The sequence below is a fragment of the Urocampus carinirostris genome, chromosome 7 (assembly GCF_059441175.1).
Source record: "Urocampus carinirostris isolate Australia breed hairy pipefish chromosome 7, RoL_Ucar_1.0, whole genome shotgun sequence".
Classification (NCBI taxonomy): Eukaryota; Metazoa; Chordata; class Actinopteri; order Syngnathiformes; family Syngnathidae; genus Urocampus; species Urocampus carinirostris.
Window position 1 is genome coordinate 8,031,957 of NC_142355.1, and position 65,705 is coordinate 8,097,661.

A 65,705-nucleotide genomic window follows, 5' to 3' on the forward strand; every position below is an offset into this window, starting at 1 on the left:
ACTGTGCGGAGTTTGTATGTTCTCCCCGTGCTTGCGTGGGTTTTCCTCCGGGCACTCCGGTTTCCTCCCACATTCCAAAGACATGCATTTCAGGTGGATTGGCCGGTCCAAATTGTCCCTAGGTGTGAATGAGCGAGCGAGTTGTCTGTCCCAGTGTGCCCTGCGATTGGCTGGCAACCAGTTCAGGGTGTCCCCTGCCCACTGCCTGATGATGGGCTCCAGCACCCCTGCGACCCTACTGAGGATAAGCGGTGCAGCTAATGAGATGAGATGAGATTCATAGCCAAAGCGGTAATCTCCCGACCAAATCGAGAGCCTTAACAAGTGTGCTGACAGGCTGCATATGGCCCGCGGGCTGTAGTTTACCCACCCCTATTCCAAACAGTATTGATGCACCCAGTCGTCACCAATGTTGACGTTGCCGCCCCTGTAAGCTCGACGCTGATTGGTCGAATTTGCAGACCCTCCTCTTTTCGTCAGTAGACAACAATCCTCGACGGGGGTAGGCAGTATGTAGAAAGCGTTTAGACGTTCCAACTGTCCCCCAAATATTCTCCTTTTAACAAACTTTCGTCACATAAACAGCTGCTTTATTCCCAGCTTCTTGTTTTCTGGCGGCGTGAGGCAGCGAAACGGCTATTTCCCCACCTCAACGACGAAAGCGGAGAAAGAAAAAAAGCATCCGTGTCGAACTGACAGCTAACTTTGCCTTGGTTTAACAACACATTGGTTAGCTGGAGGCTAAAAGTGGTGTTGTGCAAGCAGGGAGCTTCTTTTCATTTAACAACGAAACGTGGGACGGCGACAAGATGGTGACTTTGTCATCAGTAATTCGACCTCTGGCTTCTCAGCTTCACCGACAACTCTTCGAACACATCGGGAGAAGTCTGCAGCTCAGCCAAGTCCGAGGATGTAATCTGACAGCTTGTTCCAGCAGATTCGTGTTGTCGCAAAGTGAGTACCTGTCCTTTGTCAAGTCAAGTCACATTTATTTATATAGCCCTTAATCACAAAAATGTCTCAAAGGACTGCACAGGATTACAATGACACAATGACCTGATCTTAAACCATCACGCGGGCAAGGAACAACTCAAAACCTCAGCGTGAGGAAAAAGAGAAACCTACAAGTGGTAATCCCCCTTTTAGGAGGACCAGGGTGAATTACATTTAGCATTACATTACACAAACATAATAAACACGATCAAGTTCTATTTATTTTCTGGCTGCCATACCTTATTACCTTATTAAAACCTAAAGCGGCAGCTATTTATGTTATGCGCAGCATGGCGGCGCAGTAGTTAGCGCGTGTGCGGCACAGTTCTGAGGTCATGGGTTCAAAACCAGCTACCAACCTTCCTGTGCGGAGTTTGCATGTTCTCCCGTGCTTGCGTGGGTTTCCTCCGAGCACTCCGATTTTCTCCCACATTCCAAAAAAACAACAACAGGTTAATTGGCCGGTCCAAATTGTCCCTAGGTGTGGATGAGCGAGCCAATTGTCTGTCCCTGTGTGCCCTGCGACTGGGGGGCAACCAGTTCAGGGTGTCCTCTGCCCACTGCCCGGAGACAGCTGGGATGGGCTCCAGCACCCCTGCGACCCTACTCAGGATAAGCAGCGCAGCTAATGGATGGATGGATGAATATAGGTTATCGGCTATAGAATAAAAAAAGAACATGTTATTTACCAAATCAACAACACAAACAAGTCTTTCAGCATCTAAGTTCTTTCCCCACTTACAGTAAATTTCGTGTTGCTTATTACACGTAGAAGTGTAGGATTTTACAGGAAATTGGTGCTGGGAATTATTTGTAAATATTTTCGATGGAAGGTGTGCCTCAAGGTTTTTTATTGAAAAATAGTGTACATTCGCTGAAAAACACTGGCTTAAAGTAATAATGAAATTTTGTTATTTTGTTTTAAACCCCAAATATGACTGCTGCCATAAGACATCTGCAGGAATATAAAGGGTGTGCTTACTTTTTGAGAGAACCATACCTGTCAACCTCATCCAATTTCTCCCCTTCTTAATGGTTGCAATTACCCTTAATAAGTGATAATAATCCTCATAAACACAGCGCGGCAACTAGATACTCACAGCAAGATAACTAAAATAATTTGTCAAAAGAACAACATCAACAGTTCTTTCCACACTTGCAGTAGATTAAGTGGTGACTACTGTTTGTGCATAATTTTGCAGATTTCATGCATTCTACAGATGTTTTTACTCTACGAGTAACTGTTATTATTTAGTTGGTTTGCTACAAAGATGTCAGAGTATCAGTTCTTATTTTTTTTCTATACTCTTTATGTACTCTCTTCACATGACTAAAAAACTCACTGTCAGCATCAAAGTGAGAAAGGCAAAGCATACATTTTTAAATCTCGTCAATTGAAAGTCATCTTGGTCCTCCTTTTGGCTTTTCTGGGGAATGAGAACATCAGGTAACACCTTGTAATCTTCCCATTCATCCTGTAATTTGTCTCTGAGCCGAAATAGGCAAGATGAGACTGGTTTAACAAGATATACGTTTTAAAAAGCTATTTTTTCTCTGCAAATGAACTTGACTTGACTACAATTTATATAAACATATACAGGATCAGCTATTTGAAATAATCAAAAAGCCTATAAAAGGAGGGAAAGCGTGTAATTTGGAAAGTATGAGCTATTAATACTGTACTATGTACAGCATTTGGAGTCCCTGCAAACAGTACACCCTTATTAGCTTTGTGCATGCCATATCTTTCTAGGAGTCTCTACATTCAACCTCCTTATCTGTCAACGATCGAGGTGTGCGCGTGTGTTTTTTCGAAGCATCACTTATCGCGTGCCCCTGCATAGAACATGACCGAAGTTTGACAACCAATTGCACACACAGTCCAGTTATTTGCTTTCCATTCAACTATGCATTCTGTGAATCTGAGACACTCCATGCCACGATGATATCGAGAATGTGACTGACTCATCGCCCGTGAATTTTGAAGTGGGTGCAACTCTTTTCCACACCTATTAACCGGCTTTTCTTGTTTTTCTTGTGCCAAGCAGAACTAGTTTGGACATCCTCATTTATCGTGTCGGACTCAGAGGGAAATCATGCATAAGTTACCTCTCCTGGGAATAAAGAGGGGTTTAACACATGACGATAGATTCTTGTACACGGTGTATTAATTTTTATAATCCTACGAATCAGTGACGTGCGGTGAGGTTCATGTCTGGTGAGGCACAGTCAGATTTACAAATAAATGAACCCTGAAAATCGTATTCACCATTTCATTTGCAAAGCAAGACAGAAATATACAAATATTAAAAAAAACGCTTTAATGTCCTACTTTAACTTAAATTAAGTCCATTTGTTGCTATTTTTGGATAAAAGCATCAATAGGTAGGTAATACTCCAAAATGAAAGAAAGTCCATGCAACAAGAAAAAAAATATTGAATGGCTTAACTTGCTGTTTGCTAGTATTATCACGAATTACAGTATACTGTTTTGGGTCGAAGTGTGAGTCCTTGGTTTTGTTATCTTCCTCTGCCACAAGAGAATTGCGTGCCTTAATCTGCATCCGCAGACGCTCAGCACCGTATTAAGTTGCAAACGAATCCTATTCGTAATATGCATAATATAATGCAAACTTTTGAAAAGGAAAATCCAAAAATTGATAAGTTGAATGAGATAGAACTTTAACACTGAATAAAAATAACCATAACTATTTTTTGATTATGGCAGAAGAGGCATAGACTCACCTGCCTCCCCGCCACTGCTGCAAATATCTATCATTCTGCATTTCATGCAAAAACTCAATTATTTTTGCCCATACAGTTGGAAAAAATTCTTCATTTTAGGTCTAAAACTATCTCTGTTATGATACATTTTATTCCAACAGTTAAATGAGGGGGAAAAAACTCATCTTTAATGAACAAAAATATCTGATATGGCAGAAGGAATGACATACCATTTTCTAATTTTTAGGAAATATTTTCCACTAATTTAAAAAGAAACAACTACATTTTGATGAGTTATTTACCATTTAATACATGAGACAAATATGTTTATCTTAGGTATTTTTTTTATCATTTCACTTCTAAAATATAAAATCTGGCAGTAAAATGACACAACTGAGGGCTCCACTGTATATATATATATATATATATATATATATATATATATATATATATTACACACAGTGGTCCAGTGTTCCAGCACCCACGCGACCCTAGTGAGGATAAGCGGCACAAAAATTGGATAGATGGATGGATGGAAATTTCCCCGTTGCGCTTATCCTCGACAAAACACGTGTTTTGTTTTGATAACTGTAATTTACATTTACCATGCTGGGGTAGTGTTTTATTAAGCCATAAAATGTGTTAAATTAGTCTAGTGAATACCTGTCAACCTGTACGTTTTTGCCGTACAAAGTACTTTTATTATGCATTTTAAGACGTGTACAACGTACAAGGAAATCTGTACGGAAAAACGCAAATTTGTCAATTACACAGACTATCACGAAACGGCAAATCAATCAAGTCAAACGAGTTCGCTGCGTTAGCCTCTATCTCGGTATCGTTTTGTTTTTTTCGTTGCAAATGAAGCGACCGGTTTGATGCTACGGTGCGCATGCATCTGCCGCCTCGGATTTCATGTGGTAGTTATGTAGTGAAAGGAAGTCCGTCTCTTTTTAGAGAACAGGATTTTTCGGCTCAACTCATTAAAGAGAGCCGGCTCTCAAACGGCTCACTTGCTTTGATGCATTATATTACGAATTATTATGTTGTATAAAGAAGTTAAGAAAAAAGGAAGTATAAAAGGAGAAAAATGAAAAAAAGACAGGTTTGTGGTTATCCCTTTAATCAGTATATTACCAACAATAATTAAATGCAGAAAATGAATTTATAATTTGAATAAGAAAATGTATTATTCTACTTAATTATATTTGCATGTATTTTTTTTCTTCTACAGTGAATGTCCAAGCTACTTAATTTTTGAACCTTTTTATAATAAACCTCATTCATTTCGAGCAACTCAGTATCTCACAACAACATGTTCATTAACAATATATATGATATAACGAAACACATGTACAATATAACATTTTAAACTACATAAATAAACACGTTTGAAAAAAAGAATATGGTGTAAGATTATTTATTATTTTGTAAGGGAAAATACAACATTTTGTAAGGGTCATGGAGCCGTGGAGGTTGACAGGTATGCTAGTGTATGTTCGATACCCCCTCTTTCATTCAAACATTACCGGCAATCTGCATTTAAGGCAGCAGAGGTCGCTGTCGCTATTCTTTGGGGCAAATGTATACTGTTCTGATCTTTTCATTGATTCAATCACTCACTATACAATTTTTTAAATAATAATAATAATAATAATTTCCTTTGTATTGTCATTCTTTGTAACAATGTACACAGAACGAAATGTCGATACACCTGACCCGTTGTAGCGAGCCGATGCAGCCGCAGCCAACAGAGGGCGCCACCATTTTACCAATTAGGTATGTCTCGGCCGAGGCGCGAACCAGCGACCTCCCAGTCTCAAAGCGGGCACACTACCATCTAAACACAACTGTTGAAAAAAAAAAAAATATTTTATAAAAATATTTTGATCCCATAAAGCACTGTGGACTTGCAATACAGAGACGAATGATACACAACAATTCCGGTTTTCTCACTAAAGAAGCCTCATGCCTATTAGTTGCTTATATTCTAGGAATGTCCTATGATTTAATAATTAACTCTTTTATGACTCAAAAAGCAATTGTTACTCGTGAATATAGTGATTGTATCCCAATCACATTATCTTATGAATTATTTCTATTCTATTTTATTTAACTTTTTATTTCTCACACACACTTTGACATAGGGTCGGGTCATCCATCATACAGCAACACGAACAAAATATATATAATTGACATACCCATAAATAACAAAAGAAATTACAACAAAAAATGTTAGTAAAATAAATAAAATACAAGGTTTAGACATCAAGTAAAAATTGTGTGATAAGCTTCCATCTTTTCTCGAATTGATCTAGCTTCAGTTGAAGCCTTGCAGTGATTTTTTTCCTTTTATTTGTCCCTCCACTGTTTTATGTCAGGAATTTGTGGTTTCAAACGGTAAAGTCAAGTCAAGTCACATTTATTTATATAGCCCTTAATCACAAAAATGTCTCAAAGGACTACACAGGATTACAGTAACACAATTGCACAATTACCTGATCTTAAACCAGCAAGGAACAACTCAAAAATCTCAGTGTGAGGAAAAAAGAGAAACCTTGAGAAAGGACCTCACATATGGTAATCCCCCTTCCAGGATTGACCAGGGTAAATCCCAATTAGAATTACTGTACACAGAGTAGTAAACACTAGGTAAGATGTTGAAAATGTCCGGAAAGTGCATGACAGCAGCTACGCCCCCAGCCTGTAAACTAGTCCAGAAAGTCCATGACGGCCACGACACTTCCCATCTCTGCCAGCTGGTCCATGCAGGCGTTCACATGCTTCATGTCAAATGCTGGTCCGCTGACTCATCTCCAATCATCCTTCTCCTTCGTATCACCACTAGGCAGGCAGTCGGAAAAAGACAGAACAATACAGAATATGAGGTGGGCATCAATCATAAGCTTTGGAATAGAAGTGTGTCTTAAGCCTCGATTTAAAAACTTCCGTTGAGGTTGCAGATCTTATCTCCGGAGGCAGGGCATTCCATAACACCTGGGCCCGGATGGAGAACGCTCTCGAGCCTGCAGACTTCTTGGCTCTCGGAGTCACAAGTAGACCGGCATTTTCCGAGCGCAGACTCCGTGCAGGAACATAGGGGGAAATCAAATCAGAGAGAAAAGAGGGTGCAAGCCCATGCAAACATTTATATGTTAATAAAAGAACCTTAAAGTCACATCTTAAGTGGACTGGGAGCCAGTGCAAGTTGGCCAAGCGAAGTAGATCAAGGAAACTGTAATCATTTTCCTTGCTTCCTAAGCATTAACCTCAGTACATATCTGCCTTGACCAGTCAATAACTCTTCTGGCAATATTCCTAATACATAGGTCACTGTGTCCAACCGCAAATCCCAACCGAGAGTTAAATTTATCTCCGTCTGAATACTTCTCCAGAAATGTAATATCACAGTGCAATTCCAGAAAATATGCGTGAAATCTCCGACCCTCCCAAAGTTACACCAACATAAATTGCATGTATTTTTATATTTTCAAGTGATAGCGGGTGTAAAGACGTATCGCATTTTTACTTTCCATTCAAACTCCCTCCATGTCGGACTGCTGGTTATTTTGTGTCCCTCTTTCAAAGTTTTCTCCCATTCGTCTTCTTTTATCACCACAATAGCTTCTTGTTCCCATTTTTCCTTAACCACCATCTCATGATTACTGAGATCTATTTGCAGAGCTTTATACAATTTTGAAGTAACCCCCATTATTAATTGTCCTTTTGAGTATGATATCAATAATTCCTCAATTTTAGTTGGCTCCTTACATATTTTCCTTCAATTATTATGTTTCTGGAGGTAATGCCTTAGTTGCAAATATTTGTAAAAATCATTTCTAGGTAGGTCAAATTCTTGGAGTTGTTCAAACGATTTGAATACATGTCCTTCTAACACTTGGGTAATCAACATCATTCCTTTTCGTGACCATTTTTCAAATCCATCATCCATAATCTCAAATTTAAAATCTGGGTTTTTCGCAATTTTTGTAGCCCTATTCTTAAACCTTGATATTTTTATTTTTATTTGTATTGTTGACCATGTTTCAATAGTTCTTTTAATCCATTCATTCTGGAGTTTTAACTTATTCCACATGACTACTGGTATGAATGGTAACGATTCCACTGGCACATTTGGACCAGACCGCTGCTCCATGTCCACCCACATTGTATCTTTGTATTAAGTAATCTACAGATTAAGAGCTTCAATTTGAGCTGCCCAATAATATCTAATATTGGGTAGGTCCAGCCCCCCTTTTCTTTGGAAGCTAAAAGGATTTTGTCTTTTATTCTAGGTTTCTTATTTTGCCAAAGGAATTTTGATATCAATTTATTTAACACTTTAAATGTGGATGCCGGGATCAGAATAGGAAGAGACTGAAAAAAAAGAATAGTCTTGGTAATATGTTCATTCCAATTTGTTTCTACCCTTCCGATAAGGCTTAAGCGCAAAATTTCCCATCTTTCCAGATCCTTCTTTATTTCTTTCATCAACTTTCCATAATTTGCATCAAACAGCTGTATGGAATGTGGTGTAGTAGATGAATTATTTTTATTAAGGTATTATGATTTTTTTTGTCTGTTCCTGTGTGCCCTGCAACTGGCTGGCAACCAGTTCAGAGTGTCCCCTGCCCACTGCCCTAAAACGGCTGGATGGGCTTCAGCACCCCCGCGACCCTACTGAGGATAAGCGGTGCGGATAATGGATGGATTTTTTTGTATGGTGACTTTGACTTTGTTATGATAAATACATTTTACTTTAAAATAAACCTTTGCTCAATAAAATTGACTCATCAGTCATCAGTAGAGAGGGAACAAACAAATTTTATCTTCAGTTCATATTACTTTTCTGTGTGGGTGCGTTTATTTGAAATGGGGCAGGGGGGGTTGTGTTGTGTTTCAAAAGAATCAAGTTTAAAAAAAATCAGCGTCACCTGCTTATTCAGTTCAAAGTTTGTGCATTTTTCCTTACCTTTTATTTATGTGTGCTTTTAAATTTGTGAAAATCTGTAATCAACCATTATTTTCATATTACCAAATTTAGTTATTTTGAAATTTCCTGGTGAATTTTGCATACACACAGCAGCTGAATAAGCAGTGAGTGTGGTGCATCTTACTGAATAAGTAATTAGTTACAGTTACAAGTCACTTAAAAAGTAATCACGTTAAGCCCCCAGATTGTATCACATAATGAGTAGAAGGCAAAGTGTACACCAATCTGAATGCTGTTTTCTTTTTTGGTTTGTGCAATCTTAAGAGATCGCAAACAATCAGTTTAGACACTCCATATCCATTTTGTCTTTTGTCATCAAAGTATCAAATATTTCCTTCTCGTTGTCTGGGTAATGTCCAAGACCTTTCCTTTTTTTCCCCCCAGGCATGGTGTATTACAAAAATGTTTTTCCAAAAAAGAAGACCAAAAATCAGCACTCTTTTTCCGTTAAGAGTGTGCTCATGTTTCCTCCATTGATATAGTGGTTCCTGTATAAGCGATAACCCCCCACACCCCACACGCACTACACTACTATTCCCTACTGGCGACAAACGATTAAAGCGTATGGGCATATAAACTGACCTGTTATCTTACCAGCTCAGTAGCCTAGATGGTAGGGCGCCCGCTTTGAGACTGGGAGGTCGCTGGTTCGCGCCTTGGCCGAGTCATACCTAAGACTTATAACATTGGTAAAATGGCGGCGCCCTCTGTTGGCTGCGGCTGCATCGGCTCGCTACAACGGGTCAGGTGTATCGACATTTCGTTCTGTGTACATTGTTACAAAGAATGACAATACAAAGGAAATTATTATTATTATTATTTGATTGTAGTGGTAATGATGGACCCATGTGGAGGAGGCAGGAACTGCGGGCCGAGGTGCTCAAAACGAGGACGGCATTTATTAATAAAATCAGGACCAAAGTACCAAACAAAGCAACTAATAAAATTCCCAGACAAAATAAAAACAAAAACTGGAAACCGTAAAATGCAAGTAACAAAGAAACCGGCAATAAACAAATCTGTCGTGGTGATGAAAATGACTCAAGGAGGATGATGGGAGAACTCAAAACGACCCGACTGAGTTTGCTGAACAGAAATATGTGGTGAAGTTGTGAATGTGTTTAATTGCTGTTAAAAGTGTCAATAAAAACTCATATTGTTGGGATATGATATAATGAAATTGTGTGTTTAATTGCTGTTAAAAATGTCAGAAAAAATTGTTACAACGCCACGAAATTGTGAATATGCTTAATTGCTGTTAAGATTGTCGAGAAAAATTGTTCAAACCGCACATTGTTTATTTGCTAAAAACCCCCCAAAAAACAAACCAAGATGTATTTAATTGCTGTTAAAAGTGTCAATAAAAAATCATATTGTTGGGATATGATATAATGAAATTGTGTGTTTAATTGCTGTTAAAAAAATTGTTAAAACGTCATATAACAAAATTGTGAACATGCTTAATTGCTGTTAAGATTGTCGAGAAAAATTGTTCAAACCTCACATTGTTTATTTGATGTTACTAGTGTCAATAAATTGTTCAAACCAGTTTAAAGGATTCAGGATGTTGGCAGTTGTGTGATAATAGGACACCCAGTTCAAAACGGGCGGCAGTAGCTCAGGAGGTAGAGGGCTCGTCTTGGGATCAAGGGATCCCAGTTCCAATCCCGGCTCGTCCGTGTTACATGTCGAAGTGTCCTTGGGTAAGACACTGAACCCCTAATACCCCCAATTAGCAGGTTAGCGCCTTACATGGCTGCAAGGCCGCGATTGGGAAATGTGGAGCACATTGTAAAGCGCTTTGGGAAGTCATTGACTTGAAAAGCGCTATATAAATGCAAATCATTTCATTTCATTTCAAAACGCCAGTCGAAGCTCTCTGGTGGTGGGAGTTATTCCAGACCCTAATGTCTGATTCAGTATTCGATTTTATAGTTGGAAATTTGACCTAGATGCGAGTATATACGATTGGAAGAGAATCAGAATATCAATCGGGAAAAATGCATGTTCTCATACTCTGTCTTGAGACAACCCTACCCTAATGGCTGACGCTGCTATCGGTTAGTTAGTGTGTAAAAGAGAAAAGTGTGAATCACATTGTAAAGCACTTTGGGAGGTCTTCATTGACTTGAAAAGCGCTATATAAATGCAGATCACTAACTGTATTCAATTGTATTTTGTAGGTAGATGTAAGCAGCCTTGGTCATTTTTTCATACAGTGAAGAAGCAAATGTAGAAATATGGTAGACAATGTGATTTACGACCCGCTTCTAAAAAGTAGCAAAGTAACACACTATGTTGTAACGACGGTTACAAAATTGGATCAATAACGTACTTGTAACCGAGAAAAGTAATTGCGCTCTTTGTAACGTGTTACTTCCAACCAATGTTCCCTGTAATTTTCCACGGGTCTGAGCGTTTACACAAAGTTGTTGAGCAACGCTTGAAACAACAGTAATCCCAAGTGTGGCATCTAATTAGTTATCAAACATGTCCAAAACTTGACACCAAGTTACATTTTGCTGAGTTTCCGGCAATGCAAAATTATTTTCTTCTTTTTTCCGTGTTTTTTTTTCTACTTTTTTAAAAATTCCTTTTAAAAAAATCACATTGTGTTTATTTTTTCCGAGCTGTTCCTTTTTTCTTTTTGTTCTCTATTTACTTTTTTCCTACGTTTATTTCTTTTCTTTTTTTCTAAATTTTTCCCTCTTTTTTTCTCAACTTTTCACTTCTTTTTCATTTTGGTATTTTTTTCTTTTTTGTTCTATTCCCCCCTTCCTTTAAGTCATTTTGTGCATAATTTTACATACTATTTGTTCATGTTGGGATTTAAGAAGCAAAAACAACCTGAAGACCCGTTTAGGACCCGAAAGAGCCGGTTTCTTTTAGTGAGCCGACCCGAAGAAGCCGGTTCTCGTCAAACTCTACTAACTTTACTCAACTTCGTTCTACTTCGACTCGACTTCAAAATACCGCATTTAAAACACAACGTCAGGGCAACCCGTGTGTTTTTACCTTCATGCACTGTAACTATGACTTAATTCGCTTCTTAATTAGCAATTTCGAGCCCTCATTGTTGTGCGCTGGCTAGATTTTCTTGTGCGCCGAGAATGTGCGAGCAGTGCGCAATTGCGCACGCGCCCAGCTTAGAGGGAACACTGCTCCCAACACTATAAAGAAGCCTGAAAAGATTTCCAATGTTCGTTCACATCATTCGCACTTCTGTAATAACAGACTTAGGCAACCAAATGCTCACAGGAGGAGTTGCTCAAGTCTTAAGAAGATGAAGGTCATCTCTCAGTAAGACCTGTTCAGCCTGCTCGCAGCGGAAGCCTTCAACCTTGTGCTGCATGATTGCAGATGAAGACAATCATTTTCTATTTTGGAGTCCTTGGCAGCAACTCAATCTGCTTTTTAAAAAGCTCAAGTAAAATGTATTTCTATGCCGTTGAGGAGAAGAGAGAATCGGTCTTTGAAGCAATTGAAGACAATCTGTAATTAGTCAGGTCCTCATTCGGACTTTGGCCCAAGAAGGCTTTATAACCCTCCAAAGGGTCCCGGTCTTATTCCTTCCCTGTTGAGAGAAGCTGGGGGTGTGCCAGAACATTCCGCTGATCACTGTACAGCCAGCCCACTCCGCTCATATTCAGTCATTACCTTTAGGCTAGAAGGAAATAGAATTCTTTAGTTGCTACTTTTCTGTTCTTTCGGGAAGCCTGAGGAGCAAATCTGTGTATACGTTTATATTACTGAGTCACCTATTACAGTGAGATCGTTATATTTGAAAATGGACTATTGTTTAGCCAAGCGGGAGGCAGCTGAATACAACATGGAAAGTAGGTTGGTTCTCTGTTTTGTGTTCCAGTTGAACGTTTTACATGTGTTTCCTCTCTTTTTCCAATATTTTTCTCCAGTGCACCCCATGTGGCAGGGACCCCTCGCAGTGCCCGGAGGTGATCGACAGTCTCCGATTGATATTGTCGTCCGCAAGAGCGTCTTTGATTCCCAGCTCAAACCTTTGATCACTCAATATGACCCTACGACTTGCCAGCAGATCTGGAATAATGGTTACTCCTTCCTGGTTGAATATGACGACACCACAGATAAGTCAAGTAAGTGATCCTTTGTCTGATATTCATGTTTTTCTGTTTTTTGAAATCAAATCCCGAGTTTGGAGTAACATTTTATATAACATCAGCGAAAACAGATGTTTTAGCTATGTGCAAAGGATGCTGTCGGTTTCATCCCTTATTTAAGAGCGCACTTTGTACAGAATCAGTTGTAAATCCACCACTGAAAATTTTCAACTAAAACAACAAAATGGATCAGGTGACAGTCATGTGACTATGGCTCTGTCAGTCATTCTCTAAAGTCCATGATTAATGATTGGTTCAAACACAGAAACTGACGGTTAATAAATCAATCTTTCGACAGCCTTCTCGTGCTAACTCGTTTAAAAAGGAAAATTACTCCGATTGAAGTAATGTAGTTCCTTCTAGAATAGAATAGAATAGAATATACCTTTATTGTCATTGTTACAAAACGGGTTAACATATTGTGACAACGAAATTGGGCATGACACTCCAGTTTCACACATTCACAGTGAGGTAAAAAAGCCAAGAAGATAAAGGAACAGAGAAGATAAGGTTATAAAACAAGGAGGATAAGGTCATCGTTTTAATTTACACAATATTTACACAAGAAATGTCAGCATGTAGGATGTTACATACAGTTTTGGTATCGTAATACAGTGGAACCTTGGTTTTCGAACGCCTCTCAGTTTCGAACAAATCGGTTCTCGACCAAAAATTTCGAGAAATTCTTGCTTCGCTTTATGTTCAAAAAATCGGAGTTCAAATGCCGGTACGCTAGGGGCGACGCTGAGCGGCGTACGAGTGTAGATTGCCCCCACCCCTCGTGAAGAACTGTTGTCACGCAACGCGCACTCCTTTTCTGTTTTCGTTTTTCAAAAGCAGTGAAGGGAGTGTTTTAACCCCTAATTATGCCTCGGAAGAAGGTTGGTGCAAGCAACAAAGTTGATACAGGTGAAAAAAGAGGAGTAGTGCATACAACTATTGCATTTAAGAAAGAAATAATAGCAAAATATGAAGAAGGTGTGCGAGTTTCCCTTCTTTCAGGAATACAGCATGGCTTCTGCCTACCGGTAAGAAATCCTATTCATAATTCTTTTCTTTATCCTTTAACCGCTCCCCACTTGTTGTGGAGACCCGGGTGCTAAAAAACGTGTAAACGACCTGATTTTTTTTATTTTTACACGTTCATGTTAGCGTAATCACGCTAACGCGAACGTATGATTAGCCTGGGTTAGCTTTACGTTAAATATTCAAGATAAACATTCAGGGTGTTGGAACGGATTAAAACAATTTTACATTACTTTTAATGGGAAAAAACGGCTTCGGTGATCGTACAAATCGGTTTTCGTACAAAGAAATGGAACGGATTATGGTCGAGAACCGAGGTTCCACTGTACAGTTTGGTACCGTATCTATTACAGGTACCAATATGTTTTACATTTAAATGCAGATAACAATAATAAGCAATGTTCAGTCGGTCTTCACTGTAATTCAATCCACAATCTTTCGTATTGAGCGAATATCGACAGAGTTAACAACCAGCAGCCGGAAACCTTTTTTGACCGAAAGAGCCATTAAAGCAAAAATATTAAAACCAATTTTTTGAAAGAGCCAGACCACATACATTTTTTTTGTTTTATTTAGTCTCAATTGACTCTTTCACTGCTTCAAAAACTGTTTTCTGACATAGCTTTTAAGCCTGGTGTTTTTCTGTGGTAGCATTTTACATGATGTTTGTTGGCTACAGTAATTACACAGTGTTTCTGTGCATGCCAAATTGCCAACCCTTGTTTTTCTGTTCACAACCGAGTTTCAGTGGTTGTTTTACTCGATTATAAAGAAAACAAAATTGCTGTCCGATCAGCCAATGGTAGGACGTTTCGGCAGAACATCAGTGTTGATCAAATTTACATATTTTAAGACCATATTCAACAAAACCGCCAAAGCTACTTTCCGGACAAAAGGTTATTCTTCAGGACATTTTATTTAATCATTTATTCAAAGCGATGAAATAATATTAATAATAACAAATTATGTTCAATATCGATATAAATATTTTACTTAAAATTGATCTCCCTCCCTTAGTTACTTAACAGTGTTGAGGCTCATTTTGACCGTCATTTTTGTCCTAAATAATGGTTTCAAACGAGGTGCAAGCACAGTTCTTTTGTAAAAATGTCAGAAAATACTGCAAACAATAAGGGTATTTACCGTCACTGCAGACTACACAGAGCGAGAGAGAGAAGAGAGTGCCTTGCGCTGTAGGCAGAGATACGCTCACCCAATGAAATTGCTTTAAGTGGTTTGCTGGCATTTTCGGCTATTTGCAGTTTGCTTTGTGAGTCTTCATCATAAAATATCTCAACAGTGAACACACATAATTTAATACGCTTACATTTTAAGGGTTTAACAGCGACCTACTGCTAAAACAAGCTATTATAGTGTGATAGCCTGACTGTAAACTGCAGTTGGAAATGTGCCCTATATATACTGTACTGAACTTGTTTTAAGATTGGATTTTAATAACCCAACTTTGAAATGGTAAAGAGAAATGCACATTAATCAAATTCTATCTCCAAGCCATATGTACTCACGAAAATAGCTGCTTTACTCGAGAGCCATTGGTTCCAGACCCTTGCTCTAGTATAACACAATGAATCACTTGCGTGCGTATTGCAGTTCATGCGCAGCTTCTCTCATCTGATATTTTGATATCGTTACACTAAACTTGGCTTACACTCTAAAAACCTCATGTATATTGCTTGATTTCATTGGAACGTTTTTGGTTTATTTTTTTGCACCAAGGTAAAAATGCCACAGTTGTATCCATTCATATATAGTGTAAGTCCATGTTTCTGGCAAGCCATGTACAAAACTCAATTCCAATGAAGTTGGGAAAGTGTGTTAATTGCAAATAAAAATGGATCCAAGTAAATTGCAAATTCTTTTCAACCCATATTTAAATGAATGCACAGCAAAGACAACATATTTATTGTCTTCACTCATAAACTTTATTGTTTTGGGAGAAAATCATCAACTCTGTAATTTGATGACAGCAACACGTGCCAAAATAGTTGGGACAGGTGTCAATAACTACTCAGAAAGTGGATGAATGGAAATCAACCAACTATTTGCAGGTGAACAGATGAATTAGCAACAGGTGAGAGTTGTTACTGGGTATAAAAAAGGGAGACCCGAACAAGCTAAGTCATTCACATGCAAGGATGGGGCGAGGTTCACCTCTTTGTGAACAACTGCGTGAGCAAATTGTTGAACAGTTTAAAAACAACATTCCTCAAAGTACAATTGCAAGGAATTTAGGGATATCATCATCTACAGTCCATAATATTGTGAAAAGGTTCAGGGAATCTGGAGAAATCACTGTGCGTAAACGGCATGGCCGTAAACCATTATTGAATGCCCGTGACCTCCGAGCCCTCAAGCGGTACTGCATTAAGAACCGACATCAATGTGTGAAGGACATCACCACATGGGCTCAGGAACACTTTGGAAAACCACTGTCAGTCAATACAGTTCGACGCTATATCCGTAAGTGTGGGTTAAAACTTTATGTTGCAAAGCGTAAGCCATTCATCAACAACATCCAGAAACGCCGCAGGGTTCTCTGGGCCCGAGCCCATCTAAAATGGACTGATACAAAGTGGAAAAGTGTTCTGTGGTCTGATGAGTCAGTTTTCCAAATTGTGTTTGGAAATTGTGGACGTCGTGTCCTCCGGTCCAAAGAAGAACAGAACCACCCAGACTGTTATGCACGCAAAGTGCAAAAGCCAGCATCTGTGATGGTATGGGGGTGCATGAGTGGCCAAGGAATGGGTAACCTGCACATCTGTGAAGGCACCATTAATGCAGAAAAGTACATTCAGGTTTTGGAACAAAGTATGTTGCCATCCAAACAGAATCTTTACCATGGGCGCCCTTGCTTCTTCCAGCAGGATAATGCCAAGCCACACACTGCACGTCTCACGACAGCGTGGCTTCGTAGTAAGAGGGTGCGGGTGCTTGACTGGCCTGCCTGCAGTCCTGACCTGTCTCCCATTGAAAATGTGTGGCGCATTATAAAGCGCAGAATAAGACAAAGGAGACCCCGGACTGTTGAACAGCTGAAGCTGTACATAAAGCAAGAATGGGAAAGGATTCCACTATCAACGATTCAACAACTAGTCTCCTCACTTCCTAAACGTTTATTGAGTGTTATTAAAAGGAAAGGTGATGTAACACAATGGTGAAGAAGCCCCTTTCCCAACTACTTTGGCACTTGTTGCAATTATAAAATTCTAAGTTTATCATTATTTGCTTATGGAAATAAAGTTTATGAGTTTGAACATGGATAATCTTGTCTTTGTGGTGTATTCATTTAAATATGGGTTAGAAAAGGTTTGCAAGTCATTCTATTCTAATTTTACTGACATTTTAAACTTTTTCCCAACTTCAATGGAATTGACTTTTGTATGAGGAAAACATGTAAACTGACTGAACACAGCGATGAAGCTCACTTTTTCGGTGAGCCAAAAAAATAAGCACGCTGCTCCAACATTAAGGAAATAATCCTTTACATAATGTCAAAAGGTGTTTTCCCAACTGGTTTGACTGTACCAGCGCTTGTGAAGTGACCTCATAATCCCGCAAAGTACGTATTTATCCGTAGAACCTAAAAAAAATCTGGGACATCAATGGTGTGAAATGCAGTATTAGTTTATTTAGTTTGTGTTATTTACCACATAAACACTATTTGTTTTGCCTTAACACTGGCAAATAGTAATCCAGCTTTTGTAAATGGTATTCATGTTAAATGAAATCATCCATTCATGACATCACATTTTGAGTACCGTAAATTCGGGACTATAGAGCGCACCCGATTATAAGCCGCACCCACCACATTTTGAGAGGAAAACCGATTTTGTACATACACAAGCCGCACCTGTATATAAGCCGCATGCGCCCACATTTAAACATGTAACACAAACACAAAATTAACCCAAACCCGACTTCAAATCTCGCGATTGAAACTAAATGTCCTTCATCAAAGTCCACAGTCCAAAAATCACAGCCGGCAAAATGAATGGAAAATGATAGCGGTACTTAAGGTTTGATGCAGACCTGCAGAGTCCAGGTCCCGTTGAAAGTAAAAAAAGTGTATATTTCCAAAGGTAAGGGTGGGAAAAATATATCAGATGAACACATTTACTCACGCAACTCCTTTTTTCTTTAACCAACTTTTTACCCTCTTCTTTCCTTGTGTGTCCCTCACCTTTAACGGTCTCCACTTAAACCCGGCACCCCGCGTTTGTTCCGCCCCTCATTTTTCGTTCACCCGTGCAAATCAGAATAAGTGTCTAAAATAAATACAAATAAATACATTACAAAAATATACAGTTGCAAATACATATTATACATGGGTTACACATATTTACAAAGAAAGACAGTACACCGAGAGAGTTTTTAATATAATTTTTAATAATAATAATATAGCTTTGACAGGGCAGTTAATGGTAGCAACACTCGAGCGCCGCTAGCGGCCATTAGAAAAATTCCATAAATTGGCCGCATCACTGAATAAGCCGCAGGGTTGAAAGTTAGGGAAAAAAGTAGCGGCTTATAGTCCGGAATTTACGGTAATTTTTTTTTACATACCGTAGCTCCCCATGCAAAGTTTTCTGGTGGAACGGACCAATTGTTTTCGATTTTTAAAAAAAATCCTTTCGTACTGTATATACAAATTTCTTCTCATATTAAGCATGATAAGCATATTAAAAATATATTTGTATTTTGAGTTTGTGAACTCCATCCTGGTTGTCCTACGTTGTGCTCCGAGTGCTCTAAAAACTAGCATTGTTTTCTCCTCTGCTGAAAATAAGCGTCACCTACTATGTGTTTTCCATCGCCAAAAACTAGCGTTTTGTTATTTCTTAATTTATGAACATAGCTTTTGTATGATTTGATTTTTTTTAAATAATAGTAAATAAAATCAAAATGACTATTTAGATACCCATGAACAAAGTATCAATTGGGATTACCACTTGTGAGGCCCCTTCTCAAGGTTTCTTTTTTTCCTCACGCTGAGGTTTTGAGTTTTTCCTTGCCCGCATGTTGGTTTAAGATCAGGTACTGGTGTAATTGTAATCCTGTGCAGTACTTTGAGACATTTTTGTGATTAAGGGCTATATAAATAAATGTGAGTTGGGCGGGTTGCAGCTACTATTACCGTAAATTCCGGACTGTAAGCCGCTACTTTTTTCCCTAACTTTCAACCCTGCGGCTTATTCAGTGATGCGGCCAATTTATGTAATTTTTCTAACGGCCGACAGCGGCACTCGAGTGTTGCTACCATTAACTGCCCTGTCACAGGCACAGTTTGGGATGAAAGCTATATTATTATTATTAAAGCTTTGAAAACTCTCTCGGTGTACCGTCTTTCTTTGTAAATATGTGTAACCCATGTATAATATGTATTTGCAACTGTATATTTTTGTAATATATTTATTTGTATTTATTTTAGACACTTATTCTGATATGTTTTGCACAGATGAACGAAAAGTGAGGGGCGGAACAAACGCGGGGTTTAAGTGGGGACCGCTAAAGGTGAGGGACAGACAAGGAAAGAAGAGGGGGTAAAAAGTTGGTTAAAGAAAATGGAGTTGCGTGAGTAAATGTGTTCATCTGATATATTATTCCCACCCTTACCTTTGGAAATATACACTTTTTTCCTTGGATTACTTTCAACGGGTACCGGTATCATTTTCCGTTCATTTTGCCGGCTGTGATTTTTGGACTGTGGACTTTAATGAAGGACATTTAGTTTCAATCGCGGGACTTGAAGTCGGGTTTGGGTTAATTTTGTGTTTGTGTTACATGTTTAAAAGTGGGCGCATGCGGCTTATATACAGGTGCGGCTTGTGTGTGTACAAAATCGGTTTTCCTCTTAAAATGCGGTGTGTGCGGCTTATAATCAGGCGCGCTCTATAGTCCGGAATTTACGGTACATTTACATTACATAATGCTTAAGCCACTTGTGACACACAAAAAAACTGTTACCGCGTGTTACCTTTTGAACAACTCTAGAGACAATGATATTGACTTTTCTCAATTGGTTTTTGATAACTGTTTTTGGTCAAATTTTGTATCGATTTCAACACTGTCCTTAGTCCTCTCATTTGTTATACAGTTCTGAAAGGGGGCCCTTTGCAAGACAAATTTAGGCTGTGCCAGTTCCACTTCCACTGGGGCGAGAGCAACGCCTGGGGGTCAGAACACACCGTGGACAGGAGGTTATTTCCTGCAGAGGTATGCTGCATTCTCCGTATAGTGTGGTTTCAATTATCAATCCCACTAGGCCACTACCCATATTTTCTAATTGTAAAACTATGGCTATGGTTTATAATGGTCTCCATAAAAGTTAGTTGTACAGTACTTCATGTTCGGATGTGCAACTGTGTGCTTCATTTCTTCATGGTGAAAAATGTGGTACACTTTGACACTAATGTTTGAAAAATTGGATTTCTTATTGCAAGAGCACAAAGCCTGTTTTGCTGTGATACATTGACAAGACATTAGAACTGGGCCTGCTAAAACATGAGCAAAAAAGTAGGGCATCATTCGTCTGGTTGGATTCTGGGTTTCAGTTTCGGTTTATTTTTTTTTTTAGAATACATTTACCCTCGGCGGCACGGCAGCGCAGTGGTTAGCGCATGTGCGGCACAGCTCTGAGGTTGTGAGATCGAACCTACTGTGTGGAGTTTGCATATTCTACCCGTGTTTGCGTGGGTTTCTTCCAGGCACTCCGGTTTCCTCCAACATTCCAAAAACATGCATGTCAGGTTAATTGGCCGCTCCAAATTGTCCCTAGGTGTGAATTAGCGAGTGAGTTGTCTGTCCCTGTGTGACCTGCGACTGGCTGGCAAACGGTTCAGAGTGTCCCCTGCCCACTGCCCGAAGACAGCTGAAATGGGCTCCAGCACCCCCGGGACCCTACTGAGGATAAGCGGCGCACATAATGAATGGATGGATGGACATTTACCCTCATGTTGTGTTGGGAATTGGCACAACAAACTGTTGTTAGCGGGTTGATTTCGACCTGGTGTCTAACTCAGTCCTATTTCATTAATTGTAATTTGATTTATTTTTGTTTTTAATGTGTAAAAAGCATCATACTTCTCTTTTTAAAACCAATAAAATAGTAATGAATAAAATTACTTACTGAAGGGGGGAGGGTGTCATGTTTAAGGTCACCTTTTTACTAAAGATCCAAAACAACCAATTATTCAAAATACATTCTATATATTTTGAAATAATTCAACAGTTTTTGCACAATCTGTATATAAAAATGTGTAGTGTGCCTTATAGTGCGGTGCGCCCTGTGTGTCTTGTTTCTGTAAGGCAGAGATACAGTAATAGAGGACATCATGAGAACGTTAAAGTGGGAAGTGTGGTCTTTAATTGTATATGAAAGAATAGGTATGTGCATTATGCAGAATGTTGTGGAAGCATCCCTATCCATGTTTACAAGTAAAAATGAAATGTGATTCTATATGTGCTCATCTCCAGCCCCACGGTCACCTCAGGTGTGACAACCGGCATTTTGCTTTGCCTTTTGGCCTGCTGGTTCCAAATTCCTTAGCCCCAGTGTTGCATTCGTGAAAGCACTATCATACAGTATCTCTTGCATTGGCATGTTGTCTTCTTTTAGAATGCATTACTTCTCACGTACATTTCAGCATAAAGCTTTTAATAACAATGTGATCCCAAACATGTGATCAATATATCTTGAAGCAACTTTCAGAAAAAAAGAGTTCAGTGTGCTAGGGATAGGGGGCGGCAGGGGCTCAGGAGGTAGAGCGCTTGTCTTGGGATCAAGAGATCGCAGTTCGAATCCCGGCTCCTCCGTGTTACATGTCGAAGTGTCCTTGGGTAAGACACTGAACCCCCAATACCCCCAATAAGCAGGTTAGCGCCTTACATGGCTGCACGGACGCTATTGGGAAATGTGAAGCACACTGTAAAGCGCTTTGGGAAGTCTTGACTTGAAAAGCGCTATATAAATGCAGATCATTTCATTTTCATTTCATTTCATTTAACAATGTCTTCTTGCTAATGGCGCCCTGTCAGCAAGGGGGTTCACACCCGGTGAGAAAAAACAAGTCAAGCAAATTCACTCTGAGCTAGCTATCATTCCGGGTTGATTGTAGATGCCTTGACTAATGTGTGTACTGGCACTGTTGTTTGAGTGTTTCGAAAGCGGACATGATTTCTGAGGAGCCGTACAGCATGGAAAGTGACTCCCGCTCTATTTTTCTGCTTGTTTATTTTCACGTCTTCTATTAAGCCCATGTCTATTGATGATTGATGGTTTTAAAAATGGTCAGACTTTGTTATCAATACTGAAATAAAGCACAACCAAACTCAGTTTTGCTTCAGCTCTGTTTTTGAATACGCACACTTGAAGGCTTGTATGTGTGCATGTTGTGGTTGAGAGGTGGACGTAGTAGCTGACACCATAAGAATGTTAAAGGGCAAAGTGTGGGCGCTCAGATTGCATATAAAGCCCACACCCTGTTCTCAGGTGTGCCTTGTGTATGTGCGAAATAAATCGCATGCATAACTAAGGCTGCACCTATGGTACTTTCTGCAGGGACTAGAATTACATACTCTGGTCACAATGAAAGCACTGTTCTGTTATATAGGTCAGAGGGATGTAGAAAAAAGACAGAGTCAAAGAGGATTTTGAGTTCATTAATGATTGATTCTTGCATCTGCACTTATAGTAAGCTAATTGTTTACATGTACTATTTGTGCTCTCAGCTTCACTTGGTCCATTGGAATTCAGATAAGTACAGTCTGTTTGAAGAGGCCGTGATGGAGGACAACGGACTGGGTGTTATTGGAGTCTTTCTCAAGGTAACACACCGTTCAAAACATTCAAAGAACATTCAGTGACTATTTTTGAATAAACTGCATGCAATTGGCACAGTAAGCAATTGGTTAGTGAATCAATATCAGGATTTCAGCCGGGTTCTGTGGAATATGCTTGTCCATGCTTGCTACTGCCAACATTGCAAAAGTATGCATATCTGTCAAGGGTAATTGAAAACTGTTAAGCCCATGATGTATGTTATCTATCATTCTTAACCAAGTCAAGTCATGTTTAGTTGTATAGCCCTTAATCACAAGAAGTCTCAAAGGGCTTCAAAGACCACAGACTATTATTACACCATCCCATAATGTGAAACCTACATGTGGGCATAAACTCAAAACCTCAGCATGAGGAAAATGAAAAACCTTGAGAAGAGACTGCACATAGGGCAATCCCCCTTCCCGGAGGACCAGGCTGTAATGGATGTTGTAAATGTATCAACAAACTATACACGGACATCGTCAACATGAAACATAGGTCATTCATAAGCTATAGAATATAAGTGTGTTTAAGCCTAGATTTAAACAGTTACGCTGGGTTGCAAATCTCTGAGGGCAGAGCATTAGACGGCACCGGGGCCCAAATAAAAAACGCTTTTGAAACTGTGGATTTCTTCTTGTCTCTTGGGATCATTAGTAGACCAGCATTTTCTTAGCTAAGGCTCCGAGAGATAAAAGGTTGATGTCACTTAACTTCTTGCGCCTCAACCCTGAAAAGAGCAAAATGTTTATTATTGGTCCATCTAAATGCCGTGACTTGATCCAAAACACTGCTCTGAACATTGACAAATGTAATATCACCCAGAATGACTCAGTCCAAAATCTAGGTGTCACATTTGACCCTTATCTATCCTTGCAGTTACACAGGAAGAATATTACTCGAACAGCATTTTATTTCATCCTCGCAATATTGCAAAAATCCGCCCTATGCTGTCCCAGTCTGATGTTAAGATCAAAATGTATGCATTTGTTACCTCCTGTCTCGATTATTGTTATGTACTCCTCTCCAGTCTTCCAAAGCCTAGCATCAATAATTATAACAATAATAGTTATACAAATACATTCTACTCCAAGGTGCCTTTCAGGACACCCAAGGTCACTGTACACGTAATATCAAACAACAATAAAACAAGCAAAAAGTTATAAATACCAAGTAAAACAAAGTTAAGTTAAAAAATACTGGGGGTTATGCAGTGTTCTAATTTGCCTGCGTCCCTGCGTCCTAGATGCATTATTTTTGCTGGGGACGCATCGTGTCAAATCAACGTGCGCCCCCGGGACGCAACTTTTTTGACACGAAATTGTCATTATCATTTTTTAACAAAGATTTACCGCACTCCAAACTTTTCGTGAGGCGGATCCGCCATTGTTGTTTTGGTCTCGCGGTTCGAGTTTTCGTCTGCACGCCGATCTCCAGTTCGAGTTGTGTAGTTTCTTTTTAGAGAACCGGCTTTTTCGGCTCAACTCATTAAAGATAGCCGGCTCTCAAACGGCTCACTTGATTTGAATGATGATGTTGTATAAAGAAGTTAAGAAAAAAAGGAAGTATAAAAGGAGAAAATGAAAAAAGACAGGTTTGTGGTGATCCCTTTTAATCAGTCTATTACCAACAATAATTTAATGCAGAAAATGAATTCATAAGTTGAATAAGAAAATGTATTATTCTACTTAATTATATTTGCATGTATTTTTTCCTTCTACAGTGAATGTCCAAGCGACTTCATTTTTAAACTTTTTTAACAATATATATGATATAATGAAACACATGTACAATATAACATGTTAAACTACATAAATAAACATGTTTGAAAAAAAAAAGATTTTTGGGGTATTTTGTAAGGGAAAATACGAGAGTTTGTAAGGGCATGGAGCACACTAAATTTTGGGGACCCATTGATCTCTGTTGGGACCCATAGATTTTTGAGCATGCGAGTCCCCAGGACCCATCACTTTTCACAGGTAAAATGAACACTGGTTATGTGAAACAGATAATTATGAATATACCAGTCAACAGAGGTGGATTTTGTGTCTGGATTTAAGAGTGGAGCCTGCAAAATGCTGCAGCGAGGTTTTTAACTAAAACAATAAAGTTGGATCACATTACCCCGATTTTAGCTAACCTGCATTTGCTCCCTGTCAGCTTAAGATGTGATGTTAAAGTTTTGTTGGTGTAATACAGATCAGGGGCGTCCCAGCTTTTTAATCTAGGAGCCATATAGAAGAAAAAAAATCAGTGGATGCAAAAGCTACTTCAAATATTTTAATATATGTGTTTTTGGATACGCGTAGCAGCAAGATAGCGGACAATTATGTCAGCTCCTTTTAGGTGAGGCTCATGATATGTAAAATAATGCAAAAAAGAAAGCCAAAAAACAAACCTTTTTGAAAATTGTTTAATGAAATGAAATGAAAAATGAAATGAAATGATTTTGCATTTATATAGCGCTTTTCAAGTCAAGACTTCCCAAAGCGCTTTACAGTGTGCTTCACATTTCCCAATAGCGCCCGTGCAGCCATGTAAGGCGCTAACCTGCATATTGGGGGTATTAGGGGTTCAGTGTCTTACCCAAGGACACTTCGACATGTAACACAGAGGAGCCGGGATTCGAACTGCGATCTCTTGCTCCCAAGACGAGCGCTCTACCTCCTGAGCCACTGCCGCCTTAACAAATAAAACTACTGTATACTTTATCTCCTACTGTCGACATTTTTTCCCCAATGCCTACTCTCTTAGGTACTGTTTAGCCAATCAGAATGCATGATGAAAATCTCTGAAGCAGCAAAACCGCGTTATGGTCAGGGATTACTGTAATTTACAAAAAAAAATCATTTTATATGATGGTTCATGTATTTCTTTATTTTTATTTAAATCAATATTATTTTTTTAAGTAACCACCAGGAAATTTTACATACTGTAATCAGGAGAAATATGATCTAAAATCATATTTTGGGGAATTAAAAATCATGAAGTATTTTCACAATTTGGACCTTGGCACATAGCACATTTTGGCCTATAACAATAGTTAATCAATTCCCCTCTGTTATAACAATGTTTTTGTTGTTAAACCATGAACAGTTTAGAAAGCCTACCATGGGTTTATTGCTCCTCACTGCAACTACCATACCTGTCATGCTCCAGGGCTCCATGCCCTTATAAACTGTCGTATTTTCCCTTACAAATTACAAAATGATCTTACACCATAATTTTTTTTCGAATGTGTTTATTTATGTAGTTTAAAATGTTATATTGTACATGTGTTTCGTTATATCATATATATTGTTAATTAACATTTTGTTGTGAGACACTGAGTTGCTTGACATGAATGAGGTCTATTATAAAAAAAAGTTCAAAAATGAAGTCGCTTGGATGTTCACCGTAGAAGGAAAAAATACATGCAAATATAATTAAGTAGAATAACATTTTTTTATTCAAATTATGAATTCATTTTCTGCATTAAATTATTGTTGGGGAGCAGCACGGCGGCGCAGTGGTTAGCGCATGTGCGGCACAGTTCAAGTCATGGGAACCTCCTGCGTGGGTTCAAATCCAGCTCCAGACTTCCTGTGCGGAGTTTGTATGTTCTCCCCGTGCTTGCGTGGCTTTCCTTCGGGCACTCCGGTTTCCTCCCACATTCCAAAGACATGCATTTCAGGTAGATTGGCCGGTCCAAATTGTCCCTAGGTGTGACTGAGCGAGCGAGTTGTCTGTCCCTGTGTGCCCTGCGATTGGCTGGCAACCAGTTCAGGGTGTCCCCTGCCCACTGCCCGATGATTGCTGGGATGGGCTCCAGCACCCTTGCGACCCTACTGTGGATAAGCGGTGCAGCTAATGAGATGAGAAATTATTGTTGGTGATATACTGATAAAGGGATAACCACAAACCTGTCTTTTTCATTTTTTCCTTTTATACTTCCTTTTTTTAAAAACTTCTTTATACAACATAATAATTCGTATTATAATGCATCAAAGCAAGTGAGCCGTTTGAGAGACGGCTCTCTTTCATGAGTTGAGCCGAAAAAGCCGGTTCTCTAAAAATAGACGCACTTCCTTTCAAGACACCACTACCACTTGAAATCCGATGTTTTTTAAGACCACATGTATTTCAAATTTACTCAATCAGACCAGAATGACTTACGGCGTTTTAATTCATGTCCGGCACCCATAATTGACACATTTGCGTTTTTTCCGTAAAGATTGTCTTGTACGTCGTACACGTCTTAAAATGCATAATAAAACGTTCAGGTTGACAGTTATGAACTACAGTCGTCCAAAGTTAATGCAAATTCCTTATCCCAATAATACTTCTTCATAGGTCGGCAAAAGACACGAAGGGCTGCAGAAACTTGTTGATGCTCTTCCTGCCATAAGACACAAGGTAAGTCCAACTATTACACACAGTCAAACTCAAACATACCTCCCTGAAAATGACAATTTTACAGCAACTATCAATTTCAAGGGAAAATTAGATCCAAACATCCAGCATGTGCATATTATGTCATTAAAATCTACCAAATTAAATAACAGTAAAGTTCTCATGTACAAATAGCTCACTGACAATCAAATTGATTTTCACTTGTTTAATTTTGCACAAATACCGTAAAATCCGGACTATAGAGCGCACCTGATTATAGGCCACACCCACCACTTTTTAAGTGATTGTCCACTTTTGTACTTACACAAGCCGCACCTGTGTATGAGCCGCGTGCGCCCGCATTAAAACTTGTGACACGATCACAAGTTTAACGCAGACCAGGCTGTAAGTTCCACAATTGTGATTTTGTAGAGATTTATTGTTCTATATTCTTTATCCATTATCCGTCAAATCATAATACACTACAAAGCCAATAGGCTGAGACACTTGCTGCCAGCCAAGAGGCTGAGTCAAGGTCCTAGATTCCTACCTACATAATCCAAAAGGGGTTTTGGGGTTTTTAAGGGTTATTGATCTATCTTCGTTATTCATTATCCATTATCCGTTATCTGTCAGTTCATAATACGCTACAAAGCCTAGGAGCCGGGACACTTACTCTCAGCCAAAAGGCCAAGCTAAGGTCCTAGCCCTAAAGCCTTGCTGCGATCATCGCGAATGCACCGTTCCCGGAGGTACTGCAATACCGGGCCGATGCGTGGAGTGGACAGAGCAAGCTCTTATTCCATCTCCGTATACAAAATAAGATCCACAGGGGGTTTTTAAGGGTTATTGTTCTATCTTCGTTATTCATTATCCGTTATCGGTCAGTTCATTATACGCTACAAAGCCTAGGAGCCGGGACACTTACTCTCAACCAAAAGGCTAAGCTAAGGTCCTAGCCCTAAAGCCTTGTTGCGATCATTGCGAATGCACCGTTCCCGGAGGTACTGCAATACCGGGCCGATGCGTGGAGTGGACAGAGCAAGCTCTTATTCCATCTCCGGAATGCAAAAATCAAAAGGCCAAGCTAAGGCCAAGCTAAGGACCTAGCATCACAATTACCGGATAGTACACAATCCTAGAACCACAGTCGGCATCATGAATGGAAAATGATACCCGTAATTAAAGTATGATGCAGACTTGTAAAGTCCGGGTCCCGTTGAAAGTAATCCAAGGAAACAAAATGTTTATTTCCAAAGTTAAGGGTGGGAAAAATATATATCCACTATTGTCCGCTGCGACAACAGACAGATCTCCTGGGAACTCAGCTTTACCCCACTTCCCATCAGCCCGCGTTTGCCCCGCCCCTTTTTTTTGATTCGCCCGTAGAACACAACAGAATAAATCTCTAAAATAAATACATTACAAAAATATACAGTTGCAAATACATATTATACATGGTTACACATATTTACGAAGAAAGACGGTACACCTAGAGTTTTCAAAGCTTTAATAATAATAATATAACTTTTATCCCAAACCGTGTCTTTGAAAGTACCAACACGCTAGTAGGATCACGCTCGCAATGCATCAAACGTGCGTGTAAAAAAAAAAAACATCCCGTAATTGTGAAATTCACGGTAGATTATCCTCAACTTCTTCCTCATAACTATCGCCATTAAGGGCGTCTTCCTCATTATCGGAACGTACCTTTACTTAGCAGATAATGTATGCATAAACTTAGAGGTTGCAGTCTTTCTTGGCGCACATATTCTACTGGTCTTAATCTTACCTTTTATACTCCAGCGCCGCTGGTGGCCGTTAGAAAAATTACATAAATTGGCCGCTTCACTGAATAAGCCGCAGGGCTGAACATTTGGGAAAAAAGTAGCGGCTTATAGTCCGGAATTTACGGTAAGTGCTTATAAAAGGTTACTCCAGATACAGAGCATTGCTGTAAATGTGTAAATAAAAAGTATGAATTCGTAGAAATATGAAAATCAAGTAACATTTTTTCGAATAAAAGCATTTACTAGGGTTTAAAAAAATGCGTGCAGGGAAGCGTGGTAGAGTTTCGGAAATTCGACCCTGGCTGCCTGTTGCCGAACAATACAGAGGATTACTGGACGTACCACGGCTCTCTCACAACACCTCCTCTCACGGAATCTGTCACCTGGATGGTCATGAAGCAACCCATAGAAGTTAGCCACGATCAGGTAAATGTTCTTTTTGCCCCTAAAGCAGCCATTTTCCACTCTTCTCACTCCAGCCCAGGGGTGTCATACTCATTTTCACGGAGGACCACTCCGCATAATGGCTTTCCCCAAATATCCTGACGTAACTTATAAATGTAGCTAAATGTAAGTGGTATGTGAAATAAAACTAACCACTCCTGTGTGTAAAGTAACTCTATATTTTTTTATTAAATCACAAACATTACAGTTGCATTGAAAAAATCTTACTACACATGTTTAATGTATTCTAAATTAAATACAGTAATACCTTTAGAAACAAGATATCTTCTGAGCAAAGATTTTGCCCGACAGAAAATCCAGGTTACGAGGATTTCCAGACATTACTTCTCGAGACAGGGGCTTTAAAGTCATTTCATAATCTTAATTACTGTATCTTATGATTGCATTAGTGATCAGGAATATGTGTTTTATAGCTATTTAGGTTTGACTTGGAGGCTTTTGGGAAACTGTGTAGGTCAGGGGTAGGGAACCTATGGCTCAGGAGCCATATATGGCTCTTTTCATGAGTACATATGGCTCCGAAATAAAATGCAACTATTGAACATCTCTCCGTGGCGTTCCAAAGTCAAGTGATTTCATCCCGATTTTGGTCCATATAAAGCCGAAGCAATTTAACGCAGAAGTTCAATAAGAAAACATTTAAACTGATAAATAAAAACGCTGGCAAAGGACTTTGATTGGGTGAGCAGTACAGTTGGGCGGATCCCTGCACACAGCGCAAGGCACTTCCTTCTCTCTCTCTCGCTCAGTGCAGTCTACACCGAAAGTGAATATGATGATATGCTTATCGTTTGCAGTCATTTGTGATATTTTGACAAAAGAACTTTGCATGCACATTGTTTTGAAACCGTTATTAAGGACAAATTTCATGGAAAAAAATTGCCTCAACACTCTTAACTGAAGGTGGAAGACAAATTGTAAATGGCATACTGTATTTATATTGATTTGGGACACAGGATTTGGCATTGTTATCATTTCATACATTTGATTACATCATCAAATGACACACAGTGAAATAAAATGTGCTGAAGAAGTAGCTTTTGTCTAGCAAGCGTGTTTGGCAATTTTTTCAATTTTGTCTAAAAAATATGAGATGTGGCTCTTTCAATTTATTTTTTAAACATTTTTTGCTTTTATGGCTCTTTGGGTCCAAAAGGTTCCTGGCCCCTGGTGTAGGTAATTGGTTTTCCGTTATTACGTACCGGGAACATTTGCTCGAGATGCAAGCAATTCTAGATAAGAGGGAATGAATTTGTGTTGTATTTAGAGGCATCGCTGTATGATAAAATAAAGTATTCTAAATAATTTTAAGATAATTTTTTTTCTCAATTCCACTCACTGGCATCAATATGAAATACTGGCGTCTGTTGGTGCTGAGCTATCTCTTCGCGGACATCTCAGTCAAAAGGCATTTATAAATATAGTTTTTCGTCAAAGCACTCTTGACCTGTTTATTTTTTGATGATTAGACATTTTAGGCTCTCCCGAGCCGCATAAAATGGGGGCCAGGAGTTTGACACACGTCTGCTTATTGCTGACAGACTGAGGAGATCATTTCTTCCTCATGCCATGAGGCTCTTTAACTCCACCCGGGGGAGTAAAAGCCCACATTAAACCACACCCCCACATTGCATATTACCCTATTTTTATTATAGTGTGTATTTTATGCAGCACTATTTAAATACTCTATATCAACACATTACATTGGGTATTTATGTATTATATTCCTTTTACTTTATTATTGTTTTATTTTCATCACAAGGATACTGCTGGAAGTGTGAATTTCTATACAGGGATGAATAAAGTATCTATCTATCTATCTATCTATCTATCTATCTATCTATCTATCTATCTATCTATCTATCTATCTATCTATCTATCTATCTATCTATCTATCTATCTATCTATCTATCTATCTATCTATCTATCTATCTATCTATCTATCTATCTATCTATCTATCTATCTATCTATCTATCTATCTATCTATCTATCTATCTATCTATCTATCTATCTACTTATCCCTATCTAGCTATCTATCTAAAGCCTGGTGCCTCGAACAAAGACACTGTACTTGTATTTATTTCTCTCTCTCTCTCTCTCTCTCTCTCTCTCTCTCTCTCTCTCTCTCTCTCTCTCTCTCTCTCTATCTATCTATCTATCTATCTATCTATCTATCTATCTACTTATCCCTATCTAGCTATCTATCTAAAGCCTGGTGCCTCGAACAAAGACACTGTACTTGTATTTATTTCTCTCTCTCTCTCTCTCTCTCTCTCTCTCTCTCTCTCTCTCTCTCTCTCTCTCTCTCTCTCTCTCTCTCTCTATCTATCTATCTATCTATCTATCTATCTATCTATCTATCTATCTATCTATCTATCTATCTATCTATCTTTTATTTTGACTAGAAATTTTCCTTTCAAACCGCAATAGAAAACAATAATATCGTATTCAAGACGTCAGCGTCACTAGAGCTGTTTGAACATCCCAATAATGAGTGTTTAATGAATTTATGAGGGTCCCCACACGCGTATTTGAGATCAAAAGAACACCAAACACATAGATTCTTGTTGTAGTACTATAATTGACCTGTAAGTGACAGTACAGCTCCACAGTGCATGCACGCACCAGAGAACTTGATCTAGATGAGACATCCCAAGTGGAAATAGAAGAGGCTCAAGCAATTGTTCATGTGATAGCCTCATTGTGGTTGCAAACTCACCTGATTGTGGAGAAATGTGATATATTGCTTCTCTATTTGTGTCCAAAAACACGTCAACTTTTCTCACTTATTTCACTTCATATCACAATAATTGTAGAAAGGGTTGGAGTTTTAAAAAAGTAAACACATTTGGTCATATCTTTGATCATACATTTTCATTTTGTAAATGTATTTCCCCTCAAATAAGATGAAATGTACTGTTCCTGGTTCTCAGTTCCTGGATCTTTTAACTGCTTGGGTCGTTGGGGCACCAAGTCAAGTCAAGTCATTTTTATTTGTATAGCCCTTAATCACAAAGAGTCTCAAAGGGCTGCACAGGTTATTGCAAACCACAGACTATGAATACACCATCCCCTGATCTAAAACCTACATGAGGGCAAGGAAAAACTCAAAAACCTCAACATGAGGGAAATGAAGAAACCTTGAGAAGAGACCGCACATGTGGTAATTCCCCTTCCAGGATGACCAGGCTGCAATGGATGTTGCAATAACAGATAATACACAGACACTGCCAACAAAAAAATATTGGTTATTCATATTCTATAGAAGAAAGCAAAAAAGACAAGAGAACAGTAATAAATAGAAAATTAGCTGAAGAGCTGCTAGCCGCTGCGTCCTTGCGCGCCGCCATGTTGCTCGTCGTCCAGAAAAAGATCATAGATGGTAACATCTATAATAAGCGCAAGTGGCAACATCGAACTCGGTGATTGAAGTCAACAACAACAAAATAAACTTTTTTTTTTTTCATCAGTGCTACACATATATTGTGTGAACCACTTTAAGGCTTTTGTTTGGGACTTGTGGTATGTTTTGCTAGTAGTGTACAGCCTGGCCGCGCCCATCCGCATACCTGTCAACCTCCAGGGCTCCATGACCTTAAAAACTGTCGTATTTTCCCTTACAAAATACAAAATAATCTTACACCATATTTTTTTTAAACATGTTTATTTATGTAGTTTAACATGTTATATCAGGGGTGTCAAACTTATTTTAACTCGGGAGCCACACGATAGAACAAACATCCTGTCGGGGGCCGAACTAGTAGATTAAAGAGAAAGAAATAAGAAAGAGGGAGGGAAAAGGAGAGAGGGCGGGACAAAGAAAGAAAAAGAGAGCGAGGGAGAAAGCGTGAGAAACAAAAGAGATAAAAAGTCATGAGAGAGGGGGAAAAGAAAGGGAGAGGAAGAAAGAAATCCAAAGAGAAATAGAAAGACAGAGGGAGAGAAAAGAGAGAAGTAAGTGCAAAGGGTAGGAAGAGAGAAAGAGAAACGAGAGAAAATGAAAAAAAGGAAGTTAGAGCAAAAGAAGTTAAAAAGACAGAGAGAGAAAGAAGTAAAGAGCAACAAAGGAGAGAGAGAGAGAGAGAGAGAGAGAGAGAGAGAGAGAGAGAGAGAGAGAGAGAGAGAGAGAGAGAGAGAGAGAGAGAGAGAGAGAGAGAGAGAGAGAGAGAGAGAGAGAGAGAGAGAGAGAGAGAGAGAGAGAGAGAGAGAGAGAGAGAGAGAGAGAGAGATACGTACAAGTACAGTGTCTTTGTTCGAGGCACCGGGCTTTGGCAACATCAAGTTGACATATTTCAACCTGCGACTTGTTTTTCTCTTGCGCTTCTCTGAGTGTTGTCTCGCGGGCCGGATTCAATCCCTTAGCGGGCCTGATCTGGCCCACGGGCCGCTTGTTTGACACCTGTGTGTTATATTGTACATGTGTTTCGTTATATCATATATTTTGTTAATTAACATTTTGTTGTGAGATACTGATTTGCTCGATATGGATGAGGTTTATTATAAAATAAAGTTAAAAAAAGAAGTAGCTTGGACATTCACAGTAGAAGGAAAAAATGTATGCAAATATAATTAAGTAGAATAAGAGATTTAATTCTCCAAATTATGAAAACATTTTCTGCATTAAATTATTGTTGGTAATATACTGATTAAAGGGATCACCACAAACCTGTCTTTTTTCATTTTCTCATTTTATACTTCCTTTTTTTCTTAACTTTATACAACATCATAATTCGTAATATAATGCATCAAAGCAAGTGAGCCGTTTGAGAGCCGGCTCTCTTTAATGAGTTGAGCCGAAAAAGCCAGTTCTCTAAAAAGAGACGGACTTCCTTTCACTACACAACTCGAACTCTTTTGACTTGATTGATTGGCCGTTTAGTGATAGTCGGTGTATGGTACCCATCATTGACAAATTTCCGTATAGATTTTCTCGTACGTCGTACAGGTCTTAAAATGCATAATAAACGTACTTTGTACGGCAAAAACGTACAGGTTGACAGGTATGCCATCCCTTTACAGGCTGTTTTTTGGGGGTTTACTCCCCCACATAGGACAAATACTACTGGTTTCCACGGTTACCAGAAGAAGGAGAAGCCTCCTGACTCAGATACAGCACCCATCATCATTTGGTATTGGAGTAATCCAAAAATAATTGAAAGTAATCCAGTTAAAGTAACCCTACCCAACCCTGCCCGCAAGCTAAAGTGTGTTTGACACCCCGACTCGGGAAAGTGTCTCCATTGACATGACTTTAGACTATTCTTGTTTATATTTAGGTTAGCTATCAGTGCAAATCAGTCGGTTTTTCTCGCATGTGTTTTTGAGTGTGCGAGACCTCGTCAAGGCCATCGACAAAGTCAAGGTCTTCCTGTGCTGAGAAGAGCCTGTATCTTGCACCTTTTGTTATGTCTTTGTTTTTTTTGTCAGCCCGTCGATTAGAAGAGAGCAATGTTTTTATCTGAGTTTTTTGTGCGCAAAACTCAATTTGGTCCAAGCTCAACCTAGCTCCGGCGGCGTTTGAGATTCCTGGTCTAAGCCCAGCAAAGTCCATCGAAAATTGAAATCTACTTGTTAAATTAAACGGTCTTACCATATCTGGGTTGGTTTGTGCGCTTCGCGAATTCATAATGGGTCGTATTTATCACGGTTTTCGGATCAAACTCATTTTAATTGGGGGGCCACACGATAGAACAATCATTCTGTCGGGGGCCAGACTAGTAGATTAAAGAGAAAGAAAAAGAGAGATAAATAAGAGAAAGAGGGAGGGAAAAGGAGAGATGGCGGGACAAAGAGAGCGAGAGAGGGAGAGAGCGTGAGAAACAAAAGAGATATAAAGAGAAGTCGTGAGCGAGGGGGAAAGAAAGGAAGCGAAAGAAAGAAATCCAAAGAGAAATAGAAAGACAGAAGGAGAGAAAAGAAAAGAAAGCGCGAAGGGTAGGAAGAGAGAAAGAGAGAAAAGGAAAAAAGGAAGTTAGAGCAAAATAAGTAAAGAAGACAGAGAGAAAGAGACAAAGAGCAACAATGAGAAAGAAAAAGAGAGGGAGAGAGCGTGAGAAACAAGAGATAAAAAGTCGTGAGAGAGGGGGGAAAAGAAAGGGAGAGGAAGAAAGAAACACAAAGAGAAATAGAAAGACAGAAGGAGAGAAAAAAGAAAAGAAAGCGCAAAGGGTAGGAAGAGAGAAAGAGAAAAGAGAGAAAAGGAAAAAAGGAAGTTAGAGCAAAATAAGTAAAGAAGACAGAGAGAAAGAGACAAAGAGCAACAATGGAAAAGAAAAAAAGAAGGAGAAAGCGTGAGAAACAAGAGATAAAAAGTCATGAGAGAGGGGGAAAAGAAAGGGAGAGGAAGAAAGAAATCCAAAGAGAAATAGAAAGACAAAAGGAGAGAAAACAGAAAAGAAAGCACAAAGGGTAGGAAGAGAGAAAGAGAAAAGAGAGAAAAGGAAAAAGGAAGTTAGAGCAAAATAAGTAAAGAAGACAGAGAGAAAGAGACAAAGAGCAACAATGGAAAAGAAAAAAAGAAGGAGAAAGCGTGAGAAACAAGAGATAAAAAGTCATGAGAGAGGGGGAAAAGAAAGGGAGAGGAAGAAAGAAACACAAAGAGAAATAGAAAGACAGAAGGAGAGAAAAAAGAAAAGAAAGCGCAAAGGGTAGGAAGAGAGAAAGAGAAAAGAGAGAAAAGGAAAAAAGGAAGTTAGAGCAAAATAAGTAAAGAAGACAGAGAGAAAGAGACAAAGAGCAACAATGGAAAAGAAAAAAAGAAGGAGAAAGCGTGAGAAACAAGAGATAAAAAGTCATGAGAGAGGGGAAAAAGAAAGGGAGAGGAAGAAAGAAATCCAAAGAGAAATAGAAAGACAAAAGGAGAGAAAACAGAAAAGAAAGCACAAAGGGTAGGAAGAGAGAAAGAGAAAAGAGAGAAAAGGAAAAAAGGAAGTTAGAGCAAAATAAGTAAAGAAGACAGAGAGAAAGAGACAAAGAGCAACAATGGGAAAGAAAAAGAGAGGGAGAGAGTGTGAGAAACAAGAGATAAAAAGTCTAAGAGAGGGGGAAAAGAAAGGGAGAGGAAGAAAGAAACACAAAGAGAAATAGAAAGACAGAAGGAGAGAAAAAAGAAAAGAAAGCGCAAAGGGTAGGAAGAGAGAAAGAGAAAAGAGAGAAAAGGAAAAAAGGAAGTTAGAGCAAAATAAGTAAAGAAGACAGAGAGAAAGAGACAAAGAGCAACAATGGAAAAGAAAAAAAGAAGGAGAAAGCGTGAGAAACAAGAGATAAAAAGTCATGAGAGAGGGGGGAAAAGAAAGGGAGAGGAAGAAAGAAACACAAAGAGAAATAGAAAGACAGAAGGAGAGAAAAAAGAAAAGAAAGCGCAAAGGGTAGGAAGAGAGAAAGAGAAAAGAGAGAAAAGGAAAAAAGGAAGTTAGAGCAAAATAAGTAAAGAAGACAAAAGAAAGAGACAAAGAGCAACAATGGAAAAGAAAAAAAGAAGGAGAAAGCGTGAGAAACAAGAGATAAAAAGTCATGAGAGAGGGGGAAAAGAAAGGGAGAGGAAGAAAGAAACACAAAGAGAAATAGAAAGACAGAAGGAGAGAAAAAAGAAAAGAAAGCGCGAAGGGTAGGAAGAGAGAAAGAGAGAAAAGGAAAAAAGGAAGTTAGAGCAAAATAAGTAAAGAAGGCAGAGAGAAAGAGACAAAGAGCAACAATGGAAAAGAAAAAGAGCGTGAGAAACAAGAGATAAAAAGTCGTGAGAGAGGGGGAAAAGAAAGGGAGAGGAAGAAAGAAATCCAAAGAGAAATAGAAAGACAAAAGGAGAGAAAACAGAAAAGAAAGCACAAAGGGTAGGAAGAGAGAAAGAGAAAAGAGAGAAAAGGAAGTTGGACCAAAAGAAGTTAAAAAGACAGAGAAAGAGACAAAGAGCAACAATGGAAAAGAAAAAAAGAAGGAGAAAGCGTGAGAAACAAGAGATAAAAAGTCATGAGAGAGGGGGAAAAGAAAGGGAGAGGAAGAAAGAAACACAAAGAGAAATAGAAAGACAGAAGGAGAGAAAAAAGAAAAGAAAGCGCAAAGGGTAGGAAGAGAGAAAGAGAAAAGAGAGAAAAGGAAAAAAGGAAGTTAGAGCAAAATAAGTAAAGAAGACAGAGAGAAAGAGACAAAGAGCAACAATGGAAAAGAAAAAAAGAAGGAGAAAGCGTGAGAAACAAGAGATAAAAAGTCATGAGAGAGGGGGGAAAAGAAAGGGAGAGGAAGAAAGAAACACAAAGAGAAATAGAAAGACAGAAGGAGAGAAAAAAGAAAAGAAAGCGCAAAGGGTAGGAAGAGAGAAAGAGAAAAGAGAGAAAAGGAAAAAAGGAAGTTAGAGCAAAATAAGTAAAGAAGACAAAAGAAAGAGACAAAGAGCAACAATGGAAAAGAAAAAAAGAAGGAGAAAGCGTGAGAAACAAGAGATAAAAAGTCATGAGAGAGGGGGAAAAGAAAGGGAGAGGAAGAAAGAAACACAAAGAGAAATAGAAAGACAGAAGGAGAGAAAAAAGAAAAGAAAGCGCGAAGGGTAGGAAGAGAGAAAGAGAGAAAAGGAAAAAAGGAAGTTAGAGCAAAATAAGTAAAGAAGGCAGAGAGAAAGAGACAAAGAGCAACAATGGAAAAGAAAAAGAGCGTGAGAAACAAGAGATAAAAAGTCGTGAGAGAGGGGGAAAAGAAAGGGAGAGGAAGAAAGAAATCCAAAGAGAAATAGAAAGACAAAAGGAGAGAAAACAGAAAAGAAAGCACAAAGGGTAGGAAGAGAGAAAGAGAAAAGAGAGAAAAGGAAAAAGGAAGTTAGAGCAAAATAAGTAAAGAAGACAGAGAGAAAGAGACAAAGAGCAACAATGGAAAAGAAAAAAAGAAGGAGAAAGCGTGAGAAACAAGAGATAAAAAGTCATGAGAGAGGGGGGAAAAGAAAGGGAGAGGAAGAAAGAAACACAAAGAGAAATAGAAAGACAGAAGGAGAGAAAAAAGAAAAGAAAGCGCAAAGGGTAGGAAGAGAGAAAGAGAAAAGAGAGAAAAGGAAAAAAGGAAGTTAGAGCAAAATAAGTAAAGAAGACAGAGAGAAAGAGACAAAGAGCAACAATGGAAAAGAAAAAGAGCGTGAGAAACAAGAGATAAAAAGTCGTGAGAGAGGGGGAAAAGAAAGGGAGAGGAAGAAAGAAACACAAAGAGAAATAGAAAGACAGAAGGAGAGAAAAAAGAAAAGAAAGCGCAAAGGGTAGGAAGAGAGAAAGAGAAAAGAGAGAAAAGGAAAATTTGTTGTTGTTGTTTTGTTTTGGCCGGGGGTTAAGTATTATGAGAAATAATGATAGCTATTAAAATGGGAGACTTCTAACTAGTCATGCACATGTACTGCCCTTGTTTTAGAAAAGTGATCGCGCCTGCTCTTATGACATTTCCTCCTTTCTTTCCTCTCCAAGCTGGCTGTCTTCCGCAGTCTTCTCTTCACGTCAGCTGAGGAGGAAGTCCAGAAGAGCATGGTCAACAACTTCCGGGTGCAGCAACCGTTGCGGGGTCGCACTGTGCGATCTTCCTTCAGTCCTTTCTTAAAGGAGTCGCCGTCAGACCAAGACCAGCACACACACTGAGGCCGCATGTTACTTCCGATTCATCAACAATATAAGCAGGGTTGAGTAGGGTTACTTTAACTGGATTACTTTCAATTACTTTTGGATTACTCCAATACCAAATATGCTAATAAAAGACAAAAGAAACTAAATATGAATAAAATGACTCAATTTTGTGCAGGCTTGGGGAGTAACGGAATACATGGAACGGCAAAAATGATGTTGGCAAGCTGTTTGGACTTATTTTCATTTTGTTTCTGTTAGATTTTATGTTAGTTTTGCCGGAGATCAAAGAGATCAAAGCCAGGAGAGAAAGCGTACCACGTGTTGTGAGTCATCATTTTATTTATATTTAGTTTCTTTTGTCTTTTATTAGGATATTTATGGAGCGGCAGTAGCTCAGGAGATAGAGCGCTCGTCTTGGGATCAAGGGATCCCAGTTCGAATCCCGGCTCGTCAGTGTTACATGTCGAAGTGTCCTTGGGTAAGACACTGAACCCCTAATACCCCCAATAAGCAGGTTAGCGCCTTACATGTTTGCAAGGCCGCTATTGGGAAATGTGGAGCACATTGTAAAGCGCTTTGGGAAGTCATTGACTTGAAAAGCGCTATATAAATGCAGATCATTTCATTTCATTTCATATTTGGTATTGGAATAATCGAAAAGTAATTGAAAGTAATCCAGTTAAAGTAACCCTACCCAACCCTGAATATGAGTGTAGTCCGGATTTCCTCAAAACTTTATTTTCTTTTGGTAGGGGAGAATGTAAGCTATGGAGGAACGATCCTGCCATATGTGGAAAGAAATGTGTTGAGGAATAAATAGCTACAAATATATACCATCGGAAACATTGAATAAATAAGTCACGTAATGCCTAAATGTATGACATAAATGCAATATATTTATTTTTGCATTTTGTCATTTATTTATTCCATTATTTTGTCGCATATTTTGTCGTGTATATCGAAACATCCATCCATCCATCATTTTTTTGCGCCGCTTAGCCTCACCAGGGTTGCAGGGGTGCTGGAGCCCACCCCAGTTGACTTCATACAGGGGACACCCTGAACTGGTTGCCGGCCAGTCCCAGGGCTATTTTGTAACAAAATGTTATTCATATGAGGGGGCGGTGCAAACTGGCTGAGCCTTTCACCTATTGGTTGATAGAGGAGTGCACCAATCATTCATCGCTGATCAAAAGGTGAAAAGCTTGGCTAGTTTGACCCACCCTCTCATTTGAGAACAATTTTGGGACAAAATACACTACTACAAAGTAAAATACACAACAACTGAAGAGAGGAAATGAATTAAATACACGACAAAATAAGGGCAGCACGGCGGCGCAGTGGTTAGCGGCACAGTTCTAAGGTCTTGGGAACCTCCTGTGTGGGTTCAAATCCAGCTACCGGACTTACTGTGCGGAGTTTGTATGTTCTCCCCGTGCTTGCGAGGGTTTCCTCCGGGCACTCCGCTTTCTTCCCATATTCCAAAGACATGCATTTCAGGTAAATTGGCCGGTCCAAATTGTCCCTAGGTGTGAATGAGCGAGTTGTCTGTCCCTGTGTGCCCTGCGATTGGCTGGCAACCAGTTCAGGGTGTCCACTGTCCGATGATTGCTGGGATGGGCTCCAGCACCCCGGCGACCCTATTGAGGATAAGCGGTGCGGCTAAGGAGATGAGATGAATGAGAGACGACAAAATAAATACCAAAATTCACGACAAAATACACAACAAAACAACAATACGTGCAACATAAATACTGAAATACATACCAAAATACTCGACATACTGCACGAAAAAAAACAACAACCAAAAATACACGACAAACAACTAAATAAATACTGAAATAAATGACAAAACTCTTAAACGACTAGATAAATGACTAAATAAATGATAGAATACACGACAAAATACACGGCAAAATAACCAATTCAGTACAAAATAACTACTGAAATAATGACAAAATACACGACAAAATACTTATCATTTACGACAAAATAAAACTCAAATAAATAAAGGACAACACTAATGACAAAACATTCGACAAGTGAAATGACAAAATGCACGACAAAATAAATACAGAAACAAATTACAAAATACGCAAAAAAATTACTCAACAAATTAAATACTGGAACATAACAAAATGCATAAGTTAATGAAAAAAATGCATTCGTGTCATATATATTTACACAGTGGAACCTCGGTTCTCGACCATAATCCGTTCCAGAACCCTGTTCGAAAACCGATTTGTTCGATCACTGAAATCATTTTTCCCATTAAAAATAATGTAAATCGTTTTAATCCGTTCCAACACCCTGAATGTTCACCTTGAATGTTTAACGTAAACATAAAGCTAACCCAGGCTAATCGTACGTTCGCGTAATCGTAATCTTCCGTACGAAAGATTACGCTAACATGAACGTGTAAAAATAAAAAAATTAGGTCGTTTACACGTCATTTAGCACCCGGGTCTCCACAACAAGTGGTGAGTGGTTCATTGGAAAGGGGGCTGCGTTCCAACGCCCTGAATGTTGGGCTCCATCCCAACACCCTGAATGTTTACCTTGAATGTTTAACGTGAACATAAAGCTAACCCAGGCTAATCGTACGTTCGCGTTATTGTAATCTTCCGTACGAAAGATTACGCTAACATGAACGTGTAAAAATATATATATTTGTGTTTTACCTGAATTATCTATGTGTTTATTCATGTATAAGGCATATATTCATAGGTATTTAATTATACATTTCTTTTTAAACGTGGCAGGATTGGTCCTCCTTCGTAAGGAAGATCTTTGATAGCTTTTAAACCGGAAATTCATTTTGCCTGTTGTTTTTTCAGGCAACTGACTGGTTACAGATCAAACTAGAAAATTTACATATTTGCATTCAGATTAATTATATTTATTTTAAATCAATACAGTTGCCCCTCTACATTCGCGCGTTGTTCCGGGATCGAGTTCCTATCTCGAATATCTCAGATTTTCCTCATAAGATGATCAAATTATCAGTTTCTGGCCTCCCAAAAGCATCCAAGTTAACTAACCCTAGAGAGCTTCCTGATCACTAGAATCACCTTCAAATGTACCGTATTTTTCGCACTATAGGGCGCACTGGGTTATAGGGCGCACCCCCAAAAAATAGTTTTTGGTCCTATATCTTCCATACATAAGGCGTACCGGATTATAAGGCGCTACAATGGGAACGTCCACAAAACATTCAGATAGTTCAGTCCAACTGATTACCCCCATAACATTCCCAAAGCTTGCAAAGAAGCAAATACGTGTCGTAGACACGTGCGGATGCGGTGTCCGTACGATGTCACTCAAATGCATCCTTCCAAATATCATTCGGAAGGTTAAAGTCTTGGGATTCAAGAAATGCCAACCATTCCTTAGTTCCTATTTTCTTTTTCGCTCGCAACTTTACTGTGCATATGACAATAAACATTTGGAATTGAGTTTAATTTAAAAAAAAGACCCATCACAGAAACATCGATATCACTCTGAAACAAGATACTGGGAAAATATATAGCCGGAGTAGCTCACCAAAGTCGTTGCGTTCAATAATAATGTGCAACCATGGTCCTCTTATATCCGTGAGTGTAGTAAATCCAGGAGAGTCAAATATTTACAAATACAGTACAGAAAAGTAAAATAATGTTTTCTCTATGCCGTCAACCCAACATGCTATTCACATTCATCTTTTTCGGCCAATTGCAGGCTTTGTTTTGCCCCTTTAGCCTATGCCAGCCTGTAAATGATAAAAAAGGATCCGCCCTCTTTACCTCAGAATAACTTTAGCCAATAGTAATCGATTCAAATGATGATTGACACATCTTTTTCGGCCAATTGCAGGCTTTGTTTTGCCCCTTTAGCCTATGCGAGCCTGTAAATGATAAAAAGGATCCGCCCCTTTACCTCCGAATAACTTTAGCCAATAGTGATCGATTCAAATGATGATTGGCACATTGGTTAGCCAATGAAACGCCGGTATATAAATCCCAGCATACACCGCGGACGACTTCGCGTTCGGGGGAAAATCTAGTCGGCTGCTGCTTTCATTAGTTGCAAGACTTTGCAACTTAATATTGATCCATATATAAGGCGCACTGTATTATAAGGCGCATGGTCAGCTTTTGAAAAAAATTAAAGACTTTTAGGTGCGCCTAATAGTGCGGAAAATACGGTAATTGAACATTAAAATACAGTGGTAATATAAATACGATGATAATAACGAAAAAAATGTAGATTTATTCTGAGCATCTACCGTAGAATAAGCCAGCCATTAATAACTGAGGTGTATGCGTAGTGGTGGATAGATGAGGGAGCACAATTAAGGAAAAACGTGCACGGGATCAGGTTGTATGGTGGGAAACACAAATGCTAACTGGGACGGCCTCAAGCACTCTGCCTTCTAGTGGTCATGCCTGGGAATTCTCGTAACTTGGATTTCCTCTCGTATCGCGGGCAAGATTTTTTCTCGTAAGACATCTCGAATTTCTCGTAGTTAAGGTATCTCGTATGTAGAGGGCCTACTGTACTTTATGAAGAGTTTATGGTAAACATTAGAGCGACTGGTGTAGACTCAACAGCGCCGTGTGCTGGCCACAATTGGCATTAGAGGTCACGCCAATTTTATTTAGACATTGTCTGTTACCATCGGTAAAGGTTGCTTTGGATTTTAATGAGAGTCTTGATTTGGTACAAGCATCCCATGAAAGAAAGTGGAATTTGAAAACAACTCAGCACTTATGTTTATTTTTTTTCCTAAAAATCCTAAAGTTAATCTTGTACAGTGCCTTAATTTCTGTTAAACAGACTTTTTTTTTGTTGAAATGCTGGACAAATTAGGTTTTCATGCAAAAGATGGAATCACCCCTGTGCTCGAAAATGATTTTCTTTCCTTGTTCACAAGAGCATTGTTTACATTTTCCCCCTGATTTGTTTAGATCGTTTGCTCTTCCAAGGCCTGCTCAAGTGTGGTTTAAAGCAGTGGTCGGCAACCTTTTCTATACCATGGATAATATCTTCCCAGTTAGCACACATCCCCATGGTGCAGAGGTTCAGGGTTCAAGTCCAGCTGCCGCAACCTCCCCGTTGGAGTTTGCATGGTCTCCCCGTGCCTGCATGGGTTTCCTCCAGGCACTCCGGTTTCCTCCCACATTCCCAAAAACATGCGTTTCAGGTCAATTGGTCTGTCCGATTTATCCCTAGGTGTGAATGAGCGAGTCATTGAGTTGTCTGTCTCTGTGTGCCCTGCGATTGGCTGGCAACCAGTTCAGGGTGTCCCCTGCCCAATGCCCGCGGCCCTACTGAGGATAAGCGGTGGAGATAATGGATGGATGGGTGGATAATACGAACGATAACGATACCTGCCAGCTGCTTCCACAGGCCAGGAAGGCCCGATAAGACTCTTTCTTCAGCTTGACGGCATCCCTCTCCGCCGTTGACCACCAACGGACAGCTCGGTGTCCTTAGGGGTATGGCGCCCGCCCCGAGACTGGGAGGTTGTCGTTCAAGCCTCGGCCGAGTTATACCTAAGACTTAAACATTGGTACTCATTGCCTCCCTGCTTGGCGCCCGGCATTTAGGGGTTGGAATTGGGGGGTTTGGTCACCTAATGACTCCTAACACCTCAGTTGGGTTGAGCGAGGGGGCTGGGAATCCCCTCCTCTGTATCAATCTCCCAGAAAGAGTCAGGAATGTGTTCTTGACTCTAGCCACCTCCCACTAAGGGGATATGGCTCCGGTATATATCTAAAAAACCAACCCCACAAAAAAAGTTTTGTGGTCTCTGTGTGATGGTCTTTTTTTGTAACTGGGAGATGGAATAGGAGCTTGCTCTGTCCACTCCACGCATCGGCCCGGTATTGCAGTACCTCCTGGAACGGTGCATTCGCACTGATCGCTTCTTGGCCTTTTGGCTATGATCTTGGCCTAGCCTCTTGGCTAGGAGCAAGTGTCTGGGCCTGTTGGCTTTGAAGTGTATCATGATTTGATAACGGATAATGGATAATGAAAAATGGACAATAAACTTGTAAAAAATCCCCCCAATGTGTCCTCCAAATCCATTCCCAAATACTTTTCATAGCGGCAAGTGTGTTTACAATGGTTCTAGCGTGACATAGTGGCTATGAGTGCAAACGTTGGTTTACATTCATCCTTCCTTCTATCTTCGGCGGACGGGAATCTTGACAGTTGCAACGTCTGACAGGCAACTGCACCCGCTGTGAAAACCACACTGATTTTAATTCAAACGCAGGACCTCAAAGCCCCAGTTCGAGCTCACTCTGAAACGTGGCTAGATTAGTAAACCAATACTATGTAAAGCATAATGGAACTCATTTTCCTTTTCGTGCAGCCTGGTAACAAACTAACCACAGCCCGGTAGTGTTCCACGGCCTATTGGTTTCCGACCACTGATTTAAACAAAGCCCCTGCTTCATTTTCTAGCTGTTCGATTGTTCTTTGGTGTATTTTCACAATCTTGCCAACTCTTAAACAGCCTTCATCCAGGGGTTGATCTACATCAATCATATCTGAACATTGCATATGCCTTTAATGAGCAGTCTTACTATGCGCCATTTGGAAAGGGCTTTTGTGAGAGTACAAAGATAAAAATAGAGTGAGAATATGAAATGCAGAAGGGGAGGGGGACTCATAGAAGACTCGGGACAAGATGACCGAAGCGTGACAGCATAGAAAACTGTTCCTTAGAATGAATGATTCAACTTGAAAAGTGGAACTGATTGTAATCATAAGTGACCAGTTTCTTTGGAGAAAAGCCGAGCATTCATTGTCAACATAAAAGACAGTGTCCCCCTCCTTCCCTCCATTTTTTTGGACTGGACTTGAGATCATGCACAATTCCAAGTGATCAAAACAGCTTCTGAAGGCAGCATGCTCTCTACTTGGAGCAGGTTGTGGATTTTTGGGTGGCGGTGCTTAATACTGCTAGCCATATTTATGCAATGTAACCAGGGTTGGGTACTTTAACTTGATTACTTTCAATTACTTTTGGATTACTCCAATACCAGATATGCTAATAAAAGACAAAAGAAACTAAATATGAATAAAGTTACTAAATTTTGTGCAGGCTTGGGGAGTAACGGAATACATGGAACGGCAAAAATGATGTCGGCAAGCTGTTTGGATTTATTTTCATTTGGTTTCTGTCGCATTTTATGTTCGTTTTGCCGGAGATCAAAGCCAGGAGAGAAAGCTTACCGCGTGTTGTGAGTCATCATTTTATTCATATTTAGGTTCTTTTGTCTTTTATTAGCATATTTGGTATTAGAGTAATCCAAAAGTCATTGAAAGTACCGTAAATTCCGGACTATAGAGCGCACCTGATTATAAGCCACACTCACCACATTTTAAGAAGAAAAACGATTTTGTACTTACAAAAGCCGCACCTGTATATAAGCCGCATGCGCCCACATTAAAATATGTAACACAATCACAAAATTAGCCCAAACCCGGCTTTGAGTCCCGCGATTATAATTGAATATAAAGTACACAGTCTAAATACCACAGCCGGCAAAATGAACAGACAATGATACCGGTACTTAAGGTTTGATGCAGACCGGCAGAGTCCGGGTACCCGTTGAAACTAGTTTTCTCTTGTTCCTGTCACATTTTATGTTAGTTTTGCCGGAGATCAAAGAGATCAAAGCCAGGAGAGAAAGCTTACCAGGTGTTGTGAGTCATCATTTGATTCATATTTAGTTTCTTTTGTCTTTTATTAGCATATTTGGTATTGGAGCAATCCAAAAGTAATTGAAAGTAATCAAGTTAAAGTAACCCGACCCAACCCTGAATGTAACTATGTGCATCACGATATTCATTTTATTGTTTGAGGTATTCCTTGTAACAACACAACACTGCCTTCATCTTCTTAATTGATGCATTTGACAGTTGGTTCTCTGCCTTTCTGTTTTTTGAAACATTATTAAAGCCTATTTCTATGCTTCATCTAAGAACACAATCAGTATGGTTTTATCTACATGGCTGTAGAGCACAGGTGTCAAACAGGCGGCCCACGGGCCAATTCTCTCTTTCTTTGTTTCTTTGTTTGTTTCTTTGTTTCTTTCTTTGTTTCTTTCTTTCTTTCTTTCTTTGTTTCTTTCTTTCTTTCTTTCTTTCTTTCTTTCTTTCTTTCTTTCTTTCTTTCTTTCTTTCTTTCTTTCTTTCTTTCTTTCTTTCTTTCTTTCTTTCTTTCTTTCTTTCTTTCTTTCTTTCTTTCTTTCTTTCTTTCTTTCTTTCTTTCTTTCTTTCTTTCTTTCTTTCTTTGCTTCTTGGTTTCTTTCTTTCTTTCTTTCTTTCTTTCCCACCCCTTTTCTCCCACTCTGTCTCATTCACTTTCTGTGTCTCTCTTTTTCTCTTCCTTCGTTGCTCTTTGTTGCCATAAAATGTGTTAAATTAGTCTAGTGCACAGGTGTCGAACAGGCGGCCCGCGGGCCAGATCAGGCCCGCTAAGGGGTTGAATCCGGCCCGCGAGACAGCACTCTGAGAAGCACAAGAGAAAAACAAGCTGCAGGTTGAAATATGTCCACTTGATGTTGCCAAAGCCAGGTGTCTCTCACAAAGACACTGTACTTGTATATTTCTCTCTCTCTCTCTCTCTCTCTCTCTCTCTCTCTCTCTCTTCCACCCCTGTTCTCCCACTCTGTCTCTGTCTCTTTCACTCTCTGTGTCTTTTAACCTCCCTTGCTATAACTTCCTTTTTTCCTTTTCTCTCTCCATACCCTTCGCGCTTTCTTTTCTCTTTTCTCTCCTTCTGTCTTTCTATTTCTCTTTGGATTTCTTTCTTCCTCTCCCTTTCTTTTCCCCCTCTCTCAGGACTTTTTATCTCTTGTTTCTCACACTCCCGCCCTCTCTCCTTTTCCCTCCCTATTTCTCTTATTACTTTATCTCTTTTTCTTTCTCTTTAATCTACTCGTCCGGCCCCCGACAGAACTTTTGTTCTATCGTGTGAGTTTGACACCCCTGCTGTAGACGATATCTTACAATTAACATTTTACGCAAGGATGATTTCATATCTTCCAAGGCTTTTTCAAGTACTCTTAATGTGTCTAACAACACGTGTTATTATTTACAAATCAATCGCTGTTATTATCATCATGCCCTTTATGATCTGTCTTTTTTGCAACCTGTTCTGTTTTTCAGTCCAAGGATGAGAAAATATCTATCTACAGTCATGTATGTTGCACACTTTTGACTGCTTCACGTTATTGTTGCTTATTTGTTTTGGGGGCAGTCAACATTCCTGGACAGCAGGGACTCATTTAAGTCTTTCCTCGCCCAACATGCTTTCCTTGGTGTCTCTTTTGTTGTATGTATTTCGATGGTGAAACCAGAACGATGTTTACTTCATAAAAACCTTGCTTGTAAAGGAATGTATCAAAAAAAAAATCTTGATTATGCAAATGGAATTGTGGAAACTGATTCTAATCCATGTCATAGCAATACATTGATGTGTGAATGAGAATGACTTTGTGTTAGTATTTTTTTTTGTGTACCTTTGTTTCAATACATAGTTTCAATTTTGCATTTTCACAGGGCGGCAGTGGCTCAAGAGGTAGAGCGCTTGTTTTAGGATCAAGAGATCGCAGTTCGAATCCCGGCTCCTCCGTGTTACATGTCGAAGTGTCCTTGGGTAAGACACTGAACCCCTAATACCCCCAATAAGCAGGTTAGCGCCTTACATGGCTGCACGGCCGCTATTGGGAAATGTGAAGCACACTGTAAAGCGCTTTGGGAAGTCTTGACTTGAAAAGCGCTATATAAATGAAGATCATTTTATTTCATCACTACAAACATGGCCTACAATTGGTATCCCTATTTCAGTGTGCACATGTTAGGTTGTGAGACCTTGTCTGTTGTGCCACCCGAAATTGCCCAATTTTATCTTTGCTAAAAAGCATGCCAATGTTCAATACAGTAATCCCTCTGTTATAGATAGATGAGATAGATAGATAGATACTTTATTCATCCCCGAAGGGAAATTCACATTTCCAGCAGCATCCCTGAGCTGAGAACAATACAATAATAAAGCAAAAAGAATACAATATACAAATACCCAGTGTGACGTGCAAATGCCCACTGTAGCGTGTTATATAGAATATCTAAATAGTGCTACACAGAATACATATTGCAATAAGATTCGGTAATGTGCAATGTAGGTGGTGTGGTTTACTGTGGGCTTTTACTCTGCCGGGTAGAGTTAAAGAGCCTCATAGCATGAGGAAGAAAAGATCTCTTCAGTCTGTCTGTGGTACAAGACAGTGACAGCAGTCTGTCGCTGAAACTGCTCTTCTGTCTGGAGATAATGCTGTGTAGTGGATGCGATGGATTGTCCATGATTGACCGCAGCTTTTCCAGCGCCCGTCTCTCAGCTACTGTTGTTAGGCTGTCCAGCTCTTTGCCCACAACAGAGCTCGCTTTCCTAGCCAGTTTATTGAGACGAGAGGCATCCTTCTTCTTGACGCTGACTCCCCAACACGCTGTCGCATAGAAGAGGGCGCTTGCCACAACTGTCTCATAGAATATTTTCAGGAGCTTTTTGCAGATTTTGAAGGAGGCCAGCCTTCTGAGGAAGTAAAGTCGGCTTTGCCCTTTCCTACATAGAGCTTCGGTGTTGGCAGTCCAGTCCAGTTTGTTGTCCAGCTGCACACCCAGGTATTTGTAGGTCTGGACAAATTCTACACATTCTCCTTTGATGGTTACAGGAACCGGGTGAGTTCTGGTTCTCCTGAAGTCCACCACCATCTCCCTGGTCTTGGTGGTGTTCAGGTGCAGGTGGTTTGCGTCGCTCCATTGTACAAAGTCCTGAATCAATTTCCTGTACTCCTCCTCCTGCCCATTTCTGATACATCCCACGATCGCAGTGTCGTCGGCAAACTTTTGCACATGGCAGGACTCAGAGTTGTACTTAAAGTCCGATGTATACAGAGTGGATAGGAATGGAGAGAGCACGGTCCCCTGCGGAGATCCCGTGCTGCTAACCACAGTGTTTATCGCGGTTAATGGGGATCGAGACCACCCGCGAAAACTCAATCAATTTAAACGGAATAGGACTGCGGCGAAACCACTACGAACCATTCAGTAGGATTGTATTAGCCGCTCTCAACCACATGCAGCCATCGCAGTTCATTTCGCTTGTTAACACTACCGGTTACATATTGAAAATAAAAACAGTGAAAATGTGATATTTGATGAGTGTTTGTGAAGCGTTTTGGGAAACAACAGTTAAAAAAAAATGGTCTGTGTTCATTTTAATGAAAGTGAAAGAGCTACCTTCTGACAATAACAACATACTTTAGCTAGCGGCATCGAACGGCTTTTACAACAAATACACGAAACCACACACAATTTGCTGTGTTTAGGTAGTACAAACAACCGCTCGCTTTTGGTATAATAAAGTCAAACTTGAGATGAAATGTGACAGAAGAGAATATATTTACGTCGTGTCGCCGAGTTCCTCCTCGATAAACTGAGCGCCACATAAGAAGGGGGTGAGGTAGGAGGAGTTGAAGGAGGGGGGGGTGAGCGAGGCGGTAACTCATCATGACTAAGCATTGTGTCAGGGCCTCCCCCTCCCCTTCACAATAAGAGTGTCCACACCGTGTCCTCAGTTGACATAAGCTCGCGCTTGTTCAAGTCAATAAATGCTTTTATTGAGAAGGTAAGGTATAGTTTTTAGACCCGCGAAGCTCTAAATCCGCAAAAGTGGGACCGCGAACTAGCGAGGTTCCACTGTATACAGTATTTTGCGCTCTTCTCGTGATCAGACAAGTTATTGTAACATAGCAGATTACCATTGGTTTTCCTTTTACAGACGCTCCCCTACTTACGACCATTCGACTAAAAAAAAAAACGGTAGATACGAACATTTTTTTCGGGATGTCGAAAAATATCCGGACATTGCTGTAAGTTAGATTTTGTATTGTGTGCACCTTTTTCCGGGTAGAGGACATTACTGTAGTGCTTCATTCCGCTGTGTGGCGCTGTGAGAGGTCACCCAGAATCTACACTGAAGAATAAATCTGCTTGCTCTTCCTAGTTCGTGTGTAAACATTCTATACTATATTTCCAGCGCGCTAAACTTTTTTATTGTTTAATATCTCGTGCATCGATTCGATATGGTTGGTGTGAAGTGTAAAGAAGAGGCGCGCCGTTTCTTTTGAAATGAAAGTGGAATAAGAAAGCTTGATGCGGTTGAGAAAATGGTTGAATCGCTTTTTTTCCACCCACTTTTTACCACGGAGGAGGACCTCTTGAAGCGCTTCTTCCAACAGTAAGTTAAACTTAACTTTATCCATATAGGCAAGTAAAGTCATGTTTTTTTGCGACGCCCTTAATCACAAGGAGTCTCAAAGGGCTTCACAGACCACAGACCGTCAATGCCTAATGTGTAGCTTTGTTTTTCAGTACTATGCTTTATCCTTCAGCCTGCTTTGTAACGCTGCAGAGCATATTATTTTATTAAACGTTTATTTTTCAGTTTCAAAACTATACAGGTTACTTATACAAACCTTAAACATACAAAATATAGCACTGAAGCAATTTACGAACAAATTCAACTTACAAATCATCCGTAATCTCGTTCGTAAGTAGGGCAGCGTTTGTATATGCTAATTATCTCTTCACGAGGCAGTACTGGGATATATGTTTAATAACTTAACATGATGAAGTGGTTTTAGATTGGTTGGACGGTTGGTTGGATCCCTTAAAGACATGGCAAGTACATCCTGGTGGTGCCCATCCCTCTCCCGGCCAACATAGGTTTCCACCCAGCCTTAAACCAGAGACCTTTCGCATGTCGGGCGAATGTGCTAACCACTGCAGGTCACAGTGGACAGGTCCATGCCATTCGTAGGGAACAGTTGCAAAACAGATAGTACCAGTAAGATATACCTCTTGATTCATGGTTGCATTGTTTGCATTTCAAACTTCCCAGAAAATCCCAATAACAGCTTATTTTGTAACTCCTCAGCGGGCTACACAGGTATTTTTGAGGGCTACCTGACATCAGAGAGCACCACTTTTCTGCAAACCAGTCAAGTCAAGTTAAGTCAAGTCATTTTTATTTGTATAGCCCTAAATCACAAAGAGTATCAAAGGGCTTCACAGATTATTACACTATATTACACAGACTTTTTTTCAGCCGACGAGAAGAGTGGGTTATTCATATGCTATGGAATAGAAGTGAGTTTTAAGCTTAGATTTAAACATTTCCACTGAGGTTGCAGATCGGATCTCAGGGGGAAGAGCATTCCACAGCACCGGTGCCCGGATGGAGAACCCTCTCGAACCAGCAGAACACTTCTTTGCTCTCGGGATCACCAGAAGACCGGCACTCTCAGATCGTAGGCTTCGGACCGGGACATAGGGGGAAATCAGATCTGAAAGATAAGAGGGAGCAAGTCCATGTATGATTTTGTATAATACTAAGAGAACCTTGAAATCACATCTAAGGCTAACTGGGAGCCAATGCAGGTTAGCAAAAATCGATGTGATGTGATCGTACTTTTTTGTCCCAGTTAAAAGCCTCGCTGTGGCATTTTGTACCAGCTGATGAGACTTGATTCTAGACTTCGGGAGACCAGGGAGTAGGGCATTACAGTAATCGAGACGGGAGGTAACAAACGCATGAATTATAATTTCCGCATCCGACTGAGACAGTATTGAACGGATTTTAGCAATGTTACGAAGATGGAAGAAAGCGGTTCTAGTAATTTTCTTTACATGCGTTTCAAAGGATAGATCAGGGTCAAATATGACACCTAGATTTTTAACTGAGTCACTCTGTGTGATGTGACATTTGTCAATGTTCACAGCAGTTTTTGAGAATAAGTCACGGCATTTAGATGGACCAATGACTAACATTTCAGTCTTTTCAGAGTTAAGGCGCAATAATTTAAGTGACATCCATTCTTTTATCTCAGTGAGGCAGGCCTCCAAATTTCCACAGTTTAGTGTGGCAGATTCCTCCAACGGAAGATATAGTTGAGTGTCGTCTGCGTAGCAGTGGAAACTGATATTGTACTTGCGAGTAATATCACCTAATGGAAGCATGTAAATGCTGAAAAGAAGGGGGCCAAGCACTGAACCCTGCGGAACACCACAGGTAACATTAAAGGGCTCAGATGTCATTTCGCCATATTAAACACATATTTAAACTAGAATTAATAGATTTCACACATGAATGCTATGCTTAAAGGGACATCTATCTAGCTATTATTTTGTGCCTCGTAATGGTTAAAAAAAAAAGTACTTGAATTTTAAGCAAACTACATGAACTGCCATGTAAACGCGCATTTTTGTAAGTACTATTTGATTGAAAAATTTGTATTTATTTTACATAACATGAGCCTCGCCCCGAGGGACACCAGAGCTTTTTCTTTAAATATTTAAAAGTTCAGACGACGAGTTTTGGAGAGGCGTGGCTTTCGTCAACTTAATTTTGGATAGAGGGTAGTGACTTTTGTTTTATGAGATCATGCAATTTGTCAAAAGATTGGATATAATCATAATAATACCAATAGTGTAGTGTAAAAAGGCTTAAAATGAAAGTACATTTGTCCGTTAAGCACATAAACAAGGCCTTCTCAGCTGGCCTATAACATCTGAACAATGTGATGTTAATCATATTTCTTCCATCTATACTTATTGAGTAATTCCAAACATATTGTGTTGATTTGATAGCGAAAGGCCGCACAACTCTGAAGCAAGCAAGCCTTTTGCATGCGTAAAAAGGTTTTTTTGCCACTTTCAGCCTAGAGGTAAGATTTCGAGCCCAAGCCCGACCTGATCTAAATATCCGGCCGGTTGTTACGTCTGCCTTTTTCTTGATGCCTTTTTTCACTATCCACCCGTCATCGTTCATGTTTCTGTTTCTAGACTGTTTTTTAACTTATCTTTCATTACAAAATACAGGCTTTACGTCTCGCGCAGTCCGTGTTGCACTCTGCGGGGAAATGAGTCGGCCATAATCACCTCTACCCTGCCCGAGTCCTCACAAGTAAAATGGGAAATTTAACTTCCAAGAGCCGGCTCATGGGATTGGTTTGTTTGCTAACGACACGTCACTAATTAAGACCAGAGCTGAAGGCCCATGGGCAATGTTCCCTCTAAGCTTCGCCTGTGCGCAATCGCGCACTGCCCTCACATTGTCAGCGCACAAAAAAATCTATCCAGCGCAATGTTCCCTCTAAGCTGCGTGTGTGCGCAATTGCGCACTACCCAGAGCTTTTCCACGCACAAGAAAATCTAGCCAGCTCACAAAAATCAGGGCTCGAAATTGCTAATTAAGAAGCGAATTAAGTCAAAGTTACAGTGCATGAAGGTAAAAATACACGGGTTCCCCTGACGCGGTTTTCTAAATGCGGCATTTTGAAGTCAAGGTCGAAGTAGAACGAAGTTGAGTAAAGTTAGTAGAGTTTGTCGGGGAACCGGCTTCTTCGGGTCGGCTCACTAAAGGGAACCGGCTCTTTCGGGTTCTAAACGGCTCTTCAGGTTGTTTTTGCCTCTTTCGTCCCTACACGACCAAATATTATGGAAAATTATGCACAAAATAACTTGAAGGAAGGGGGAATAGAACAAAAAAGAAAAAAATACCAAAAGGAAAAGGTAGTGAAAAGCTGAGAAAAAAAGAAACAAAAGGAAGAGAAAAAAGAAGGAAAATTTCAGAAAAAAAGCCAGAAAAAAAGAAAAGAAAGAAACAAAGGAAAAAAAAAGTAAATAGAGAACAAAAAGAAAAAAGTAACAGCTAGTAAAGAATAAAAACAATGAGTTTTTTTAAAGGGGAATTAAAAAACAAATAGAAAAAAATTATACCGAGTCAATCTTGTTGCCAACATTGTACTTCCACTAAAAAATGTGATTAAATACAGTTATGAATCGTGCAACTGACTAAATAAGCCCCCGAAAATGTTTTTATTATGCGACAACAGATATCAGGAAAAAAAAGAAATGTAAATCTTGTGAAAGAATTGTTGTAAAAACAAATGACGTATGTAGGCCGTACAACTTTTGCAATAATAAATGAGTCAATTCATTCAAAAGTGAAAAAAAATGTTGCATTGCCGGAAAATCAGCAAAATGTAACGTGATGTCAAGTTTTGGACATTTTTGACAGTGACTTAGTTGCCACACTTGGGATTGCTGTTGCTCACTGTTGTTTCAAGCGTCGCTCACCGACTTTCTGTGAATGCTCAGACCCGTGAAAAAATTACAGGGAACATTGCCCATGTGTGAATTCCACGACGAGCCACTGCCAAATGCAGTGTTGATTTAGAATAAACCAGACAAAACAGCAGTATTGTATGTTTTACATCCATATATATATAAATCGATTGTTCTCCGGCCGACTCACCAAAACAAAGGCTTGCTTTCGTCTCAATCAAAGCAGGGACGGATTTCAAAATAAAGATGTTGCCGCCTGCCTTTTCGAAGAAAGCCCCATCCTATCCCTACGGAAACCTTTGAAGGCCCCTGACACAAGAAAGGGATGTTTAGTGGCCCCCACCCAGAAACCTGTGGTCCAAAGGCTGGGTTGTTTATAGACTCTTTTACACTGTTACCACAGCTGGGTGCTCTCTATTGGATTCAATCGAGGAAATACAGCCGTTGAAGTTAACCTAGCTAGGTGTTTGTTGTCTTTAGCCGCAGGGGAGACGGCTAGCCAACTACTGGGACACCGCTTACAGTGTTTGCTGCGTTTCCCTTAATTGTGTGAGCATGTAACCCGATTTTCAAAAAATCGGAGTTCGAACGGCGGTAATGCGTGAGTGCGTACGCTAGGGTGCGATGCTGAGCGGCGTACGGGTGTTTTAGCCCCTAATTATGCCTCTGAAGAAAGTCAGTGCAAGCAGCAAAGTTGCTACAGGTGAAAAAAGAAGAGTAGTGTGTACAACTATTGCATTTAAGAAAGAAATAATAGCAAAATATGAAGAAGGTGGGCTGATCTTGCTAGGGAATACCCCACCGTCCACCTGCGCCTTCTGCTGACCACCACAAAGGTAAGAAATCCTATGCATAATTCTTTTCTTTATCCTTTTTTTATTTTTACACGTTCATGTTAGCGTAATCTTTTGTACGGAAGATTACGATAACGCGAACGTACGATTAGCCTGGGTTAGCTTGATGTTTACGTTAAACATTCAGGGTAAACATTCAGGGTCTTGGAACGGATTAACACGATTTACATTATTTTTAATGGGAAAAATGATTTCGGTGATCGAACAAATCGGTTTTCGAACAGGGTTCTGGAACGGATTATGATCGAGAACCGAGGTTCCACTGTATATCCATCCGACAACAACTTCGTCACGTCAGGAAAATTCCTCAGAGAAGGAAGGAAGCCCACTTAATTTGAGGCTGTGCATTCAGGCAACTGGTACGTTAAAATCGAAGATCACCACCCATGGTAGATACAGCAACAGATGACTAAAACCACATTTCTGTGTTTCTAGCCAATCAGGGTGTTGTTGTTGTTGTCGAGTCACTCAAGGCGCCTAAGGTAATCCTTAGTAGCGCTAGACTCGCTCGTGGGAAGCTCCGTAGTTCTCCGAAGGAGAGGGGGCTACGACTGTCCTGCGCCGCCAGGCCTGACTGGGTGTGACCCAAGCAAACCAAGCAGACGAAGCCTCTGAAGTCCTTAGTACGTTGCATGATTTATGGAAGCCCCGTGGGCAGGTAGTACAAGTGATTGGGGTTTGGTCGCAGCGAATGGTTCGAAAGCACCACTGGCATTCGGACTGGGGGCCAGGGTTAAGTCGCCCGCCCTAAGAACAGAGAGAGGAGAGTAGAAGAGAGAGAAATAGAGGGACGGATAGAAAGAGAGAAAGACAGACAGAGTAAAACGCAAAAAGGGGGAAAAAAGAGTGAGAGAGGTGGGGAGAGAGTAGGAAAGAGAGGGATAGAGAAAATGAGAGACAAGAGTGTAAAGGGGGAAGAGAGAAAAGGAGAGACAAAGAAGGAGAGAGAGCGAGTCTGAGTGGATCGAGTAGGATTCGTAAGGCTCCCCCGGGAGAGAGCCCTTCGCAGGACACCACGGGAAGGTTCCTAGTCTTTGTCGTTGATGGTGTTGTTGTCGTTTATTCTGAACATGCAACAATTACTCAAAACAAAAACATGTAGAAGTAAATAAAACGAGGAAGCTACATAAACCAGAAAACAAAGGAAGATTGCACAAAAAGTGGAATAAAGAAATCCAGGCTATTTGATTAGGTGCATTCGAACAAATCTTGCTGGCGCATTTTGGCTAAATCAATTGCACGTTTGCCAATAGAAATTTTTCTTCTATTTTTTCTCTTGGTTTGATTGCACAGATGAAAAACTTATTTCGCTTTGATCAGTGTTCTCGTTTGCCCGCGTCCCTGCGTCCTAGACGCATCATTTTTACTGGGGACGCATAGTGTCCAATCAACGTGCGTCCCCGGGACGCAACTTTTTTGACACAAAATTGTCATTATTACCCGATTACATTTTTTTTAAACAAAGATTTACCGCACTCCAAACTTTTCGTCAAGCAGATCTGCCATTGTTGTTTTGGTCTCGCGGTTCGAGTTTTCGTCTGCACGCCGATCTCGAGTTCTGTGGTGAAAAGTCCGTCTCTTTTTGGAAATTAAATGAAATGAAATGGTCATGGAATTAAATGGTCTGCATTTATATAGCGCTTTTCAAGTCAATGACCTCCCAAAGCGCTTTACAATGTGCTTCACACTTACCCATTCACACACACACTCACACACCAATAGCAGCCACGCAAGGCGCCGACCTGCTTATTGGGGGCATTAGGGATTCAGTGTCTTGCCCAAGGACACTTCGACATATAACACGGAGGAGCCAGGAATCTTTTTAGAGAACCGGCTTTTTCGGCTCAACTCATTCAAGAGAGCCGGCTCTCAAACGGCTCACTTGCTTTGATTTATTATAACACAAATTATTATGTTGTATAAAGAAGTTAACAAAAAAAGGAAGTGTAAAAGGAGAAAATGAAAAAAAGACAGGTTTGTAGTTATCCCTTTAATCGGCATATTACCAACAATGATTTGATGCAGAAAATGAATTGATAATTTGATGATTAAAACTGAATGAATATATAGATTTTCATTATATATTTGTCGTAACCATACTATTATACTCTTACACACACACACTACTATGTTTTCACACAGATAATACAATAAATATGAGTGTGTGTATGAGAGTACAGTAGTATGTGTGAGAGAGTATAGTAGTATATGTGTGAGAGAGTAGTCTTTGACAAGATTATATTTGAGCGAGTATGCTGTTTTATGTGAGAGAAAGTATGATGTACTTCTCACCAATGTTCCCTCTAAGCTGCGCGCGTGCGCACTGCTCGCACATCCTCAGCGCACAAGAAAATCTAGCCAGCGCACAAAAATCAGGGCTCAAAATTACTTATTAAGAAGCCACTTAAGTCAAAGTTACAGTGCATGAAGGTAAAAATACACGGGTTCCCCTGACGTTGTGTTCTAAATGTGGTATTTTGAAGTCAAGGTCAAAGTAGAACAAAGTTGAGTAAAGTCAGTAGAGTTTTTCGAGAACCGGCTTCTTCGGCTCGGCTCACCAAAGAGAACCGGCTCGTTCGGGTCCCAAACGGCTCTTCGGGTTGTTTTTGCTTCTTTAATCCCAACATGACCAAATATTATGTAAAATTATGCACACAATGACTTAAAGGAAAGGGGGAAAAGAAAAAAAGAAAAATGAAAAAGTAGTGAAAAGCTGAGAAAAAAGAAACAAAAGGAAGAGAAAAAAGAAGGAAAAATTCAGAAAAAAAGCCAGAAAAAAAGAAAAGAAAGAAACAAACGAAAAAAGTGAATAGAGAACAAAAAGAAAAAAAGTAACAGGTAGGAAAAAATAAAAACAATGAGATTTTTTTAAAGGAATTAAAAAAAAAGAAAAAAAAAACAGGGAAAAGAAGAACAAGTTTGTGTTGCATTCAAATCATTTCCAATTATACCAAGTCAATCTTGTTGCCAACATTGTACTTCCACTAAAAAATTGGATTAAATACAGTTCTGTATTGTGCAACCGACTAAATAAGCCCCCAAAAATGTCAGTATTATGCGACAAAAGATACCAGGAATAAAAGAAATGGAAATCTTGTGAAAGAATTGTTGTAAAAACAAATGACGTTTGTAGGCCGTACAACCTTTGCAATAATACATGAGTCAATTCACTCAATTGTGAAAAAAAAATTTGCATTACCGGAAACTCAGCAAAATGTAACTTGATGTCAAGTTTTGGACATGTTTGATATTGCCACACTTGGGATTATGGTTGCTCACTGTTGTTTCAAGCGTTTCTCACCGACTTTGTGTGAACGCTCAGACCCGTGGAAAATTACAGGGAATATTGCTTCTCACACAACCCCTCATAGATTTGTGGTACGTTTTACCATTGTTTTCTACTTTTCATCAAGCGAGCCTTGTTAAAAAGCATCATTAGCTATATGTGGTCAGCGGGATGTAGTTTGCCCACATCCTATAAACTGTAATGATAAACATCTGATGGATTATGACGTCACATTCTTTCATAAACTCCAATTTCGAACTTAATGCCTAATGTAGACCATGTTTTTGGCTGAAGGCAAAACAATAAAGGGATGATTGGCCTAAATCCATGTTAAAATTCAGTCCTATTTTGCTCTCCTTGAACCTTTCAAGAAAAACAAACAGAATTTCAGTTGTTTATGCTTATTTAAATAGTTTTTTTGTGAACTTCTGCAGATGTTAAATCGTAACAGTAGATACTGGGACGCCAATAAAAATGGTGTTAATTTTTTTGATTTCTTCTTTTTAATCACCTATGAGAAAAGCGAGGGTGGTGATATTTTTGTTTGCTTTTTAAGTCATTTTGAAAGTAGATTTATATAATAATAATAATAATTTCCTTTGTATTGTCATTCTTTGTAACAATGTACACAGAACGAAATGTCGATACACCTGACCCGTTGTAGCGAGCCGATGCAGCCGCAGCCAACAGAGGGCGCCGCCATTTTTACCAATGTTATAAGTCTTAGGTATGACTCGGCCGAGGCGCGAACCAGCGACCTCCCAGTCTCAAATGTTCGTTTGTTTATAAGTATGTAAGTATTGATTCAGTATTTTTTCCAGAAAGGCATTTCATTATGCCAGGCCTGAACGACATTGAAAATCAACATAATCTCTTACAGACCGTCAGGGAGGTTACCCCGGATGAGAAAACTGCCCAAAAAGCTGACTTGGAATTCATTGTATTTGCTGACTCAGCAGGTTTCCCAGAAAGACTTTTTACTCTCATAGGCCAAAACAAATTAGGCCTAGATCACAATAATTCATAACCAATCATGTGGGTCACTGGAGAAGTGCCCCAACGAAACCTGATTCGGCACTTTTCGATTTGCTGACTCAGCAGTTTATTTTTTCCAGGAAGACATTCCCCTTTTCAAGGACAGAAAAACATTCAATTTAAACACGATGTCTTGCAGACCGATAGAAGAGTGGACCAGATGTGAAAACTGCCACAAAAACCGACTTGGAATTTTTGGTTTTGCTGACTCAGCAGCTTTCTCAGAAAGACATTCTACTCTCTTAGGCCAAAAAAAATTTGGCCTAGATCACAATAATTCATAACCAATCATGTGGGCCAGTCTAGAAGTGCCCCAACGAAACCTGATTTGGCACTTTTGGATTTGCTGACTCAGCAATTTATTTTTCCAGGAAGACATTACCCTTTTCAAGGACAGAAAAACATTCAATTTAAACACGATGTCTTGCAGACCGATAGAAGAGTGGACCAGATTTGAAAACTGCCACAAAAACCGACTTGGAATTTTTGGTTTTGCTGACTCAGCAGCTTTCTCAGAAAGACATTCTACTCTCTTAGGCCCAAAAAAATTTTGGCCTAGACCACAATAATTCATAACCAATCATGTGGGCCAGTCTAGAAGTGCCCCAACGAAACCTGATTCGGCACTTTTGGATTTGCTGACTCAGCAATTTATTTTTCCAGGAAGACATTACCCTTTTCAAGGACAGAAAAACATTCAATTTAAACACGATGTCTTGCAGACCGATAGAAGAGTGGACCAGATTTGAAAACTGCCACAAAAACCGACTTGGAATTTTTGGTTTTGCTGACTCAGCAGCTTTCTCAGAAAGACATTCTACTCTCTTAGGCCCCAAAAAATTTGGCCTAGATCACAATAATTCATAACCAATCATGTGGGCCAGTCTAGAAGTGCCCCAACGAAACCTGATTCGGCACTTTTGGATTTGCTGACTCAGCAATTTATTTTTCCAGGAAGACATTCCCCTTTTCAAGGACAGAAAAACATTCAATTTAAACACGATGTCTTGCAGACCGATAGAAGAGTGGACCAGATTTGAAAACTGCCACAAAAACCGACTTGGAATTTTTGGTTTTGCTGACTCAGCAGCTTTCTCAGAAAGACATTCTACTCTCTTAGGCCAAAACAAATTTGGCCTAGATCACAATCATTCATAACCAATCATGTGGGCCAGTCTAGAAGTGCCCCAACGAAACCTGATTCGGCACTTTTGGATTTGCTGACTCAGCAATTTATTTTTCCAGGAAGACATTACCCTTTTCAAGGACAGAAAAACATTCAATTTAAACACAATGTCTTGCAGACCGATAGAAGAGTGGACCAGATGTGAAAACTGCCACAAAAACCGACTTGGAATTTTTGGTTTTGCTGACTCAGCAGCTTTCTCAGAAAGACATTCTACTCTCTTAGGCCAAAAAAAATTTGGCCTAGATCACAATAATTCATAACCAATCATGTGGGCCAGTCTAGAAGTGCCCCAACGAAACCTGATTTGGCACTTTTGGATTTGCTGACTCAGCAATTTATTTTTCCAGGAAGACATTACCCTTTTCAAGGACAGAAAAACATTCAATTTAAACACGATGTCTTGCAGACCGATAGAAGAGTGGACCAGATTTGAAAACTGCCACAAAAACCGACTTGGAATTTTTGGTTTTGCTGACTCAGCAGCTTTCTCAGAAAGACATTCTACTCTCTTAGGCCCAAAAAAATTTTGGCCTAGACCACAATAATTCATAACCAATCATGTGGGCCAGTCTAGAAGTGCCCCAACGAAACCTGATTCGGCACTTTTGGATTTGCTGACTCAGCAATTTATTTTTCCAGGAAGACATTACCCTTTTCAAGGACAGAAAAACATTCAATTTAAACACGATGTCTTGCAGACCGATAGAAGAGTGGACCAGATTTGAAAACTGCCACAAAAACCGACTTGGAATTTTTGGTTTTGCTGACTCAGCAGCTTTCTCAGAAAGACATTCTACTCTCTTAGGCCCCAAAAAATTTGGCCTAGATCACAATAATTCATAACCAATCATGTGGGCCAGTCTAGAAGTGCCCCAACGAAACCTGATTCGGCACTTTTGGATTTGCTGACTCAGCAATTTATTTTTCCAGGAAGACATTCCCCTTTTCAAGGACAGAAAAACATTCAATTTAAACACGATGTCTTGCAGACCGATAGAAGAGTGGACCAGATTTGAAAACTGCCACAAAAACCGACTTGGAATTTTTGGTTTTGCTGACTCAGCAGCTTTCTCAGAAAGACATTCTACTCTCTTAGGCCAAAACAAATTTGGCCTAGATCACAATCATTCATAACCAATCATGTGGGCCAGTCTAGAAGTGCCCCAACGAAACCTGATTCGGCACTTTTGGATTTGCTGACTCAGCAATTTATTTTTCCAGGAAGACATTACCCTTTTCAAGGACAGAAAAACATTCAATTTAAACACAATGTCTTGCAGACCGATAGAAGAGTGGACCAGATGTGAAAACTGCCACAAAAACCGACTTGGAATTTTTGGTTTTGCTGACTCAGCAGCTTTCTCAGAAAGACATTCTACTCTCTTAGGCCAAAAAAAATTTGGCCTAGATCACAATAATTCATAACCAATCATGTGGGCCAGTCTAGAAGTGCCCCAACGAAACCTGATTTGGCACTTTTGGATTTGCTGACTCAGCAATTTATTTTTCCAGGAAGACATTACCCTTTTCAAGGACAGAAAAACATTCAATTTAAACACGATGTCTTGCAGACCGATAGAAGAGTGGACCAGATTTGAAAACTGCCACAAAAACCGACTTGGAATTTTTGGTTTTGCTGACTCAGCAGCTTTCTCAGAAAGACATTCTACTCTCTTAGGCCCAAAAAAATTTTGGCCTAGACCACAATAATTCATAACCAATCATGTGGGCCAGTCTAGAAGTGCCCCAACGAAACCTGATTCGGCACTTTTGGATTTGCTGACTCAGCAATTTATTTTTCCAGGAAGACATTACCCTTTTCAAGGACAGAAAAACATTCAATTTAAACACGATGTCTTGCAGACCGATAGAAGAGTGGACCAGATTTGAAAACTGCCACAAAAACCGACTTGGAATTTTTGGTTTTGCTGACTCAGCAGCTTTCTCAGAAAGACATTCTACTCTCTTAGGCCCCAAAAAATTTGGCCTAGATCACAATAATTCATAACCAATCATGTGGGCCAGTCTAGAAGTGCCCCAACGAAACCTGATTCGGCACTTTTGGATTTGCTGACTCAGCAATTTATTTTTCCAGGAAGACATTCCCCTTTTCAAGGACAGAAAAACATTCAATTTAAACACGATGTCTTGCAGACCGATAGAAGAGTGGACCAGATTTGAAAACTGCCACAAAAACCGACTTGGAATTTTTGGTTTTGCTGACTCAGCAGCTTTCTCAGAAAGACATTCTACTCTCTTAGGCCAAAACAAATTTGGCCTAGATCACAATCATTCATAACCAATCATGTGGGCCAGTCTAGAAGTGCCCCAACGAAACCTGATTCGGCACTTTTGGATTTGCTGACTCAGCAATTTATTTTTCCAGGAAGACATTACCCTTTTCAAGGACAGAAAAACATTCAATTTAAACACAATGTCTTGCAGACCGATAGAAGAGTGGACCAGATGTGAAAACTGCCACAAAAACCGACTTGGAATTTTTGGTTTTGCTGACTCAGCAGCTTTCTCAGAAAGACATTCTACTCTCTTAGGCCAAAACAAATTTGGCCTGGATCACAATAATTCATAACCAATCATGTGGGTCACTGGAGAAGTGCCCCAACGAAACCTGATTCGGCACTTTTGGATTTGCTGACTCAGCAGTTTATTTTTCCAGGAAGACATTACCCTTTTCAAGGACAGAAAAACATTCAATTTAAACACGATGTCTTGCAGACCGGTAGAAGAGTGGACCTATATGTGATACAATGGGAGAAAAGTCGACTCAGCACTTTTGTTTTTTGCTGACTTAGCACTTCTGGAAAGTCGTTCCATTCTCGCAGGCCAAAACGCTATTAAACATCAACACCATATTTTACCAGCAGTTACCCCAGATGTGAAAACTGCCACAAAACCGACTTGGAATTTTTGGTTTTGCTCACCCAGCAGCTTTCTCACAAAAGACATTCTACTCTCTAAGGGCCAGAACAAGTTTGGCCAGGATCACGAATTTTGGTAAGCAATAAGGTAGGTCACTGACCAGGAACGGAGATGGGACCCAATTGCGTTCGTTTACTTTATTTAGAAAAGAAAAGAGGACGATCCGATGATTGTCGGTCACGGGTAGTAGATAGGAGGAACGCGGAAGTGGAACTTCTGTGTCGAGCGCAGGCAGTCGTTGACAGCGAGAAAACAGGTCGATGGCCGGGGCGAAGGAGCAGAAACATAAACGGTCCAGAAAAAAGGTCGGCAACAGGTATCAGACAGGAAACAGGGCAAAACAAAATGCTTGCCTAGCTGGGAGCATAGGTTTGCAGACGATCTGACGGGTTCTTACTGGAAAATGAGAGTTTAAAAAGAGTCCAACAGCCAATCAGGGTCGTTGGCTGTTGGCGCCAATGGGGCAGCCTCAGGTGCCCCGCATCAGCAATCCATGACACACCCTTGAAGTGATGCTCAAATGGCAGGCAGCTATTAGTTATTTGCCTCTATTCTGTTTAAAGGCATCAAGCCCCTTTTTGCACATTGCTCAAAGAGCAACTTTTCCTTCAAAACTCGATGCAAACTTCTTGAACCCATACCTGTCAATCTCCACGGCACCATGCCTACAAACTGTCATATATTGTTAATTAACATTTTGTTAAGTTGCTCGACATGAATGAGGTTTATTATAAAAAAGGTTGAAAAATGAAGTCGCCTGGACGTTCACTGTAGAAGGAAAAAATACATGCAAATATAATTAAGTAGAATAATACATTTTCTTATCTAAAATATTAATTCATTTTCTGCAATAAATTATTTTTAGTAATATACTGATTAAAGGGATAACCACAAACCTGTCTTTTTTCATTTTCTCCTTTTATACTCCTTTTTTTTCTTAACTTCTTTATCCAACATAATAATTTGTAATATAATGCATCAAAGCAAGTGAGCGGTTTGAGAGCCGGCTCTCTTGAATGAGTTGAGCCGAAAAAGCCGGTTCTCTAAAAAGAGACGGACTTCCTTTCACTACACAACTCGAACTCGTTTGACTCGATTGATTTGCCGTTTCGTGATAGTCGGTGTATATCGGATGGTACCCATAAATGACAAATTTGCGTTTTTCCGTACAGATTTCCTTGTACGTCGTACACGTCTTAACATGCATAACACGGCAAAAACGTACAGGTTGACAGGTATGTGAACCGATCGGTTGCATACTTGCGTGACTGCCTGTGTTTGTTTAGCTCCT

At 39.7% G+C, this 65,705-nt stretch overlaps 1 protein-coding gene and 3 pseudogenes across 2 annotated transcripts; 2 read left to right on the top strand and 2 right to left on the bottom strand.

The window, feature by feature from the left end:
- Positions 1–478: 478 nt before the first annotated feature.
- ca5a (carbonic anhydrase 5a) lies at positions 479–39,167 on the top strand. Of its 2 annotated transcripts, none has more exons than XM_088339652.1 (7): positions 479–954; positions 12,625–12,822; positions 19,988–20,106; positions 22,621–22,716; positions 27,044–27,106; positions 29,140–29,298; positions 38,773–39,162. In XM_088339652.1, the coding sequence occupies exons 1-7, from the start codon at positions 810–812 to the stop codon at positions 38,938–38,940; spliced, it is 948 nt and encodes a 315-aa protein (XP_088195778.1). In that variant the 5' UTR covers positions 479–809; the 3' UTR covers positions 38,941–39,162. The 2 variants fall into 2 exon arrangements, with proteins under 2 accessions (XP_088195778.1, XP_088195779.1); XM_088339653.1 differs by lacking the exon at positions 479–954 and adding an exon at positions 12,293–12,546 and having other exon boundaries at positions 38,773–39,167.
- On the bottom strand, positions 27,813–28,036 carry LOC148362232 (U2 spliceosomal RNA; annotated as a pseudogene).
- LOC148362233 (U2 spliceosomal RNA) lies at positions 28,065–28,184 on the bottom strand (annotated as a pseudogene).
- A 5,564-nt stretch (positions 39,168–44,731) lies between the features above and the next one.
- LOC148362234 (U2 spliceosomal RNA) lies at positions 44,732–44,816 on the top strand (annotated as a pseudogene).
- The last annotated feature ends 20,889 nt before the right edge of the window (positions 44,817–65,705 follow it).

Coding starts and splice junctions, on each gene's coding strand:
- ca5a (XM_088339652.1), top strand. CDS start 810: ATGGTGACTTTGTCATCAGTAATTCGACCTCTGGCTTCTCAGCTTCAC. Junction 20,107..22,620: donor GGAGGTTATTTCCTGCAGAG/GTATGCTGCATT, acceptor TTGTGCTCTCAG/CTTCACTTGGTCCATTGGAA. Junction 29,299..38,772: donor TAGAAGTTAGCCACGATCAG/GTAAATGTTCTT, acceptor TTCCTCTCCAAG/CTGGCTGTCTTCCGCAGTCT.